Below are 62,455 nucleotides of genomic sequence, written 5' to 3'. Positions count from 1 at the left end.
TAGTGCAGGCCCCCATCCCTGCTAGAGGCAGCCTTAACCTTCTGCATTCCGCATGGAGGTGTGGTGGGTGCAGAGACCCTGACCGCGGCTGTCAGCAGTACATCCATCACAGAGCCAATTCGGTGGGAAAAGACCTCTGCCATCATCGAGTCCAGCCCGTGACTGAACCATAACCAGCCTGTGACTGAACCATAACAACCAGACCCTGAGTGCCTCATCCAGTCATTCCCTAAACACCTCCAGGGACAGTGACTCTGCCACCTCCCTGGGCAGCCCATTCCCATATCTAATTGCCCTTTCGGTGAAAAAATTCCTCCTAATGTCCAGCCTCATGCTCCTTTTTAAGCATAGCTTGAAACTGTCCTCTCTGCATTTTAGGTGCTGCCTTTCAGGTCCTGGCTGTTACAAAGGGCAGGGAGAGATGATAGCATTCACTGTCCCTCTGAGTGTCTCTGCATGGAAGAGGCAAGATATTTCCACCCCCAACACCCCTTTCTAGGAACTGTGATTCAGCAATTTCTGATAAAGCTTTGCTTCAGAGTTGAGTAGCATTTAGCTCTGCTGGATTTTGACCCCTCTTGGGGGTGTATAGGGAGGATTTGGTCTCCTAAAATAGTGTTTGCCTGTTTCAGAGGAGACACAGGGCTGAAAAATTCATGAGACCAGCGTGACTAGCTAAGGATGCAGCTTCTAACTTCAGAACAAGCTGATAGGTTGGCCTGATAGATGTGTGTGTGTGTATGTGTGTGAGCTGATGAAGTTTCATGTCCTTACTTGACATGGTAAATATTCATGGTAAAGTATTTCCAGCTTTGAATGAGGAGACAGACTTCATCAAAGTATTTAGCTGCTTAAATATCCTGATACAGAAATGCTTAAAGTACGTAAGCGGCCTTCATGAGTGTCCAAAGTCCTTGTATCCTGGATAACACTTCTGTAGAACTTGAATGTTAAAAAGCAGTCTTTTCATGTATCAGTTCACCTGTGTGCCAGCTGTCACCCTTCCTGACAAGAAGTGGGGTACCTTGCATTTTCAGTGATTGTTTAGGAAGTCCTGCTCTGGCAAATTAAGGACATGCAGCATATCTGATGGTTTAAGTGTTGGCATAGGTGATAAAAGTAGATACCAAACATTCTTTCTGCTTTTTCTCTTTTGTTATAAATTGTTTATCCTTGAATAGAAAAGAAGAAAACTTGACTGTTTGCCCAGATTTGCAGCTGCTCTCTAAAGGGAGGAAAAGATCAGCAGCGAATTTGGAAGTTACTCTGCTGGCACCATCTCTGATGGTGCAGTGCAGTGGTTGAATTGCGGCTTCAATGGACTGGAATCCCAGTATAGGAATAAAGTTTATTTTTACTCAGCCTAGAGCAGAAGCACATATTGGTAGTGACTCGCTGTGCGTTCCCACCATGGAACTGTAAATGGTGTTGAGGAGGAGGAGTAGAGGGGAGATGAGAACTGCGGAGGGAGGTAAAATTGGTAAGGTGCTGCTAGAGATGGTTCCTACCTCTGGGCCTGGGGCAGCTGAGGCCGTGGTGAGGCTGCTCTGAAAGGATAGCCAGAGCTGCATGCTGCCAGCAGATCTGCAGGCTGGAAACCCTGTGGCTGTGGGCACAGCCCTCTGCCAGCAGGAAGTGCTTTGTGCAGGGATGAGCTCGAATGTTATGATGGGAACAAGAACCCCCTGTTTTTCATCACCGGTGAGAGCCAAGAAATACAAGATCAAAGAGGCATCAAGAAATGGCACGACATAGGCTGGCTGAGGTTAACACACTGGTGGGGCCTGCAGAGAGAGAACACTTGCATCTGTCTGTCTAGACTGATGCTCTGGATAAAGCCAGCAGGATGGAAATCCTTAAAACCATGATTTACCAAGGGCCGTAGAAATGAGATTATAAACTTTATTTCAAAAGTCTAAGAAAAGATTCTGAAAAGCCTTGGTTCTTCCTTCCAGCAATGGGGAGACTGTGTGTGTCTTCCTTCTGAACTAGAGACAGGGAGGGTTACACATAGACAGTCAATCCTCTTGTAGGGGCGGGTGGGGACGCACTGTAACCTCTGCTGCTGTTTGTTATTGTTGTGAGTTCCAGAACTGAGGATAACCAGTGTGCTGCCCTTCTTTTTGGGGGTCACATCAGCCTTTACTGGACCTGATGTGAAGTTTCTGTTTATGTTCTCCTTGGTCATGTAGTCTGTGATCCTAATGATGCTGGGAAGGGGAGAGGAGAGTTCTGCTACTCCTGCTCTCTTGTTGTTTTGGGGTTTTGGTTCTTTCATATGGGTGCTCTGTTTTAACCTTTGTGGTTTTGCAATGCATCAGCTATTGTAGCTTGTTACCAGAATATAATGGCTGAGCCATGTTTTTCAATTTTTTAAGGCTGCCTTGCACATTAGGATGAGTGTTGCTCAGTTTACCCAAATATTCTCTCTACTTTGGTGTTTAACTTAGGATAAACGAAGAGAGAATTTTGTGACAAAAAGGTGCCTCTGGTGGATTTTTCGTCACCCCTGAGTACATTCAGGGAGTTTAGTTCTCCAAGTGCTCTTACTGTGGCACTTAAATGGCTCTGTAAACATGCCCACATTGTGACCTGGAGAAAAGATCAATCTGACCTTCTTCAGTGCAAGCAATGCTTTAAAATGGTTACTGATCAGGCCTTTAAAAATTATTTTAATATTTGATTTGCCTCTACCAGAGCATTTGATAAGGGTGTTCAGAAACTGAATTTAACTTGGGAGCAGGAGTTATCTCATCTGTTAAACCAGTCCTAATGTTGGTAACCTGCCATGGGCAGCAGAGATGGAATGACATTAGTGTCTATACAGGGAATGTTACCATTATAAAACATGACCTCAGCCAGCTACAGGATGGGCTAATGTCCCTGTGGAAGGCCAAGCATAGGCACTTATTCCAAATTAACATAGGAATCAATTAAGTACTTGAAATTTCTGCTGTGTTGCCAGAGGCCCAAACAGAGATCTACAGGACCTCTGCTGGGAGAGTAGAGGTGGCATTCTTTGTACATAATTTTCATATTTTAATAGAATCAGAAAACAGGAAAACCCATCCCAGTGTGGGCAGGCAACATCAAAACATTGCACTCCAAGTAAATAGGTCTCTGTCATTTATCTGGGGACTTTATATATGTTCTCACTTTCCATTTGGGGATTGAGCTGCATTCCAGCCCATGCTATTGTTCTAATCTGTTTGGAAGTTGCCTGTGCCAGGTTTACAGCAGCTGCCTCTCTGTAAATGTGAGCAGTTGGCTCTTATGGTAGCACATGCTGGTCAATCAAAGCTTCTGCACTGTTTCTGTCTCTCATCATTTGAGAAGGTCTTTAATGCAACCTAATGAGATTAAGGTTCATTTGTTCTTGGGTTCCCAGCTAAGTTTTAAAAGGGTAAAGAGCATTTCAGGTCATTGCTTATTCCAAAGGAGGACTGCCATTCCTATCAAGCTGTGGTTCTCTGGAAATATGAATTAGTTCACTAGACAGCTCCAGTGGTCTCACCCTTGCGGTACAATCCAGTACTTCAGCTCTTGCTTTACACTGATTTTCATAGTACTGTGTTACCACTGTATGGTATTTATTTTCATGTATATAAACACTTTGTAAATCAAGTGAAAAAGAGGATTGTGTCAAGGAAAATAATACGAGTTGCCAAAAGCCTATCCAACTATGGGAGACTAACACATGATGCTTGTATTTTCAATTTTTTTTTTGGTCTCTTATGTATAGAAAATGTTAATGATAATATCTATAGTATTATCTTTACCAATACCTCCATTCACATTCTTATCCTGGAGAAAGAGAGGAAAATTGAAGAGGCTGTGTCACCAGTGTGGTAGTGTAAGTAGCCTGAAGCATAGCAATCTATGGGCACTGCTTTCTGAGTGTTTGAAATCTGAGCTGAGCTGTTCAGAGCATCCCTACTGAGGGGAAAATCCACTTTGTACAAAATGCACAGCCTCTTGGGTAAGGCAGATAAACTTGATAGATTTTTGCATGCTTCCTGCTAAGAGCTTCAGCACTTGGCAAATTCTAATGAGGCTCTTTGCAGCTCTGGCCATGTGTCAGCACTTGTAGACACAGCACAGATCCAAATCCCAGAGGAACCAACAGGGTGATGGCTTTATCTTCCTCACACTCTGAGTAAGACTCTTAACCCAAAGAAACCTTCTTAATCTGAATTTCTTGTGACTTTTTTCATTTTCATGCCTATTAATAGATCTGTGTTCTTATAAAACGTGAGTTAAAATGGAGCACACTTTATTTTTGAGGTTAATATGAATTCCTCAAAACCTGTGGCTGTGAATGTTTGCTTTGATGGCTGGGAAACTACTGTTACTGTCTGATGTTGATTAAGCATTATTTGTATTTAGAAAAGCACAAATTAGGACTGAAACTAATGCAAAGGTGGAGAAGGTAATTTAAAAGTTACAGTACCAAAGCTATTGTGAAATTTTTAGTTTTATTCCCTTGGATGTACAGACATTTTCATCCTTTAACTTAAAAAACTGCATTGTCCCATTGGAAAATGTTAAGATTTTAGGAAAAAGAACATTTACTCTTTATTTATTTTGTATTTAATAAACTTAACACAGCAGGGTAGGTTTACCATAAATGCTTTAAGATCCAAAATTATGGAGACTGGGCACATTCAAATAGTACTCCACCTGGAGTGCTCATGCATCTCAAATACTCTAATTTGAGTGATTATATGTTTATAATTCCCTCATACACTTTTCTCCTGTTGCTTAGACACAAGACATGTTTTAAATAAGAAAATCAGAAAATATTATTATGGTTGAAAACAAAATTAATATAGGTGACCAGCTGAACATCTCTAATTCGAAGAAGGAGAGAGATGGATGTTTTTTAAGTAAATATGGAACTAGACTATATAAACTCTCCGAGGCCTAAGTGCAATTAATAAAATAAATGTACTTGTAAAAGCAGAAAGATTGCAAATCCTCTTTAGACAGTCTGTATTAAAAATAAAATAAAAATATCAGTGGGGTTTTGACTGGTTCTTGTATATGAAATAAAAGGAACTGAATGTTATTTTTAAGTAGGGAAATGCAAAGGGATGAAAATGAAAATAAAAGATGAGGGGAATGGAGATAAATAGCTAAGTTATTACTACTTGATCTGATAGCAAACCATCTGGCAATATGCTGCCAAATCATTATGTATCATTTATATGACTCAGTGCTAATTAGATGTGCACGGATTATGCAGACTTCTTGTGCCTTCAACATTGATAGAATGTTTTAAAAATATCGCTTACATTATTAGTATGACATGTACTTGCTATGAATTTCTGACAGTAATCCAAGCCATTTTTTCACTAGAAAGTATCCAAAGCACTTCAAAGACAGTTCAGATTTTGACTTACTAAAAAAAAAAGAAACAAAACTGAAAACCCTGACATAATATCAGGATCTTCTGTCTAGACACTAAGAAATTAATTTCTTTTGCTTTTCCAGTAACTTTCAGAAAATCTGCTGACTAAGTGGTTAGGCCTGGACAGCATGAAAAATTAACTAAGTACATATATATATATATATATATATATATATATACACAGCAGGTTACAGTAAACAGGCTTAGAAAGATCAAGTAATAAAGGATCTTTTAAAAGTGTGTGTTCATTGCACCATGTCTATACATACACAAATCAAACACTTTTCTTTCCAAAAAGAAATTATGCAAGGTATGCAATTTCCCCATTTTTATTCTCATAAAGTCAAAAATTGCCACAAATTGAGGACTATAAAATTTTCCTTTGAGTGTGTATAGTACCTCTATTGCTATACTTATGATCTATTAGCTATTATAAATATATGTCTATCTTAAATATGCTGCAAATAAACCTGTTAATAAAATATATTCTGAGTGTTGAAAACTTCACTGTTTTCATATGAAAGCTATAAAAATCCATTGGATGGAAGATTAAATACTGAGAGTTAAAAATTAACAGGCTGAGTGATTAATAGGTGGAATTGTTTCCTTTTCAAGGAATGTCTCAAAGGTGGTGCATCTAAAACTACAGATATTTTTTTAAGAAAAAAAATCAATATACTTAACAAAGAAATATTATGTGCATTTTGAAAAGTGAAGGCCTCTGAAGGGAGCTTGTTTATTTGTCACATGAACATAAGACTTGGTGATAAAAGTGGTGAAAGTGGTGAAAATAAGGCAGCACAAACCCATACTTGCATAATGAACTAGCAAGTGCTAAGAAAGAAGTAATATTTGAAAAAATATCAGAACATTCTAGTACCAGGAAATGGATCTTAACACAATAATACTTTTTCTGATGTGAGTGCTTTAGTAAATACGCATGACTTGGCATGTGTAGTTTGGTATTTACATTTTTAAATAATTTGGAAGAGTTGACGATAGCCCAAAGAGCTGGCAGAATTCTTTATACCCTAGAACACATGATCTGCAAAGTGGTATAAACAAACATTTATAGACTGAGAATTACACAAGAAAGAGGTATATGCTCATTAGAGCTTTTTTTTTATTATTATTTCAGAAGAAGTCACATTATGTTCCTCTAGTAGAGAGGAATTCCAAAATTCCAAACAAAAGTGAGATGTGTACTTTAACAGTAATTGTCATTAATGATTTCCTGTTGAAAATTTTCCAATATTATAAATTCTTTTCTTATAGTTACAGGTGCCTTTCTAAAAAGTTACTGCCCTTTGAACACAGGCTAGATACATTCATTTATCAAAACTGCAAGAATTTTCATTTTAGTAGTATAATAGTAAAGTCCCTGCACTGCTTGAAACATGCTGAAACTGATCTCTGTGAGGGGTCCCAGCTGAGAGAGCTCAAAAAGTGAGAAAATGAAATAATGAGAAACTTAGGAAAATGTTGGTAGAAGTGTTTTGACAGCTTGAATGGATTTACCTGGGCTATGCTAATATTCATGTCACAGAGAATTCAAACTGAAACTAAAAAAATATTTACCTGCTTGGAAATTTACCACATCTATTAATCTTATGCCTGAGCCAAGCCTTCACATACAGTTATAATTACTAATAACATTACACACAGCTTGTCGAGGTTGGGGTTTTTTTGTTCTTGGATCAATAAAGAAAAAACAATTTATGTATAACTTCTGGACATTGGGTGGCACCATTGCCTCATGTAAGCCTTCACAGTGTTGGCTCTGCTCCTTTTTTCCTTTAGCATAACTATATAAGGCAAGTCAGAACGCAGAACTGGTTGCCTTCTTTCTTCCCTCTCTTTTTTTTTTCTTTTTTAGTTTGATTTTAAGTAATCATCTTGCTTTAAATAGCAACGGATTTTTAACCAAGAGCTGATGTTGTGCAGTTTAGGGAAGTGGTGTTTTGATTTCAAGTGCTGAAATGGAAAGATATTTTGTACAGCCAAACTGCTTTCATGTGCACGTGCACCAGCCAGCTTGTGATGAAGCTGTGCACTAATACAAAAAGCAGGAATAGCACTTGTGTGGTTTATTGTCTTTCATAAAATTCAGTTTAAAACAACTTTTAAATTCAGAGCTGATTTGTGTCTGTAGCAGGGCTGATATATCAGATACCATTATGTGCTTCTTAAGGTCAAGATTCCTCTAGGTTTACATTTAAGTTGTATTTAGGTATTTTTAATTGGACCTTGATCCCCTTCCTGGCAGGGACAAAAACTTTGCTCCCAATAAGGGGACTGTTATAAAAACTTACAACAAATACATTTTTCCTTACATCGGTATGATTTTTTTTTTCCAGGGTTCATTAAATTTATTGTACAAGGTACTCAGTAAATAACTAACAGTGTCTTGTCTTCACATTAATTCACATTCACATTCACATCAGAGAATGCATTTTGAACATTTTCTGACCAGTTACACAACAGTGACTACTGTGGAAGTTGTCCAGTAATGAGCCAGTAAAAAGAAATGCAGTTTTTTCCATTAATTTTTACTTTATGGCTGTGTACATCATGGTCATTTTCTTAGGATTGTTTGTGTTTTCCATAGAGCTGTGTAAAAACTTGGTACTGCTGTTATAACCAGTGTGCCATACTGCCTGGTCACAAAACACCTTTTCCAGACTCTTAACTAAGTGCTTTTGATTAAGGACTGTGTATTTTGAGGGTTTGGGCAATGTTTTCCTAGAAGATGTTGCCATCAAACTCTGAAACTTCTTTTGACTTGTGTAGTTTCCCTGTGTCATGTTGACTTGATGTTGTTGTACTTGAATGGTTCTATACCAGATGTGTCATTCTGTGCTTTTTCTGATCCAGTTCTGTTTGACTTCCCATATCAAAAGCACAATGAGAGAGTCCTAAGGGAGCAATTGTGGGGGGACATAATCTAAAACTGCTTTGAGGCTAATGCAGGCTGTGATGAGTGCAGTTGCTCTGAAGTGACACCAGGCTGTAATGGCTCCTAAGGGCCACTCCATAACTGAAAACTCCTGAGTGAGAAGTGCTCTGGTTCCTACCGTCGGTTTTGATCACTGAACTGCTCATCTGATTAACTATCCCAGCCCTTGTTTCCCCTTATGTCACTGAGAAGGACAAGGCAGATGTCTACCTTTGAGTCAAGACAATCAGAATGCAGAAGTCCTTTTCAGATAATTAAATCTATTTTTATTGCAGAGAAGATATTCCATGTGGCTTTGTTCATATTGAGGGATGGTTGTTACGTGACTTATTCATAAGCAAGGACAGTTGGCAAGCTCAGAACTGAATAATTTTACCTTAAATAATGACTGATATAATGACTTTAAACTGCTGTTTTGCCTAAGTGGGAGGCCTCAACAGGCAGCAAATACCAACTTCTGTTGTTGGTAGTGAGAGTGAGCTTATATATTCAAAGTTGACTGTTTTTGTCTGCAGGTGAGTGTCAGGTAGGTGTTGTCTTTTTCTATGCTTCTCCCTACCACCTCAGAATAAGAGAATAATTAAGCTGGGAAAGAAGTTTTGAGGCCATGTGGTCCAACACCCAGCTCAAAGCTCCTTCTGAAGTGGCACAATTTTCCAACTCTGCTTGTTCGATGTCATGATTACTGTGCACACCAGAGCTGGTTCAAAATAAAACTACTTCAGCTGAAGAAACTAGCTGTTATGCACCTGCCACTGTTTAGAGTGTTCACATCTAAGTATACAGCCCCTTTGCTTCTTGAGATTACTGGCATTAAAGCTGTAAGACAGACATAGCCCAGAATCTTTGTGTCACCGTCTTACAGGACGGATTTTTCCAGAGTCTAAAGCCTCGTTAAGATGCTCCATGCTGGCTGAACATCTCTGGATATTTCTGTGACTGCTTGTCTCTTCCACTCTTCCACTCTCAGGGATTCTTTTTTTTTTTTTCTTGGCTGCCAAATTGGCATGTCATAACAGCATTTGAATTGGTTTCTGAACTGTCATGGAGCTATAATAAGGCAAAACACAATGCATAGAAGATATTTGTGAGGCATGGGACATCTTGAGGCACAAATCCCAGGACATGATGCAAGTTAATGAATGCTTGAGTGATCATGATATTTACAGCTAAACAAACCAGCAGAAATGTTAAAGACAAATACATAGGACATTATTAAACCCCTCACTTCAGTATTTTTTGAACAGTTTGCTTCATTCTTTTTCCCTGTCACTATGAGTACATGGCTGAGAAAAGTGGGTGATTCTTTACAACACTGTTTCTTTTCTTGTAAGAATTGGAAGCTGGGGAAAGTAGTTAATGTAGCCACTAAGCTCTTTAAAACTTATGGAAACATTTTGTACATACATTATTTTGCTCAGTTAAATCCCTTATTATTTATCTATATTTTGACTTTGGGTTGACAAGGTAATATTTCCACTAATTTATTAAAAGACAGGATCAGGATGAATGTTTTGTGGTTTTAAATAGCTACATTTCAGCAGGAAAAATATAAAGAGCTCAGATGTGCTTGGTAGAGGCAGTTATGTGTCAGATGGAAGCAGCAGGAGACCAAACAGCACAGAGCAGCAAGTCTGACAGTTCTCTAGGCAAGCTGTTCATTTGACCAAGGGAGTGGGAAACATGCCCTTGGCTTGTAATCAAGACTGAAAAGCTTCAGTCCTCTATACCCGCCTATAGAATTTTCTCCTTGACGGTGTGAAGTACAGTAGACAGGAGCATCTGATCATCTCATCACCTGAACTCTGAGGACCTGTGCTAAGTTCCACAGCTTGATAGATCTGTTTCTTATCTGTAGCTTCGTTTGTAATAGTTCAAAGATATTGAAATTCCTGTGTCCTGCCCTCTCCCCTTAGTGCATATATTCTGCCTCTTGGACAACCCTAAATGAGCACCAGAGGATATGCTGCAGATGGTATTTGCACTGTTTCTCTGCCAGAAGACAGAGGAGCTGACTGGCAGAGACATTTAAGCACTCAAAGATTGTAAAGATGGATCAAATTGTCTTTGGTCCATCTTTACAATCTTGTAAGAATCCGTGACTGATGGCTTCACACCCAGTGTTTTTCCAAGTCCTTTCTAGAGAGTGTGTGACCTAATAACAGCAGTCTGTCATGAAAAATTGCTTGGTTGAACTCTGTTCCCGGGATTCTTCACTGCAGCCACGCACCAGTTCTCTATAAAGCTTTGATTGAAGGCTCCATGACTTGGCTCAAATGGAGTCTTCAAATTTTAATTAAGAACAAGCACTTCCCAGGTTAACCCAGGAAGAAGAGAGAGACTAAACTCAGACTACACTGTGGGCTGCCACAGGGGTTGGCTGAAGCGCTGAGTTCCCTCAGTGATTTGGCTGTCAGGTTTACAGCATGCACGTGCTGGTTCTGCAATGTTATCAGTTCTCCCGAGCAAGATGGAGCAAGTCCCAAGACTGAGTCATGTTTGAAGTGTAGGGGGCTTTCCCTGCTGCTGCAGGTTTCTCCCAGGGAGAGTTTGTTTGTAGTGGTCCAAAGGGGACACGCGAGTGTAGTTCAGATCTGAGTGCTGCAGAGTATCAGAGCTCTCCCACTCAAGCCCACTACCTAGTGTTTGACAAATGTAGGTGTATTCCCATGGTATCAGTATTTTTGGGGTACAAAATAATGGACTGGAATGGGCATTGAATAACTGCCTTGAGTAGCTGAAAGCTGAGAAACTGTTTCCAAATGCATGTTGTAATTTAAAAAGTAATTGTATGGTTCTGAACTCATTGGGATTGGTTTTGCTCATTTCCACAGGATTAGTCATGACATTAGTCAAAGTTATACCCCTCCTTACGTAACTTCCTGAGTAGGACAGAGGGGTCCAATTGCAGAAGCCTGAGGAAGAGCTGGAACAGAACTTGCGATTTGCAAACCTCTCTGACAGAGAGGTTTTCTGCCCAACCTGTTGAAAGAAACTATGGAGACTCTGTCATTCCTGGGTGAAATGTCATTCCTTTCTCAGATGGCTAAAAGAACAAAGTAGTTGCAGTCACGTTCTCTAACTCAGTAATTGCTGTTGTGTCTGGTTCATAATTTCTCTGTTTCCCCATATTATAGTCCTTCTATAGAAAGAGATGACAGAGCCACAAGGGTATCCAGAGGCACTGCTACAGTGCCTGCACAAAGAGCAAGCTACCTTTGAACCCCAGCCTTTGCACATCATACGCATCTATCTGTCTGTCTATCTATCTATCTATCTATCTATCTATCTATCTATCTATCTATCTATATCAGGCAGCATTTATTTGTATTTGCAGCCTTCCCTTTCTAATCTCAGAAGTGGGACAGCAACATTGCTACATTTGTATTATTTAGGAATCTAAAATATATGTAATACTATAAAGAAAGGAAGCTTGGTGGTGTTCTAAACCTCTGTGTTCCTTAACAGAAAGTTCATTATTTACTTTCCTGAGATGGAAATTCTCAGTGAGGTAGTTAGAATAACAAACACAATCTGAGCCTGTAAGTAGAGTAGAATTCAAGAAAAAGCTTTATTTCCTCCTTCCTCCTTACAGACCTAAATACAAGATTTAAAACACTTAAGTAATTTTCCTTAACAGTTGGAGAACACCAGGTTTCATGGTAGAGTTCCATATTTCTTGGGGATTGCTACAATGGAATTTTTCTTATATTTGTGACAAGCCAAACACTTATTACCTCAAAGCAAAAGGCTCGGGATTTTTTCCCTTACAGACTCGCTGTGTGGGGAAACATTGAACATGGGTATATCTTAACCATTTTGAAAGTGAAAAGTCTTATGTTTATCCCAGATGCTGTGGGCATGATCCTTGTAGTGTGAGTTCTTAAAGAAACCAGTACAAAACAGAGAAATGGAAGAAACGGTGGGAAATGCTGCTGAAACTTATAAGGAAAACCAAGGAAATGTAGATATACATGTTAAGCAAAAGGTTTCATATATTTTATATTGTTGTAGTTCTAGAAGGATGACTTTATGTTTCTCTTATTTTTTCCCTGCTAATGATGAGCATGCACATAAAATCAGAAATAGTATGTAAGTTTCTACTTAGTTGGCATCAGAATTATTATTCTCGAAGCCAGTAACTTATTTAGTGAGTCAGAATGTCAGCAACAAGCAGTTGTTCTGTAAGGCAAATAACAAGCTGTTGTTCATGCTTGTGCCTCATTTTCCCTTCTCTTATGATATGAGGAGGTGTGTGTTTAGAAAATACATAAGGCAGGTTGAGTACTCCAAAGAAGTCTGGCTAACATATTTCTATTATGAGAGTTTTAAAGGAAAGTGTGAGCTCTACTACCAAGTTACTATGATACAGATGTGCTTGCCTGTGCTTGCTGTGAAAATGTTTCCATTCATCTTCCCAATCACTTCTCTGGTATATTTAAGGTATCCTATTGTAACCACTTGACCCCGAGGAAAAGAATGGCATAGATCTAAAGGTTGCAGTGTTTTGAAGAAAGATCCAAGTTGGGTCCTGTGCTTTTTGGCCTTGCTGGATTAAAAATAGTTCATGGCTGACTTGGACTCTGCACCATTTTTCTCCAGTGAGGTCAGTGTATATTGCATGGTTGGGTTGCTAGGAGGGGTCTGTGTGAAAAGTATTTGATGGGAAAATGTGTAGAAATAGACCTGGCTGGAATTCATGTTTATATGTAGACAGCAGGAAAGGAATTGCTACGTAGGGGCACTGGGTGTTACACTTAAAATCATGTTTAAGAGCAAAGAGGAAGCATACCTTACATGTTATATGCCAAGAATTTTTTGTTTCTTCCTACTATACTTTGAAATGTGAAATTCAAATAGTTGAAATATTAAATTCTAATAATTATTAATATATATTTAATTGTTACAGAAAAAAAGGAGAAAGAATAACATTGTGCTGAAAATATTCTACACACTGCTTAGTTTCTAGATCTATCACTGCTTGCTTTTCTAAGGCTTCTCTGGGTCTGAAGAACAGCAGTTTAATTCTGGGGTGTATAGAGGAACTTATAACACATTGTTAAGATGGAGTGCTTCACTAGGACAAATCTGATATTCCAGTGGATGGTTTCTTCTTCCTTGTGCCGGGATTCATGTTGGGTAATTTCTTGTTTATTAACAAGGTTTCACATTCTTGATCTTTCTTCACTGCTCTGCGGCTCTGTTATATCCAAATTTACTGTCTGTATCGTGACATATATGCATGTGAGAATCTACTTTGTCCTCTGTGTTACCCCTAAAACGAGCTTTGTGCAGCTCCAGGTCTGCATTTCTTTAACCAAATAGGGTGAGTCATTTTAGCTGTGGAGTCTCCAGTGCCAAGGCTGTGCTCCAGGTCACACTCCATGCTGCACCCCGTGTCCACACTCTGGTCACACAGGTGGTTTAGGAAAGGCTATCTGAAGGTGCCACACGCTCTCTTGGGTAAGGGTTTGTGAGGGTTGGTCGAGACATGAATTAGGTCCCTTGCTTTGTTGAATGAGGTTCCTGTTGGAGTGCTGGGTAACGTTTCAGAGAATAACAGAACCAAATAGGTTGGAAAAGACCTCTGAGATCATCGAGTCCAACCCAAGGCTGGGCACCACCATGTCAACCACACCAGGGCACCGAGTGCCACAGCCAGTCTTTTAGCACTGCAAAGTCGGTGACTCCACCACCTCCCTGGCAGCCTGCTCCTACGGCTGGTTAGGAAGAGTTGATGGCTACGGGGAGCTGAGCTCACTGGCATTATTTCGCCAGGCCGCCCCTGCCTGTCCCGGCCGCAGCGGCCGTCCCGTGACGGGAGCGCGGGGAGCGGCGGGAGCGCGGGGCCTGTCCCGCTGCTGCCGCCAGAGGGCGCGGCGGCCGCGCAGCGCCTCCCCCCGCTGCCGGCTGGCGGCCGGTCCTGCCGGGAGGAGGGAAGGGAAGGCAGCGGCAGCAGGAGGAGGAGGAGGAGGAGGAGGGCGGGCAGGCAGGCGGCGACCGCGGCACCGCCGCCAGCCGGAGGCCGCTCGCCCGCGCTCCTGCGGCAGAGGCGGGCAGCCGGGCGCTCCGTGCCCTTCGCCTCCTCCCCGCGCCGCGCGGCTCGGCGGCCCCCGCCAGGATGTGTCGGGAGCCCGGCTGCGGCCGCTGGCTCCTCTTCTTCGCCTGCGCCCACCTCGTCTTCCTTCTCCCGCCGCTCCGCGCCCGGGGTGAGTGGCGGGGGCCGGGCCGGGACGCCATGGCGAGGTGACGGGAGGAGAGCCGGGACGCTCGGCCCCTCCGAGGAGGTGATGACGGGGAGGAGGGCACGGAGGGCTCGGAGCGGCGCCGCTGCCCGGCCGCTCTGTCCCGCCCCGCGAGCCGAGACGCCCTGTTCCCGAAGTTTGTTGGCGATCCGGGCTGGAGCGGGCCGGTCCCTGAGCGGGGACCCTGCGCGGCCCCGGCTGCGGGGGCAGCGCCGGGAGCGCCTCCTGCTCCCGGGGCAGGCTGCGGGAACACCCGGGAAACCGGCCCTGGGATCGGGAACAGCTTCGTGGAGCAGCCGAGCCCGGCGCGGAGCACTCGTGGCTGTGTCTGGGCAGCGCCGCACTGACGGGGTGTGCTGCTCAGGGCGGGGGAAAGGTAAAGCCTCCCGCCTAAAATGCCAGCCGAGGGGAAGGAAATATATTACTGTGTTTTTGAGATGTTTTTCATGCATCTAATCAGCTGGGAGAAGATGAAAGGAGAAGGATTATTAGGATGTCAGCGATTGGGTTGCTACAGGCTCTTGGAGTTGGGAGCTGTTGGCGTGAGTGTAAGAGGCAGAAGTAAATATTTACATCTGTTCTCTTTCTCATTATTTCTAGTCCTGAATGTTTCCATCTCTATGTCAGCATAGGCTTGTCAGTTTGTTGTGAGCCTTTTGATTTGATTCTTTTCCATTGCTAAGGCTTGTGCATCAAAATCATACAGGAGAAAACTGGTACTAATAAATCATGTTTCCAGCAAAGTAAAACTGTGATATTTTGATTTTCCTTCTGCTAAACACTTTTCTTTACACAGACACAGCTTAGTTTTTGGAGTAGTCCTAATACACTACAGCTCTTCCTAAAGCTGCATTTCATTATTTCCAGAATGAGTAGTTTTGCTCCAGTAAGGTACTATAGCACTTCTAATGGCAAACAGATTGTAGTCACAGTCAGAGAATAGCAGATTCAGTTTTGCCCATATCTGTATTTATTGTACATGCATAGATACCTACCTACATGGAGGTAGAAAGCAGAGATGGAAACACTTGTGTTCTTGTTTAGTAGGTCTTGATTAATGCTTGTATGGAGTTTATTCACCAGAAGCTTCCTGCAGTATCGTGGTTTTCTTTTGGTTTTTTAATACCCGTTTATGTTACACAGTCTGTCTTTTCCCTAATAACCCATGCTTTTGAGATGGCCTATATAGTTACATTTGTTCCTCGAAAACAGAAGTAATCTGAATTGCCTTCCACAGAAGCAAACAGCTTGTCTGTCAGTAGTTAGGTAATTTCATAAATTCCAGCTTGCAAGTGGCAGCTTACAGAATGGGAAAATGTATTCGGATGATTTTGTATGGTGTAACTTCTAGGCAATCAGAAGGGATCATGATGATGCTTTTTCTTCTACTGTTTTTCTTTGCTTGCCTTTTATAAGGATAGTGGTGTACACAGCACTCATTTAGCCATTCCAGTGGTTCAAAGTGGTGATTTCAGCTGCTTTCTTCCCATATGTGCCATTTGTGTAAAGAAATATGAGTAGTTGCTTTTTTTTAATGAAAAGCTTCAGATGCTGTAAATTTGCTTGCATCAGCCTCTCCTCTTCCTCCTTCCCCTGCTCTCTCCCCATTTTGTGCTGATGAATCTGTAATACATTCTTATCTGGCTAGACCAGAGTCTTTGATGCTGTTAGGGTGGCAACAGTGAAGAAATATTATAAAAGCTTGCATGTAAATACACAAAACTAATTTATAGTGCTCACAGGCTGTCTCATAATGGAAGATCCCATCTCTTTGACAGAGTCAGTGCATATTTTCTCTGGAATCATGTCAATCCATAGAACCTTATATTCTTTGGAAACTTTTAAGGGGGAAGAAACCCAACCAAAACAAAAATAGGCCTTTCATTAAATTATTATTAGAAGGGTAAAGAAAATCTGGTTTAAATGTTTTCTCTACTGCATACTACGTAATCACTGGCTGTCATTATTTGAAGTGGTTATTATCAGTCACAGTTTTGCCATACATTAAGTCATAGAATTGTTACTTTTTTGTATCTCACTGAAACTGACCCACAGCTCAGTGAGGTGGTTGGAACGACACTGGGTCAGTCAACCTTGAATCAGACTGTAAAAGAGGGATATAACAGAAATATTGCTTTTCTGTCTCAGGTGGATTAGTCTGTGAAAGCAAAGAGTTAACTCCTCAGTGTCCTTGGCACTTCAAGGACATATAATTTCAAACATTTGGAAGTTGTTTATGCATGAAAGAGTATTACCAAAGAAAGGATTGCTTCTACATATAAAATGTGATATTGTATAATTGTATATATTTATACAGTGTGTTGTATTTTAATGCTGCAGTGTTTACATCCATTTTTCTATCCTGCACATATTCCTGCAGTTGGGTTGCTGAACAATGAAAATAATTGCTGAGTTTTACATTCTAGTGTTATAAGCAAGTCTGTTCATTTATTAAAATTTTAATGAAAATAATGGAACACTTAACAAAAATAAATAGGAATTGGAGGAATTGAACTGAATAGGAATTCTCATATTACCTGTCCAGGTTTTGAACGGATCCAAAAATGTTGTCTATCTTTTCCAGTGGATTTTAGTCATGCTCTCAAAAGACATAAAAATTGGTGATAATACAGAACTTTAAAGTCTTTCTAAAATTTCTTTCCTTTGCTTATCCTCAGTTCTTGGCGATTTAGCAAAAGGAGAGGAGCACTGGTGATTGACAGGTTATGCTTCTGTCTCCTTGTGCCAGATGACACAATGTTAATGCACAAAGTGTGTTAACAACCTTCAGAGTACACAATGCATTAAATAATGAAGTGACAAATACAAGATTACAGTTGTATTTAAGATGGTGCCTTGCTTTTTTTTCTTTCTGCTTTGGGTAGCTTTATTTGGGAGAAACTGTACAATCAGTCACCCTGGTCTTTTGGTTACTGTGGTATCTACAGGGCTTGAACTTTTACTGGCTAGTAAGTTTCTTCTTGCAATGTATTTTCTCTGTGCTCTGTGACAAGTCCAGCTGAGGTATGCTTACTTTGTAAGAAAAAAGTGTAAGAAAACACAAAGGGACTAGGGGAAATTTTGGATTTTTCAAAGGTGTCTCTAGCTCCAGAGATTTATATGTGCTTTAGGGAGTTATACTGAAAGAAATCCATTGCAGTTGTCTGAATTAATAATGACATATGAGCGTGAAAAATTACTGTTTTGTTATAGTAGCATCTGATAGCTCTAGACATAGGTTATCCTTCTTTGTGCATGTATGCCTTGCACACAACAAAAATACATCCTTCACACAGAGAATTTATAGTTTCTGCCTGTGTTGTACAGGTGACCTGGCCATGAGCTGCATCTGGAGTTAGAATTTTTCTTTCAGTGGTCCACTCCTGGGAACATCTTTTTCAGAAACCTCCTGGAAGTGAATTGCATATGAATGAATTAATCTTGGAGTTGTCCATTTGTGTCATGGCACTGTATTTTCTACCCACCCTGCGGTCCCTTTGTTGATATGTTGTAGGCTGGATAAATTTACCATGTTCTTTTCCTGCTGCCCTTCTCCCAGTAAATCCTTAGAAGAGGATATTTATTTCCATGCTGAGAGATCTGATTGCTTAGCCAGAACAGTCTTGGCCACAGCTGACTGCTGAAGACTGCTTTATCAAATTAGATCTGCATAACAGATTTGCTAATCAGGTAGAAGAGTGTTGCTAAGATAAATTCATACAGTCTCTGTGCCTGAAAAACTTCACTGCTGTTGGGTGAAGACTCTTGAGGCTTTTTTGGTGGTGTCTTCAGCAGTCTGTTGGTCTGTTTTATGAATTGTCCTTCAGTAGTTTAAAAATAGTCTGAACAGTTCTTGTCCTATTAAAATGTATTAGCTGGAAGGAGTCTTCCTAATATACTTAATGTAAAAGATACCAAGTCATTTTAACGTGTTTAATTTTTGTGCCCAGACCTGAAAGGAGGGGAAGCTGCCTTAGTGAAATCACAGGGAATAAGAATAATGATATAGCGAGATACTTTAGCATTCATTGCATGTATTGGTTTGTTGAATAAATTATATGTGTGAGTGTTGAAATTGCACTGTGTGACAGGGTCAGAGCTGGTTGACTTTCAAGGTTCTTCTCCTACAATAATGATCCATCCCCACATGCAGAAAGGCAGGCAAAGATGGCAGGAGGCCCATATGCACAAACAGGAGCTCCTGGCAAAGCTCAAACATAAAAGGGGAAGCACACAAGAGATGGAAATATGGTTAGGTAACATGGAGACACTGTCTGAGAGTGCAGGTAATTAGGAAAGCCAGGGCCACCTGGAGTTGAATCTGGTGAGAGATTCAATTTGTGAAATATAAGAAAAAGGAGTCCTGCAGGTGTGTCAGCAAAAGGGAGACTAGGCAAAATAATAATAGTCTTTCTTATGAATGGAGGATAGGGTTAAAAGAAGGACATGGAAGAGGGCAAAGAACTTGGAACCTTCTTTGCCTTGATCAATATAATTAAGACTCACCATCAGAAAACCCAGGCCCCTGAAACTCATGAGAAAGCCTGGAGCAAGGAAGAGTTACTCTCACTGGAGGAGGACTGGTTCAGGGAACATTTAAACAAACTGGACATACACGAGTCCACAGGATCTGATGGCAGGCACGTACAAGCGCTGACGGAGTTTGACGATGTCAGTGCAAGACTTGATAAATCTTTGAAAGGTGATGGTGACTGGGGGTGATTGCTCAAGACTAGAAGAATATCACCCCGGTCTTCTAGGAGGGCAAGGATAAGTTGGCTAGTGGTACCTCAGTCCCTGGGAAGGTGGTGGAGCAAATAATCCTCAGTATCACTGCCAAACAAGGAAGGACAAAACAAACATGTGAAGGACAGGAGGGTGACTGGGAAAAGTTCACCATGTTTTTGTGAATGGGCACTCATGCTTACCAACCCAGAGGACTTCTGTGATGACATGACTGCCTTCATGAATGTGGGGAAAGCAGTGGATGTTGTTCATCTCAACTTCAGCTAGGCATTTGGGTTCAGTCCTGTCTCCTATAATGTCATAACAAACTGGGCTGTGTCTGTGGACAGTGAGGTGGATAGAAAGCTGTCTGACTTGGGCTCGTGGGCTCTGATGAGTGGCATGGCTCCAGTAGTGTTTAACCTCTCATTAACAACAATGGGGTGTGCACATCAGGGAATTTGCAGGTACAAAATGTGCAGGGGGAGTTGATGCACCATCTGGTTGTGCTGCCATTCAGAGGGAGCTCAGCAGGCTGCAGAATCAGGCAGACAGCAGACTTGAGAAACTGAGTTCAGTGAAGGGAAATACAGTGTCCAGCCCCTGACAAGGAGGCACCCCATGCTACATTGCACACTGGGGGCACATTGTCAGGGAAACAGCTTTGCAGAGAAGGGTTTGAGAGTCCCAGCATGCAGCAAACTGGCACACCTGCAGTGTGCCATTGTGGCAAAGATGGGCAGCAGCCCCCTGAGCTGCAGGGGGAAGAGTGTTGGCACCAGGACGAGGGAGGTGACCCCTCCTGTCTGCTCAGCACTGGTGTGACACACCTGGGTTGCTGCATCCAGGTCTGGGCTCTCCAGTACAAGAGAGACATGGACATACTGGAGTGAGTCCAGCAAAGGACCATGAACATCATTAAGAGATTGGGACCCCTGAGACAAGGAGAGGCTGAAGGAGCTGGGGCTGTTTAGCTTGGAGAAAAGAAGATTCAGAGGGAAGCTCCAACATGTAAATACTTGATGGGATGCAATAAAGAAGACTGAGCCAGACTCTGGTACTTAACAGGACACGAATCAGTTTACACAAATTGAAATAGAGGAAATTCTGTTTGAACATAATTACTTCTTTCTTTGTTTTTTGATTATTTTGTTGTTTGGGTTTGTTTTTTTTTAATGTAAGAAAATGAACACTGGAAGAGGTTGCTCAGAGAGTTTATGGAGTCTGTTCTAGGAAATAATCAAAACTTAACTAGCAAGGTCCTGAGGATCCAGTTCTGAAGGCTTGAACTAAATGACCCTTAGGGATCCTTTCCAACCTCAACAAATCTGTGGTTCTCTAATGCCAGGATGAATAGGTTGTTTAATTAATTCCCTGAAGAGCTTTATCTGTGATCTCAAAGATATGGTGTGAAATAGGTGATCTGATTATTGTTTGATTTTTTTCAAGGATCATGTGTGTTAATATTTTATAAAGCTTAGGAGCAGTGTGGCATGGGTTATTGAAGGCACTGTGGTGACAGAGGCAGCATCTCTTGTCAGTCACAGTTGTCTTAGGTTTCATGTGTCATTCCTCAGGTGCATATTAAAAACTGAAAATTAGGCTTGTGAATAAGCTGAATTTATGAGGTGACTCTTCTTGTAGTTAATACTACATAATTAATACATTTCCTGGAATAAGGATGTTATGTGTTGATCTCGTAATTAGGATTGTGTCAAGAAGAAGGTGTGGATCTGGTTTGTGTAGGGGAAGATTTTCCTTGTTTGAATCTGTAAATACTGTTATATTGTGAGACAAGGAGGAAAATGACCTTGAGATTTGCTCCATTGGTTAAAGTCTGGTGCTTATAACATGAATTCAATCCCTGCACTGGCCACGCATTTAAGAGTTGTGGGTCCCTTCCAAGTCAGAATATTCTGTGATTCTGATTTATGACCACCATGAGTCTGCTGTGTTAGAATGATTTTTGGGATGTCTGGATCTAGCCGTGTGGTTTGAGATGCAGATTAATCAGCACCTGAGGTGTCACTGTGAACCTCAGCTCCTGGACACTTGATGAAATTTGATCTCCAGCTGGAAGAGCATAAGGGTGTAGGTGTTCAGAGATGGGGCCCTCTAAACCTAGGACAATCTTGTCTTGCTACTCTATACTGTGGGTTTCTAGGGCATCAAGGGAATGATAATGGCTAACAATTCACTCTGAAGTCAGTTTCAAGCAATAAATAATTTAAATTGGTTGTGAGACAATCCACTTGAATCTGTTTTCTGCCCCAGTATTTTTAAGAAAACCGTCAATTTGACCATGAAGAATAGTATTTTGAATTCCTTCCAAATTGTAACAATTTGCTTTCATTTGCATCTCTTTGGGGCTTTTAGGAAAATGATTTCTTAAGAAGAATGTTAGCAAGGCTTTCTTATGTTAAATGGAACTACTTTTACAAATAAGCCGGCTGAGACAAATTAAGTCACTACATAAACAACCAAAAAAGTAGCACCAGAACCCATTTTATGATTATTTTTTTTCTAATACAAACCAGAAGTATATGCAAATAGTTTAAGAAAATGCTACTTCTGTGCAGATTAGTTCTGTGGGGTCCCTGTTCTTTTGGTAAACATTTATTGGGGTCTCATACATTTACAAGTTTGAAGGTGGCATTCAAAGCCTGTGATAGGCATCTTCACTTTTGATAGAAATTTCTGAAAGCCACTCTTAAGTTTCTGTGGTTCCAGGAGAAGTTTTGGTAATCCAAACTTTAACCTAAAAACAATGCATTGCAGGTCTCCTGTGTGGTAGCACATTAGGCTGTTACCAAGTGAGCTACTGGACTGAACAGATTTTAAGGGATTTATTTGCCTTGAAGCCAAGAAAAATTGGCTTTGTATCAGAGTGATTTTTTTCAGTGATGGAGTGGGACTTGTCAGGCAACAAATGTACAAATTCTATAAGAACAGACTCTCATGTTCACAAAGATTATTACAAATGCAGTATCATTTAATGTGAAAAATCTACCTAAATGATGGGGGCGGGGTTGGGTTTTGTTTTTTTCTGCGGAACTTCATCAGTTGTGAAAGTGAGCTCCTGTAATACGAAAGAAGTCTGTTTTTTCTTTCAGCTTTTGCTGTAAGTGTAGTTTCTGAAGGTGCAGAAGATGAGACTGAACTACCAGTGCTGCAGGTAATAAATTTTAGTTACTAGAGCAGGAACATTTTACAGACATGATAAAATAAACTGGAATAGACCTGAGCAAAAAGCCTAATATCTGTGGCATTGATTATTTCAATTACTGACTTCAGTAGTACCAAATTTAATGTGCTGTCTTTCTGTTCTGTGACATATAAGTCATTAGTGCTATTGCTGTTGAGAAAAGTTTTTGAGTATATAACCTTTATTCATTCAGAGTTTTTGAGTATATAAATTTCATTAATTCAAATTAATTCATTTTCCATTCTTCTTGGTGTTATTAAATATAGAATACATTGAGAGGGAAATGGCTGCCTCTCTGCCAAATTAGCATTATTACATATTACCACTCAAGTCATGGCTCAAGCAAAGCTTGTGTATAAAATTTCAGATTGATCAGATGTGGAGAACTAATGGTCAGAGCTAGCCCTGGCTTTGAATAGCATCCTGAGTGTTAGATGTGTATGCATGCATGTCCTCTGACAGACTTCTGACTACCATTTTTATATGAGTACATATTTGTAACAGATATTTGTATTAAATAAACGTAAGGGAGGAAAATAAAAGAACTGGAATGAATCAATGGTTAGAATCCATAGCTGGCATTTAGATCTAGTGATCTGACATCAAATACAATAGCAGTATTGTCAGAAGTACATATTTCTAAATAATTTTTGGTTTTGATGATGATTGCTATAACTACAGTAGTTTTTCTAAGTGAAAAATATTCCTATTGCAAACTGCTGATCTGCCTCAGTGTCTGGGAGCCTTGGTCATGTCATTCTGTTGTCATTACTGATGGGCTGCTGCTTGTTAAATTCCATTGCCATCTCAATCCAGCTGTTACCCTTCTTATATAGGTTATAATTTATGAAGGCTTTCTTTAAAAAAATAACATTAAAAGGAGTATAACAGGCAACAATTGTTTTGTGGTTTAATAAAAGTAATTTTAAATATGGCTTATTCTTCACACAGTGTACCACAAAACACATAGATTTTTGTTTGCGTGACAAGTCAATCTTCCTGATATGGGTTAGCTTAGAATGTTAATTTACTGTGCTATATAACAGTGTTGTGTATAGATATAAAAATAAATTAATCTTATAATACATCTTTTAGACATTATTGACCCAGGCAGCAGGAAAAAGACCATAAGAATGGATGCAGTTGCAGTAATTTTTGGAAAGGTTTTACAGATGGTTACCAGGGAAGCTGGAGCTTATTCATTTCAGTGTAAAAGTCAGAGGAAAGATTGTCTGATGCAAGTAGAGCTAAAAGGATTACACACATCTGATATTTAAAAAAAGGAAGGGGGCTACATATTTAGAAATAGAACTTGTCTCAAGGGTGGGAAAACTATGTATGAGCTTATTACTGAGGAAATACATGGCATTTCCATCTGGAAGTCTTAAAACACTGGAACCAAGATAAGTCCTCCAATATTCTTATGCAATTAGCAAAGATGAGTTTGATTTTCACGTGGACATACCAAAGCACTGGGGTGCTGTCACCTGGTATAAATTGTGCAACAAATGGAGGCTCTGTTTTCCTTCCTACAATTTTCTAGGCAGTGCAGAGATACCTGATGTTTGTCATACCTGAGTAAATTCCAGTGGAGTCATGTTATGTGCAACAACCTTTTGATATTTGTCTTGATATGAATTGCACTTGAGTCTTCCTTTAAGAATTGTGTTTTGATAGAAGCTTGATAGTAGGTCAAATTAATAGAATGTGTTGGGTTTTCTTCCCCCCACTGAACAGATGTAGAGCTCCATATTCCAAACTTAGCGCTCAGGAGATACATAATAAAGAAAAAAGACACTGTTAGTAATAATTCAAAAGCTCTGGTATAAATTGAGTCATGGAAAAGCATTTTCTCTTTTTTTTCCTTACTGTATTTTGTGAGTAATAGTATGGAAGCATATAGGATATCTGCTGTAACTCTTGATGATGAATAACATTTTACTTTATTTTTCATATTAGGTTTTGAGTTAAAACCTCTATGTATACATTTATAATGTATAGATGAGTGCTTTGACTCCCATTGTGTTTCTGTAGAAATATTTGAGGCTTTGTGTATATTCTTATTTTGGTTTTTTTCCTTTCTTCTAGAACTCTGAAAAAAGTAGAACAATTAGTAAAATAGGCAGAGGTAAGTAGAATATAGTGCTGTTTCACAAATGCTTCTTTTTTTCTTTTCTTGGTTCATGTAGTCTCATCAAACAGAAAATTCTAAATCTTTCATTGTACTTGCAGTTCTCGTAGTTAAGTTTTCTGTGAACCTGTGCACTTGCGCTGTGAAAAGGATGAATTGCTTTTCGTAGTGCACTACAGTTTAAAATAAAATTTTATGATACTTGGCTGTTCTTGTAACAATTTAAGATGAAACTGAATTTTACCATTCTGATAGGCTCTAACTGTACTTGCAATAACTAGGGTTATTGTAAATTGCCTGTAACAAATTATAATTACTTTGTAGTACCTAGAAGCAAGGATTTAAGAAGCACGTCAAACATTAATATGTAATATAGTGGTAAAACAACTTCTTGCTTCTGGACAGGTGATAAATAATGAAAATAAAAATTCTGCAAGGTTCTGCCTTCTCTGAAGACCAGTCTGATGTCCTTCTGGCAGAAAGTTAACAGACCTGACTTGCATTCTCTGCACTGTAGCTGTGGACTTTTCACTCTGCCAGACCCTCAGGACTTGGCTCTCCTTGTTCTAAAAGGACCCATCTTAATTATGTCTGTCTTCTGGCATTTCCTGATATAACATTTGTCAGTTCTGTGAGGGTATGAGGAGCACTGGAGAAAGTGAAGGTTTTGTGGTGTCTTTCCTATTACTACTGTTAAAAAAATATACTTGACTAGATGGACTGCTGGTCTGATGCAATACATCATTTTTTTGCCTCTTCCTAGTGAAGTTATTTTCATTTGAGGTTTAGTTTTGTGGGGTTTTTGGGTTTGTTTTTTAATTAGGTCTTTTAACCCATTTCTATAGGTGAAATGTAAGGGCTTGTAACAGAATGTAGTTCTTGATGGTTCTTAGTTCATCTGATATTTCATTCTTCTCTTTTGAACTGTTATATACAGATCAGTGGCACCTTTGGGAAGTTATCTTTCAAAAGACTTCTTTCTCTTGCTTCATTGGGTGTTTCTCAGTTTGAGAAACAATTGAGATGTTCAATATTGTAACTATTTTCTATTGACATTTTCATACACTGAATATGTATTTTATTAACAACTTAAAACTACTTCGAGCAAAGGAAACTATTTCCATTTGATTTAATCATCAAAGTAGATGTTATCTCACTCCTAGAAAGTGTGCTATTGTGGAACATCACAGGTGTTGTTAAATGAAGCTAAGTGTAGTTCAGATGCTGCCATATCTGTAAATTTACTGGTACTAAAACAGCAATTACTAAAAACAAGGTAGTGTTTACTTTTTGTCTCTGTAGGTGTTTTTGGTGTTGTGCATGTAGATTTAGCGCTTTGACTCTCATTAGCATCAACAAAGTGTAGTTTCAGTTTTCACACTGATTTTAATTTTTGCACAGGAAATCTAGCAAAGATCTTGCTAGGTAGCAATTAGTTGCTATTCAGAAGTTTTTATTATGCATGGAATTTTTAAGCAGTTTGTTTGGTGGTTCAGAGCGTGAACACTGTTGATTCCTACACTGTGTGGGAAGAATGGGAAATGAATACCAATATCTAAACCAATGCTTATTCCATCTCTGTAATATATTACCAGAAACCTCAAACAATTTGACAATGTCTTGATGAATAAGCTAATAAATGGAGGGAAAATAATATTGATAGAAAAACATCTAACTTTGAGCTGTCATAAGTCTAAATTAACAAACAACTGTTCAGAGCAACAAAGCAATGTAAGCGATGCTCAGGTGTTGGACATAGCAGTCTTCTCATTACCTTAGTGCAGATATTTGTGGTTAATGCTCTTTCACTCTTTCTGTTCACAATGTTTTCCTTGTGATCCTTCTTCATGGGCTCAGTTTTACCCTTTTTCCTTGTGATCACTTCTTTCTTTCTTCTTCTTTTTCTTTTTTTTTTTTTTTGTATGAACTTTGTTCCTTCTCCATAATTTTCAACATTCTGTACAGATCTCCTCGGCATTAGTTTCTTTCCTTGTGGCACTGTCTCAAGTTATTATATCCTGAGTTTCCTGGTTCACTTTCTACAGAGTATCTTTAAAGTTCAGCCTTTTGTGGCCAAACAATCCTCCTCATTGATTGATAATTAATGGTCTTGAGTGGGTTAGACAGCATAGATCAAACTTGCTGAGAGTTCTGGAAAAGGCATCTGTCCTCTTCCTTTTATCATCTCATCTTCTGTTGTTGTCTGCTGTGCCCTGCTTCTGAATGGGATCATATCTTCCTGTTTTCTAAGATTCCCTAGTATTGAGGGATTATTCTATCTCCTAGTATCAAGAAGATTTGACTACCTGCTTCATCATCTACTTGTAGTTTACAATAGACACTTTTATAATTCATAAATGTTTGCAAAGCTACTTCATTATTTCATTTTAAATTTCTCTCAGTCTTCTCTCCTGTTTAAAGTTTTTTGTTATGATGCTTTTAAACACTGTGGAGACGTGTGAGATATTTGTGCTGTCATATTAGATGAGAGTATCAGCTCAGTGTTCTTGTGTGTGTCTCTCCACCTGATGTTTGGTTTTGGGTAGGGTTTTAAACAGTTTGGGAAGCAGCTTTTCTGTTTCATGTTCATGCATTTCCTGGTGAGGAGAGATGCTGGTCTGTGACAGACAGATTTTTACTCTGGTGACAAGGAGTGCTGGTGTATTGGGGAAAAAGCAACCTCACGAATGTGGATGCTGCTAACTGCTGCACATCTTCCAGTCATGCCATGCTCTTTTGAAATGAATCTGGAAAAGGGCTGGTTTGGATTGTCGTGTGTGTGTGTGTTAAATAATGCCTTTTTTACTATTTCATGAAATATTTCTGTAATTAAAGGAATGGCTTACTGTGTAATAGATTCCTACATACACCTGGGCTCTCACTAGCTTCGGAGCAAATCAGAAAATAATTTATTTTATCTTTAAATCTTCTTACTTTCTTGTTTACAGAATTAAAAGGAATTGTATTTGTCATCCAGAGTCAAAGTAGTTCTTTTCATTCGAAGAGGGCAGAAGATCTAAAAAGAGATATTTTGAAACAGGCTGTAGAACTTGGAAGGGTAAGTTGAGATAATATTAAGTGCACCTTGTTATATATGCTGTTGCCAGATTTTACTAAAAATGTTGGGGTTTGTTGTGCCTTTTTTCACATCCATTCTGTTTCTTTTCTAATTGCTTTCTGTGTGCTTATAAGAAGCCTGTTTCAGTGGTTATTTACTGATTGTACACTGATATATCTCTACTTTTAATTTCAACTATCAACCTTTTTGTGTGACAGCTGTTACTGTTTGGATGGCATTTGATGCACAAGTGATAAAGACTTGGAAGAAGGCAGTTTTTCAATATGACTGTAGTGTGTTTACAAAGAAAAAAATAGATGCATTATTTATGAAGTGAAAAACACAGCAATTTAATTATTAGTTAGAATAATTTAGGGTGAGTATTTTAATAGAGCCACTGAATGTGCTGTAATGTAGATTTTGTCAGAATTCCATTGCACAGTTGTGACATGGTGGCAGTAGAATGGAAATGTGTGTGGACATTAAATTCCTAAGGCAGGATTCCCCCCTTCCTGCAGCAGTCCTCCACACCTCTCTTGTCCCTGTCCCTCCCTGATGCAGTGCCTTCCCTATTTCTTGTTTGTCTGCGGCTCCTCTGCAGATTGAGCAGAGCCACTCCTCTGCAGACTCTCCCCTTGACCTGCTGCTGGTCACACTGACCTGAGAGCTGCGTGTTGTACTTTACATTCTAGTGGGAAATTTGATTTGTAAAACGTAAGCCTAGAGAGAAGAGGTTTTTAAGAAACTTATACTGAAAGTTCAGTGTTCATAAACAATGCTTTATTTTCTTTGTCTTTTATAAAATTAAGAAAAATTTAAGAGTGGGATACATCCCCTCATATGAAATAGCTGGCTGTGAGGTTACTTGACCTATTTTTCATTTCTACGTTCTTTGTTGTAAAGGAAAAAGAAGTCTGATGTAAACTGTCTTATGTACATTGGTCTTGTAGTGCCTAAATCAGATTGCGGGATGTTTTAGGCTTCATTTATCCAAGCTTATCAAACCTGTTGTAATTAAATCCATTCTAAATGCAATTTTTAATCCCTTAATGAAATCAGTCATGTGAACAGCCTTTGTTCTGCAGAGTTATGCTCTTTCAGAGTCCTCCTTGGAATTGAGACAAGTGTTCAGATACAATGTGTGCAGGGAGGATTATGGTGTCAGTTGTTAAACCCAAGGATTTTAGTTGAATTCTGTAATTGATGTTGCAGAATATGAGTGATAAAAAGTTCAGTAAGTAGAAGTACAAATGGTTTCAGTGAGGCCAGAATATAAGCATGTTTTGTGGGAAAGAGGTGAAGAAATCATTTTGTAATCAGAGTTGTACCTGAAACTGACCTGGCTTCTAAAAACCTTTTTTGGCTGTTTGAGAAGATGCCTTTATGGAAATGCTGAAATGGGGATGCTTTTCCAGTATTAACAGATACCTCTTGAACACCAGTCATGGTGTCTTAAGAGAAGCAGTGATGGAAATCCCACCAATAATCTCGTATCTGAAATTTGGGAAAAGGGGAAAGCCATCAGTATAGAGGAAAAAAAATGAATGGGCATAATCAGCAGGTTCTTAGTACATCTTGATTGTTTTGGTCAAATCACAATACCACTGTGAGACCAGTAATGCTGATTATGGACATGGGGCAGGTCATCTCTGCAATCCTGCATATCAACATTTGAAGTCTGCATTTTTCACTGCAAAGAATACATATGAAATTCAGGAAAAAAAAAAAGTTAAATCCTTGTGTTTTCAAAGACAACAGCTGTATGAAAACAAGAGACTGAATCATCAGGTTCACTCCTCTGTTGTTACAGGCCCAAGCAATAGATGTTTAGTCGATAAGGTTTCATGAGTTGTTTTCTGCTAGTTTAAAATGAGAAATAGAATCCAACTGCTAGATTTGTGTTACTTCATTAGGCTAGCACTTGTGTCTGACTTCAAAATGGATTAAGTAACCGACATTAATCTTAACAAGTGATTTGTCCATTTATTTTCTTTTATGGTGTACTTAAAATATTTTTTTAATGTGAAACCAATCTGTAGTTCCGGCCACCAGTAGATGTCAGTATTTTGTTCTTGCTTAAAAACCTTTTCCATAGCGATTTATTGAATATTAGCCAAAACTCTTCAGTTAGAATTCAGCAATGGCAAAAATTTGTTACAGTTTCTACCAATCTTCTTAATTTTCTGAGATTATGGAATATTTAACCTCTGTAAATTAGACCTTTGTAAGAAGCACCAAATAATAAGGAAACTGTTGGGAGTGTAAAATGGTAATATTTGGGACTATGCCCTTTCTATCTTAAAAAAATCAAAATCAGGATTTCTTTTTGGCTATAACTTTCAACATTAGAAAACAGGTAAAATAAAGTTTTTGAAAAATTGCCAGTTTAGGTGCAGTCAGTGCTTTTTAATTGCCTGCGATGGTTACACTGTTTAGAAGACAAAACTCTGTATATTTCCCTATGAAAACTGGTATAGAGTAGGAGATTTTTTTTGCTTTGGGTCCTTGAAGGTTCTTGCATTGAGCATTCTCACCCAATTCAAAAAACTATAATTTTTCCTGAAAAGTCTAAAGATCAAATGGGGTCCTATTAATAATGGTGTGGTTATAGGATTTAGTGGAAGAACTTTTTTTTCGAGGCACCTGAGTTATTTTTGAACTGATTTGTATATTTAGATAAAATAGACATAATTTGCCTGACACTTCTCAAAATTAATGCCATTAATTCAGTGCAATCTGTAATATACCTCTTGCTTCAATACCTCTTTCAATTACTTGCTCAAATTCAGGATTCTAGTATGAAAATCCTGTTTACTTCTCTCCCTCCTGTAATGGCTTCCCATTTCATGGAAGCCACTTTCCAGCTGAGACTATGATCAGGAATTAATTTTCTGACCTGCTCCTCCCTCTCTGTGTCTGCAATGGTTTTTCTTTATGGCAAGGTTTTCCACTATATCAAGATCAACCCTATTTTTTAAATTAAAAAGGTATGTTTTAACGTCAAAATTTCTCAATATTACTAGATTGATTCCCTTTGGTTTTTTGTGTAAAATAATAGTGTGCCCTTTATTTCCTTCCTAGCAACAACTTTTTTTTTTCTACTAGGATTTATTCATTCTTGTGTTTGCAAAATCATTCACAGCTTTAATATTTACATTTATTTTTGAAATCTGTCCATAAAACTACATTTTTATCATGTGGGGAGAGCTTGCAGTATGAAACCCTAATAAGAGTGTGAATTTAAGTAGTCAGTGTATGAAGTCTCTATTTCTCTTTTTTTTTTATCCACATTAGCACCTGTGTTTGTTTTATGTTGGGTTACTTATTCTGCTTGCATACATTACCTAGTACCAGTATGCTCTTGGTCACTTTTCTTTGTTTTTCTTCCTAATGCTTCATTCCTTTTTGGATTTGCATTTTAAAGTGCAACTGCTCATTCTGGGGCTTCAATATTTGGGTGCTCCTGTTGTGATATGCTTCTAAACTCTGTTCTGTGGAAAGCTGAGGTGCATTAAAAATAAAACCTTTTGAAAGGGGTCCAGGAAAAGTGTACAAAAGATACTGCTTAGTTTGGAAAATGTATTTCAGAGTGGTCTTAAATCTCTTCAAGGTCAGCTTGCAGGGCTTTACACATTCGAGTGACTTTTGTTTTATCTTTGCTTTCCTGCAGCTGTTCTCCTAGCTTTTTGTTTAATTGTTTGATCTTTGACTTTCTAATACGCCCTTGCTTCTCATTCTGCAAAGGTACTGGCATCCTTTTGACAATTGCTAGGCTTTGTTACCAGCAGAATTGATGCCTTACTCATTAGCTGTTGGAACTGTAAAAGTTACCTACACTTCATGCTGGAAGGTGAACAGGATCGTTTTCCTCTAATGGATGCTCAGCAGATTTGAAGGAATTTGTAGCAGTCAGATAATTCTGCACTAATGAGATCTTCTAAATGTTTTAGTAGTGATGAGTGGGCTGCCCTCAGCCCTGCCTTGCACATCATATACCATTTTTATATCACTGCTTTTACCAATCAAATATGTGGTAGCTTCCTTCGCTTTAAATGCAGAAAACAGGACCTGTCACCTCACAGAGATGTCTTGCCATGTCAGGGCAAAATATAAACAAGAAATTCAGAAGTTTAAAGTGCTTTAGGCTAAGTGTGTCTCTCAGCCTCTTCAACAGCAATCTCTGCATACTTAATAGGATTTGCACAAACCCCTTTAACTAAGGTATTTATTTTCTTAGTAAAGAATAAGAGATTGCTATAAAGCTTCCTCCTCCACTGCTGTTGGCTGTATTAAAATTGCTCAGTCATCTTTGAATAGAATGCTCAAGTGTACATGAGTCTAGAATTACTAAATCATCAGATTAAAATCATTACCTGGTGACAGTTGTTTTGTTCTTGTAAATTCTCCTGAGCATCTGTACTGGTACTTGAAATACATTCACCAAATTTCTTGCCTTGTGGAAGCTTTTTTCTGCTCTCCTGTTCCTTCTCTTCTTCCCTAGTTAAAATAGGTACATTGGATTTACGTGGCCAGAGCCTGTTGTGGGGAAGGGACCTGCTCCCCCGTGTATGACATTGATTTAGCTTGGGAGACAACTGTTCCAATCTTGCTGTCAGTGAAAGATGCTTAAGGCTTTCTATGAATATAAATCTACTTATACTGCTAATCTTGCTGATACTTAAAGAAGCATCTGGACCCTATAAATTGCTTAATTTCATTGCTTGCATCACAGAATCATTAAGTTTGAAAAAGATCTCCAAATCATCAAGTCTTTGACTGAATACCGCCACACCCACTCAACCATATCGGGAAGTGCCACATCTGCTCAGTTTTTTCAGCACTTCCAGGTTTGGTGACTGCACCACTGCCCTGGGAAGCTTGTTCCAGTGCTTAATCACTCTTTCAGTGAAGAAATCCATCCCAATATCCAGCCTGAAGTGGTTTTATGCACTAGTTGGGATTGACAAAGATTTTGCTTTTAAGTAAAAACTCACTTTACCCATTAATATTATCAACTGCAACATTAAAATCCTATCTTAAACACATTCTAAACAAAGACCTTACTCAGACCAGGCAACATAATTATAGTGGTTCATCTTTAATATTGGATTTCATGAATAATAGCTATGTACTGTATACCACATGTCTGTCTTTTGTATGATTGCCTTTATTTAGAATTCTTGTGGACTGTGAGCTTGGAGAAAGTGTTCCTCACTGCTTTTTATTCACTCAAGTGAGGAGCAAACAAATAGCACTTTACTGCAATATGTTGTTGTAATTCTAGGCTACTGTCTTATTATACACATCTGTGGTAACATTTACAAAAAATACTCAAAACATTTCCAGATTTTTTCCACATCTTTTTATTTGTCTTGCTACAAAATAAGGCCTGATTTGTTAATTTGCACACAGTACTTGCTCTTGATTTGTGAAAGCAGGGTAATGCTATGGCCTTTCACTGAACTCTCTGAAATTACACGTAATGTATTATGAAAACTCGGTTCTTTTTTAAAATGATAACCGGGCCTCTGAGAGTAGAACAGAAGTAGAAATTCTCTCTAATGGCAAATAGTACATTATTACTTTGGGCTTCCTGAGGAGCAAAGATTATTGGAAGCTGTGACTTATTAGAATCATGGGTTTTGTTGTTGTGGGAGTTTTTTACACCTTATTGTGGCCTTTCAGTACTTAATGGGGATTATAAAGAAAGAGGGGAACAGACTTTTTAGAGGGCCTGTAATGATAAGGAAAGGGTAAAGTTTTTAAACTAAAGGAGAGTAGATTGAGACTCAGCATAAGGAAGAAATTTTTTAAAGTGATGTTGGTGAAACACTGTCAGTTTGCCAGAGAGGTGGTTGATATCCCATCCCTGGAAACATTTAAGATAATTTTGGTTGGGGTTCTGAGCAATCTGATGTAATTGAAGGTGTCCCTGCCCACTGGAGGGGCCTGGACTAGAGCTTTAAATGTTCCTTCCAACTCAAAACTGTTCCAGGATTCTATGAATGAAGCCTAAAGGAAGAAATAGTACAAGAAATTAAAATGACTGGACAACTTTGGAGAAGCTCCTAAATAACAGATGTGTTAAACAGAAGCAAAGTTCTTTTACAGTGGTAATGTATAATAGTACTTTAAATCATCCGTGAGTTTATTTGAAGGGGATTATTGAAATAATATTTTGTCTTGGATTCTTGGAAGTGAGGCTCTGATAAAATTGATAATTATGTCTTTAAAACATGAAAAATAATTGAAATGTGTATTGTAATTTTCAATATTTAAGGAAATTGTTAGAATATAGAGAAGATGAAGTATTCGGTGTAATGTTTGAAGCTGGCAATTCCTAGTAAATTGTCTGGCCCGCTGGGCTTAGAGGTAGGAGATTTCCTATTACTTTCTTTTGCTATTGGTATTACTTTATTTTAGAAATCCTTCAGGATGTCTACAGAATTGGCATGTTTTTGAAAATAAAGCTGTAGGGAGACTTCAGTATGTATTCCACAGCTGTACTTTGTCAAAGTAGTCATAACAGATGACTGTCAGAGCTTGGCTTATTTAACCTCCCAAGGGAAGGCTGAGAAGGTAGGCTGGCTCTGAATGTGTCTTAGGATTGATTACTGAGAAGAAGATAAGAGAGTAGGGAAAATGTTGTTACGTGCTTGTGGGCTATGTAGAGGTAAGGAAACATTTCTGAGTCAGGAGCTGTGCAGTTCAGCAGCAGTGCTCAGGGTTTAAGGTCCCTGCCCCTCGGCTCTGAGCTTCACAAGGCACTTTAATGAGCTCACAAAGCACAGAGATAATATATGCAAGACACCTACAGATATGAGCAAACTGGACTCATTAGGAGCAAATTCCTGTACACTACTTTATTTTTCTCTAGTGTATTACAAGATGGCTTTTTGCTCTGCTTAGGTGACTCAGTAATACAACAATGAACACATTACCGTGTTTTGCATTTCACTGCAGTTCTGGATCTGCTTTTCTATGTCTTACTTGCAAAATCATGTCACACAGGACATATAATTAATAGTGCTGAGCAAGATCTAGTGTGAGTTGTGTTCTAATAAAGCGTGTTCTCACAAAAGAATACACTTAGGGCAAGGTTTAGTTATGCTTAGATGAAATTCAGTGAACTACTTTGTAGGAAAACTAAGCAAACACAGTTTTGCTAGAGGATCATAGAGGATGTGACCTAGCCTGGAAATCCCATTTTAGCTGGGGTGGATCTCTGCCATCCTGGGTGCATACAGAAGCCCATTTTGGTCTCAAAGTCTATGAAACCATAGCATTCCCTTTTGGTTTTACCCTGTATAGTTTTGTTCTCTATAAATTGTACATTTCTCATATAGGATTTGGTAGATTGATATGAAATTCCATGTACTGCAGAAAGAATACAGATACTTGTTTCAGGTTAGCAATTTCCTTACTTAGTTCTTAATTCTTTTATTCTGAATTACCTTTTCATTATTGGATATGCTGGTCCTCCAAGCTTTTTCATGTTAATGAAGAGAACTTTCAATATTTAGATTCAAAAACCAGACCTTTATTGATGATTTGGTGTGAAATTGATTGTGTCATTAGCATCATCATACTTCAACTTGCATTAAAAATACCAGATGATTTTAAGGTACAAATGAGGCTGTGTGAGTCTGTGTCTTTGGAATTGGCTTGAAAATGTGGATCTAAACCATTTTTTCACACTTAAATTTTCATTTGTGTAAAGTTTGTAATTGTCGTCTGTGGCAGGTATTGCTGATCTCACCGTGCTGACAGAGTAGGTTCTATTTGGAGTAAAAATGTTTCATACTGTATTTCAGACCACAAGCAATTCCATTTATTGGTTTTGCCCTTTAGTCAGCTCAATTGTCTAAGTGGGGAGAGTAGTTTCTCAGTCTTCAAAAAGTGATTAAATTATGTTATTTAGATTATAAAATACTTTACTTGTGTCATATGTAGAATGTTGGTATGTGTGGAAACATGTTTTGTAACTGTGGAAACAAGAGTTTCAAGCTGGAAAAACCAGTGAATGCAGTACAGGCCATGGATGCACTTGTAGGATAGTTTTATGAGATAGACACAGTGTGCAAGTTACATTTCATTACCTTGACTGCACGTGCCCTTCCCCTCCTCAAAGCTGACACCAGATGCATTTTGCTTTTTTGTTCTGTCCTTGTACTGAAGACAGAATAAATAAAATGAATAGGTCAGCCCAGTTCCACTAGGTTCAGAGTAAAAATGAGAAAGGAAAAGCAACAGAAATCCTCCTGCATTTTTGAAAGTGGCTGTTTTAGATCTCTAGAGTGTGTTCTAAGCATCTCCTTTATGAAATTAATGCATGGTTTGAGGTGAGTGGAAGGAAAGGATCCTGCAGGACATGTTTTTTCATGTTTTAGAGGAAGCTGGGTAGAGAAAGAGAGCAAGTTTATGAGAATGTCAGAGATAAAAGATACCTTGTAAGAGTACTGGATTAGCTCAAGGGAGAGTGCTTTTTCTTTATCACCACTTCTTTGCTTTGCACTGAGGAAATAGTGTATAATGGTACAGCTACTTAGATTATGTAATTAATATCTTTTGCAATGGGTAAATGCTGCTTTTATCTAAAATTATTCCAGTTTCAGCCTTCAGTGTGATAGAGGCACTGAGTATATTATTATTAACTACTATTTTCTTTGTGTACTGTACAAGAAATACATGGCTTCCTACAAATACTAGCAGGTTTTGTATGCTTGTAAAAATAAATGTTCTTGTAAAGACAGAGGTCTTCCCTTTATCTTCTTATCTGCAGCCTCTTAAATAAGCATAATTTTGTGGTTTTACCATAAACTTTTACTAAAAATAAAAACAAATAAATAAATATAAGTAAATAAAATCAATAAAGATAAAACTATACCCAAGTAAATTTTACCATTTTCACATTTTAGTGAAATACAAGGTGTTAAGAATACTATGACTATGATTTGCCACTTCCATTAAAGCTCTGAACTTTTGGTTTTCAGTAAAATGAAAACAAGCAGAAACATATTTCTTAGGTTAGTTTGAACTGAAACCATAAATCAGAAATGCTGATTTTTGAGATACAGGTGAATATCCTGTTCCAAATTGGAGTTTTGGCATTGTTTCTTTTCAATTTGGGTCATTCCAAATAGCATAAATCACAAATATACGAAAATAAGGATTTCTGTATAAGGTTAATACACTCCTGAGAGACACTGTTATTCCTTAGAGCAGTAGAGGTGTTTTCTTTAGTATATGAAATTTGGAGGTTTTATGTACTTCTAGATGCTATGCTTAACTGCCCTTAAAAAGGATTTAAAGTAAACTTGACAGAGTTAGCAAGTAGTGTAAACTTTATCTTAGAGCTTTTCTCAGAAAATAAATTATATTTGTGTCTAAGTGTGAATTTTATTTTAATGGTATCATTCACAAAAAGCATTCATCTAGCAGGAATGTTTGGCACATGCAAGCTGTAAGTGGAAAAGGGTTAGAGCCTGGAGAGACAGGTTAACCCTACAACGCATGGTCCTCTCTCTGGTTGTGGGAACACAGACCTCCAAATACAGACACACAAAGCCTCCTGCCCAGGAGTTAGAAACAGAATTTATGGAGAAGACAGGACAGACTGCAGTGATCAGAGCTGCATGGCCAGACAAGTGTCCTGCAAATTGTTACTAGTGACCACCTCCCTTCTTGTCCTGTACTTACTGAGGATTTTTTCCTCCTTGTCCTGGTTTCATCTAGGACAGGGGATGAGGGGGTTGAGTGAGCAGCTGCATGGTGCTTAATTTCCAACTGGCTGAAACCACTCCTCAAACATCATGATCCCTCTTTTCCTGACCTTGTGCTCTTTCCTGAGTATCTCCTGTGAAGTTTTGTGCCAGCCCAAAGTGCTGTTCCCCTGAGTGCTGTGCTGAGTCCCATGCTCCTGTGGGCAGTGACCCCTGTCAGACTGTCAGGTGAGCAGGGAGCCTCTCCCTTCTCTTTGGCTGGTGTCACACGTGCACAGAATGATGCTGCGGTGGGGGATTGGGCTTGCTGATGGAGGAAGGTACTGCCTATGTATTGAGGGATCTCAATCTGTATCTAGCTTTCCACATGTATTACAAACTGTGCACTTTGCTTTATCAGAGGGCTGTGTTTAAATGGTGTTTTCTTGGAAACTACCCCAGAATTCTAGCTTATCTGCTAGACACTGGGATCTGCCACATCAAAGAGGTTTCGAGTAACAAAAGAGCAAAGGAATTTTTGAGAAGTATTCGCCTTTGTAGGAAAGCTTCTTTGATCTTTCAGGAAGAAAAAAATGCTAACTCCTCATTTTGATTTTTCTGTAAATCCATTGGTTTTTGTCATGATGTTAGTGTGACAAGTCAAAGCTCAGCTCAAAGTAAAGAGTTTTGGAACGCTCACTTAAGCTGTGTGTAACATGATTGTCCAGTGGAAGCCTTTGTAGAAAACCCTTCATTATTTGTTAAGTATTTTTACACAGGTTTTTATGGTATGGCAAGGAGATTACTATGATCTATTGATTACATGGGTTCTTATGCAAAGCATTGAACTTGAAGTCTGTTAGCTTTATAACTAAAAGACAATTAAGAAATTAGGGATTGGAAGAAGCACTATCCCAAACTTGCAGTTCGCCTTGTTTCATGCCAGCCTGTCATCTATTCTTCAGGGCTCCTTTGCCAGTCAAAACCAATGAAAACTAAGTAGTCATTCCACAATATTTTTTTTTAAGATTGATTGATGTTTAGGAAGAAAGTATATATAACTCAAGTTTAATGGGAATATTTTTATTTTTCTTAAAGGAATTGCCTACGGTTCTGCTTACTCATCAGATCGACAGGCATGAAGGTGCATGGACAATATTGCCATTAATGACAGAGTAAGTGTAATGAGTGCCAGTTATTTTCAGAAGTTATTGTAACCAAGAATATATATATTAGTTGCTCAAAACTTTTTTTTTCAGAAGCAAAATTTTTAATGAGAGTTGCAACTTTTATATTTTAACTTCCTTACTGTACTTCATTTTTTTCGTTTTATGAAGCAATTTTCTGATAAACTTAATTAAATCAGAGAAACTTATTTAAAATAAAAGAACGGTAGTAACAGAATTTAACCTTCTTCAAATCATGGTGCATTTCAAAATTATTAGGGACGTAAACTAGTCTAAAAAACCAGCATTTTTAAATTTGTATTTTTTATTTGGTCCCCACTTCTTACAGTGTAAGGTGCGAGGTATTACAGAAATTTTGATCTTTCAGATTACTTGACTGAATGAAGTGGAATAAATTTAATAAAATAGATAATACTTGTTTGGAGTTTTTGTTGCTTTTAGAGTTTGTAAGAGGCTGTATCTCTCTGTAGTGAGAAGTTTTAGGTTTCAGCATCTTTTTAGATGCTTATATGGCAAATTTTCATATTACTGTGATCAGAAAAAACAGGTAGTCTCAAATATCTTTTCTTCCTAGCTTATGCAGATGGCTCCAAGGAGGACATGCTGCATTTACATGGTAGTATCTTGCAAACTGTCAGGAAATTGTTCTACTAAACCTGAAGCTCCATGGTGCTGAAGACTGTCTTTTGCCTGAGGCTTGCATTTGAATCTGCAGCCTACTGAGGTTTAATTTAGTAAATATAATTTATTGGACATATTTAGGGTGAGGTTTTTATGTCAGAGGGGTTGCAGGACAGGATACTTTTCCTTCTGCTTTCCATTACTTTGTGTGTAGAAAAATGTAAATAGTGCTTGTGTAGCAGCTGTCTGTGAGATGTATGTAAACTGTGAAAAATAGCAGAAAAGATTTGAAGTAAATTGAAAACTGAAATATGATGTTCAAGCTATCAATCATCTTTCTTTTCTTCGCTGCTTAGCTCCTGTTTCAATGACCTTGTAGTTTCTCTTCTGAATTATTTATGTGATGGTGACAGGGTTTACAGATACAGCTCTTATAAGATAGCAAAACTAAAAGAAAAAACACAAATGTTCATTTGTGTGAGAAAGCAGAAGAAAATTCTTTAAAAATCAGAAGAGGAATCTTAAGTAGAGGATTTCCATCTTGAGATTTGTGGAATATGAGTTTTCTTGTGTGTACTGTTTCACTTAGTACTTTTGGCAAATGAGGACTTGGAGTAGTTTAGAACTATGTTGATGTTTTGAAGCTTGTATTGTTTTGTTTCCTCAATTGACAAAAGAGGAAGAAGGGAGTTCAGCCTATCCTGCAGCAGCTGATTATGCTTTTAATAGTGATATAAGATGCATCTGTAGCTGTCAGCATTTTAAAGGAGGTCTCTAAGCAGTTGTGAAAATTATTAATTTTTAATTCTTGGGCACAGGAATATTTAATTTCAGAAGGTACAATCAGTGGATGTCTTATCACACAGTATCCTTACTGTGCCTAGAAGACCTGCTACATTTCATCTCAGTAACCATGTTCATTCAGCAGAGAAGGAATCCTTTTTAAAAAAATTATCCAGAAGAGGATCTTACCATGGTATCTCCAAGGTCTCCTTGCAGTCTGAACTCCAAGCTTTTGTGCTCTGAGATCTCCATAAGACTCTCTGGGAGACCTTAAGTACTTCGCCTTGGGAATCATTCCCAAAGGCCATGCAAAGGAAACTGGACAAATAAAGATTGTAAGGTTTTGGGTTTTTTTCCCATAAGGATGTTATTCATTACCATAGCTCTGTTTTGAGGAGTAGAGGAAGAATTAAGGCTGGGGGAACAGAGAAACAGGGAGTGTCATTTTTCTGAAGGAGTCAAGAATCCTGCACTGAGATTATTGCTGTCTTTGAGGAGTCCCTTCAGTCTGTACAGTTTCACTGTACTGGAAAAGCTAATTAAGTTTTTAGGTTGGGAATGATCAGTGTCCAACAGCTGTAAGAAAACCTGTCATTAGGCATTCTGATGATGGTTGCAGTGCTGTTGGATTTTAGATGGCCAATGGTGGGGCCTCTTGGAAGAAGGGGAAGATAATTTAAACTGCTGTCTATGGACTTCTGAATTCATAGGTGGCCATTAGACCTGTACATTTCTGAATGGGAATTCTTTATGTATCTCTGTTCCCTTCTTTCTAGCATAACTGGTGCTTTATAAATAGATAGCAACAGAATCAGTATCTTTATCCATTCACAGTAGTCCCTTGATGTGTAATTCTAAATCAGTAGTAAAATTTTTCACTTCTGTGTAAATGAAGAATTGATGGCAAATTATTTATATTTGGGGAATGTGCCTTGAATTTGCCATTTTTGTTCATAAACCACCTTATTAGTAAAATGTTTCTTTCTTTTTTTAGCTTCTCTGTTACCTATGGTAGGAACTCCTCATGGATTTTTTTCTGTGAAGAAGATACAAGAATACAGGTTGTAAAACTGGTAGAAACACTCAGAAGATTTGACAAGTCTAAGGTGAAATAAAAATTTAGAGATTTGACTTTCTTTTTGAATGTGATTGAGTGTGTTTTGCCAAATGTTGGAAAAGATGTGTCCAAACACCTTAAAACAGGGGCTTAGAGGCTGTTGCTGAGGCTGAGAGCATGGTATTTAACACAAAGCAGTACAAACGCCTGTATAGCTGTTGAAGAACTGTTAAAATCAAGCAGAGAAACCATTTTTTCTGTGAATAGCCTAAAAATTATGTGCCATAAATAAAAAGATTAATATAGTCTGTTTTGTGGTCCCTTCTCCCCATTTTCCTGTCTGTTATCAATTCTGATTATCCTCAGACTGAATGACTGATGCTAGTTTGTCTCTGATGTAAAATAGTAGGGTGTTTTACTTGCATTCTGTTTCTGATCTGTCTTGGTGATAAATATTCTGTACCTATTGGAAAAAAACCACTACCAAAAGACTTGCAGAACAAAACAGAAGTACAGTCACCAAGGAGCAAAGCAAATTGGGCAATGCAACTGACATGAAAGGTGCTAATATTTAGATTTTTCAGTGTTCAGAAAAAAAACCCCACCTCGGTGTCAGTCCTTTGCCTGTAATAAAAGAAGCCAAAATCTCCTGTGTGAAATCTGTTATGCTTCTTTATTGTAATTCTGCTCAGTTTAGCATGCCTACTTCTTTTTCAGGCACATGGCCATGTGTTTTCTCACAGTTCTTTTCTAAAATGGCAGTAATAATAATAAAAATTCAGAGGTCTTACCTTTTGAAACACTTTGTCTTCAAAATGGAGGACTGAATATATTCAGACCTTTGGAACATCCTTTTTTTTTGTTTAAGAAATATCTACTTGCAATTGATATTCTCAGAATAGAAACATGAACATTTTTATTCTAGATGCTGCCTGTTTGCCAGTTTTACTCTCTCCTTTGCCTTACATACAAATTCTAACAAAATAACAAATTGTGTCCCAACTCCCAATTAAAGGAAAATTGAATTTGGAAAACAATCTTTAGTTTCATTTCTCACCAAATACAGTTTTTGTCCAGATTATTAATTGTGAACAATGTGCTTCCCTTGTTTTTGTTTTCAGGTTTGCTTTATTCAGCATGAATGCAGTCATCAACTTCACTAAAAGGATGCTGTAGATGAACAAAATTGTTTCCTATATTCCTTTACAGGAGTGGTTTTTAGGTAAAGCATTATATGATGAAGAATCTACAATAATTCACCATTATGCCTTTGCTGAAAATCCTACAGTCTTTAAATTTCCAGATTTTGCTGCTGGTTGGGCACTTAGCATTCCACTTGTTAACAAGTAAGAATTAAATTTTAAGTAACTTCCTGCTTATTGTCCATTATTCTATACATTCCAAGTATAATTATTATAAACACTTCAAAATTAAACAGGAATGTAGAAATAGATTTCTGTGCCATTGCTGTGCATGTGATTTATTTTGCTTCGCTCTGCCTACATGAAGAAGCTAATAGTTGTCCAGTAGTAACTGTTTAACTAGTTCAATTCCATATTATAATTTTAAGAATGTATTCTCCCCCAGACAGTTGTTTTATTCTTGGGTAGTAGAGTGGCTGCATTGCCCTCTTAGAAGTGTTTTTCATTCTGTACAGACAAATCACATATTTATTTCAGCTTAGACTCTTGGGTGCTTTCAATGAGATTTGAAAAGTTCATAGATTTCAGAAGTTGAATGTGTCTTACCATAGCAAGGATCAATGTCCCCATGAATTGAAAGTCCTTAAACACTATGGTTTGAAATACATGGAAAGAGAATATTGTGCAGTTTAAGATGCTGATCAGTACTGAGCTTGAAATGCACTGCTGCTTTTAATCTGTTGAAAATTTTATGAGAGACTCTCTACCTTCTCCAGATGAGAACTTTCTTCTTGTGTAGGAAGAATTTATCAAGGTGTGTGTGTTGAAAATTAATGTTAACATCATGACACTGTCAGATTTTGTTTAAAAAAGGATTTGTATGATAAATATTGAGGCAATAAATACAGAAATGTGATTTATTATTATTTTTCCCCTTATAAGATGGTCAGGAGTACCAGCCACACTTTCCTGTATGCACTAGTGATTGGGTTTTTTTAATATGTTTGATTAAGTTTCTTCATCTCTAATTGCACAGGCTTGCAAAGAAGTTGAAGAGCGAGCCACTCAAATCAGACTTTACAATAGATTTAAAGCATGAGGTAAGTAGTGGTGTGATGAAATAAGAAATTGTCTCAGAGTTATATATTTGAATGGTGTTAAATCATAATAAGAAATTATTCTTAAACATTGCTAAAAAGTTTGACTGCAATGGCATGTTAGATTTCTTTTCCTTCCTTTAGAATATTGTAATACTTTAGAACTATATTTTAAGCATAGACAAATTTATTAATAAGCTTGCATTCATATAAGAATGCATACATGGTTGTATGCATTAAGGTATCTTCTAAGGATTGCTCTGTAACGAAGGAGAGAGACTTCCAATTCATCAGCCATTAGCTGAGGTGAGTAGTAGCTCAATTCTAGCCAGCCTCACTTTCTGAATCAGACTCTCAGAGATAAATACGGTGGGGTTTGCATGAAATACTCTGAGGAATCTAACTTTGTGTGAGCAAGCAGTGCTGTGAATTGCAGCTTGGAAGTCTGGAAAGATTTTTTTTTGTCTCTGGTATGCAACATTTTCAAAAGGTTGGCAGAAGGTATTTCAGACAGTGAGTGAACTGACTGAAAGGAACATGAGAAGGAGAGAGTGTCTGTGCTACTTTTTTGGAGGCTTTTTTATTTTTTCTGCGTTTAAAATGTATGTGCTATCCAGGGTTTAGTACTGTCAGCAAAGTGAACTTCTTAACCAGAGGCGGAAGAGGGGGATGAATCTGGAATAAGCTTCTGGGCTGAAATAAAAATATGATTAAGGTTAGGATTAGGATGTGAAGAAGAAGGAAAGAAGAACAGGATTAAGATTTTGGCCTGAAGTTATAAGTGACAATGAAGTAGCTTTAATTATGTTAACACTCCTGAAAAGCATCTATAAATTGTTGTTCTGGTCCAGAAAAAAATGACCTTTACATAAAACTACTGCTGCTTTGTCAGATCTCATAATGGTCATAAACCTCCTCATTTACAACATAAATCTGTGGTGCATTTATAGAGTATAGATATGTAGCGTATTTAAATAAACTTGGTTTTATGCAAAACCATTTTTTATATAGTTTTAATTTATATACAGCTTTCATTTTGCTGTGAGAAACAAGACAAGAAGCTGTTTTTTTCCTCTTGTTAATTTTTCTCAATGGAAGACCTGGGCTTCACAAGTCATTTTATTTTAACTTTATTTTTAAGACAAAATCGTTCCTATATTCCCAGTATTCCAGTGTACCTCAGCACTAAAAAAACATATTGTCATCAAAACATTAAACATATTGTCATAATCATAAAAAAGATCATTAAGAGCCAGTCCTTCATGTGCTACAGATTGCTTAGTAAAAAACAGTTGGTCACACGACCAACAAAATTACTTCCATCCACTTATTATTCTGTTAGCAGGTCCTTCCATATGTTCTATTTCAAATTTATTGCCATTGATAACCTACTTCAGCCCTGTAGTTATTCTTTCTGCACAGTCTCATGTCTCCCTAGAGACAGTTTCATTCCCTCTCATTTATTTAATAAATCACCATCTTCTCTGTCTTAAATCATTTTTTTGTCTATGCTCTTCTTGTGTGTATCAAGATTGACAACAAATCAAAAAATATAATCTGTTGTTTTTTATGGTTGTGTATAATGTTTAAGTTTATAAGAAATATTTTAGTTTGAGGGACTCCTAATAACATATGCCTATAGTCTTTGGTTTTTTATTGTTCTCTGCATCCTTTTTATTGTTTCTTTTTTGTTTGTGTTGCTTTATTACTTTCAAAATCTCTATTCCTTATATCCATAACATTTATATAACTTTGGTATCTTGCAGAGGTGGTAAAGTGTTGTTGTCATGCCACTGCTCATTTGTAGGTTGTTGCTTAGACTTTTTACAACATACAATATATGGCATATTCCCTGATGCCTATTCAAAGCTGGAATTGAATAACAGAATTTTTTGTACATCTAATGTTAGGTCTGAACCAGCACTAAGACTATTTTTGTCTTTTTGTTGTAAATCTGTTTCCATTGCTTTACTAGCCTTGTGTCATCCTGTGCTACAACCCAACATGGCAATCTAATCTCACTTCTGAAATCAAATAGCTTCACACCATTCTAAGGCTTTTTATTGAAATTGCATTTTTCAATGGGAAATGTTAGCACGTTGTGAATTTTCATAAATAATTAATGATAAGTTACAATTGTCAAATACTCTTTATTGTCTAGAAGCATTGCTTCTTTGTTGGTTCATGTGATATTAATTCTGAATAACTGAATTCTGAGCTATACAGGGTCAATTGGCTAAAGGACCCAGGAGCAAAAGTACTGTTCTCTATTATTCCACTTGGAGGGAGTGACAGGAAGAGCCAGCAACCAATACCTCGCTCTGAGCATGGTGCCCCCAGCAGAATATGGAGGAATTAGTTAATCAGCTCAAGAACAAATCTGCTACACCATCCCATATCTTTCACTTTTCTTGTTAATATGATTTCTTTGTATGCTCTGAACATTTTTATTTAGTTTAATTACTGATATAGATGTTTCCAATTTTGATAGATTGCCCTGTACATTTGGCAGAAAGGGGAAGGACCACATCTTACTCCAGTGCCGGAGTTCTGCACAGATGATGTGAATTCATATAAGGTTGATCACTGTGCAACAACTTTCAGTAATTTTCTGCCACTTTGTGTAAGTACAATATTTTAAATACCATTTTGTTAGTAAAAGTAAAACTCATACTAAAACATAAAATACTTCAGTTGAAAAATCTCAAAACTTGAGAAAATATTTTTAAGTAAGCTAAAAAAACCCCTACAAAATAGTTTGTTCTGGCATTTATCTAGGATGTATTTTGGATATGCTTTCAGGATTCTGTGGCACAGAATTTTTCCTGGCAACTAATATTGTGTATGCTTTAATGAGTCTTTCTACCACAATGTTTGGTTGGCGCATGATCTATAAATTATTTATCCTTGCACTCCTTGCACAGTGAGATACTGAAGTATAGATGATCTTTTTTTTTTTGTTTTTTCCCCACAGATGGGAGTCTAAAACTTGCTAAGGTTAAAGATAATATGTAATATAGTATTTGGTGCCTTAAAGTACAACCCATCTCTTCCACCTCTAGGAGAATACATTTATTATATTAAGAGTTAAGTGTAGCTAGTGGCCAAAAAGTGTTCCATGCTTCCAGGAGAGCAAAATTTGAGGTGCCAAAAAGGATAACAAATCAAAGTGGTCAAATGGTTTATTACAGTTGAGGAAATTCAAAGATTTCTAGTGTGCATCATTTAAGCTGGTCTTTCCAAGTGTCATACAAGTTGTGTTCTCATAGTGACCTATTTCAAAGAAATTAAGAAAACAGTCTTTTTCTGATTATTCATTCTTAGTTCAACAAGTTTTTCTACTCACGGTCTTTTCCTGATGATAGGTGTTTTAGTTCTTGTTAGAGTACTGCATCAATGGAAAAAATGTTCCAAGAATGTTATTTCAGCAATTTTAAACAACCAATGCCTTTTTTTTTTTAAGAGATAAAAATTCACTTCCTGGTGTATCATGAGAGCACTATTCTGCATGATAGGCTATACAATGAAAAGCTATTTCCTGTTTTATTATATGTATAGACATACATATCCTATAAAATACTACAGGCACAGCCTGCACTTAAAAGATTAATTTTTGTTTTGTTCATATAGGGAGAGCCAGTGAATAAGGAAGATGTTTTTGTTGCTGTAAAAACATGTCGAAAATTTCATGGTGACAGAAGTAAGTTGTTGGCTGGTCAAGGTAGTAGTTCAATGCAATGTAGTTCATAAAATGAATATTTAAAAAGCAAACTGATATATGCTGTCTCTGTAGCTCTTGGGACTAAATGTTTGCAAAATCGACTTGGAAACAGAAAGTTTTGGAATTATAAATAGCTTATCCTTCAGGTGGAATCTTTTTGCTGTTCAGAGTCCTCAGAAGTGCTGTTTAAGATTAAAAATGGTTTCATCATTAGTCACTGTTGGCAAAAACCTTGGAATTGAATACTAAATTAAAACATGCATAGGATTAGCTCATATTGTTGTAAATTGGAACTGTTGCAATATGAATTAATACAGCAGCTATTAATATCCTTCAGTGAGTTCCCCCCAGATAATTGCTTCACTTCTTTTCTTTGTGCCAGCAGTGACAATTGAGCAGCTCTTCGGTGGCTGACTTAGAAATTTCAACAAGCTGAAAGGTCCCTCATCTCTTCCTTCCTTTTGTCCTGCCCTCCTCTTCAGTAAAAGATTGAGCAGCTTATGCTGTCATGTTGCTTCTAGCTGTTCCACGTGCATATGTACTGTATAATGCTTGGAATGGGAAAACCTGTCCCTTCTAGAAATCTGGTCATATGTAGAACTTTGTCCAACCACTGGCCCAGATCAAGAGTGTGTGAAACACTATAGCATGTTTCATGTGGAAGTTCATCTGAAAATTGTAGAGTTACACAAGCAGCGACAGTCACCATGCTAAAAACAATAAACAAAATAACCTCTAGTGCAGCCCAATAAGATACACACAGTGAGCAGTAACTTCCTCCTCAGAAGCACAGAAAATAGACACAGAGAGACTCTCAGCTCCTGCTACCACATAGTAATGCTCAGCTAAATTGAGGGAGATCAAGTCTTGACAAAGCTTGGAAGGAAAAATTCCAAATCCAGCTATTGAACAGAAGACATTCCACCTACTTGGTGCCACCTACCAGTCTGTTCTAGTTTGCTTTTAGACATTTTGTTAATAAGGAAGATATTTGGTTCCAGGAATTTGCTTGAATTTTGTGTGCTCTTTAATACTCCAGGTGCATAATACTCTCTCCATTAGGCTTAGTTTGTTTATAAGCATAATTTAAAGGGATTATAATTGGCAAAAAAAATTAAAATCAAGTAATTGGTTAGTAGTTGTATCAAATTTTGAGAGGTTTTTGCCATACCTGTTGTCAGAGGATGGGATGAAAGTAAAAGCTCTTTCCTTAACTAAGTCTAGTTAAAAACAGGAGGGATTTTTTCATAACAAGATTTATATAATTATTTTCTTAATGCTGCTGCACCTGATGAATGCACATTTGTAGTGTTTTAGTCATGTAATTGTTAGGTTATCTTTAAAGTAGCTTTTGACAAAACAAAATTGACTGTCCTGTAATTGGAGTTCACTGAAGAGTTCTCCTTCCTGGATCCATGTTAATTTTTTAACATCAAAATTTAAAAAAAGAAGAAAAAGGAAAAAACCCCACAACCTAGAAAGTCAGAAAGAAACATAAGGCCTCAAAAAGATAGCATAAACATCCTTCAAGAAACACCTGTTGAAGACTGAGGAAAATTCTTGAACTTTCCTCACAGCTTCCAGTGTTATGCAATAGAGGATAATCTTACTGCAGATTTTGAAAGATTAATGGATGCCAGCTTCAGAGAGCTCTTTTTACCTGGTAAGTCATTCTTTATTGTATGCCAAAAACTACATTAATGCAGCACTAAGGCTTGGAAATTGATGTGCTTTTAAAAGCAGCTAAATTTTACCTCAGAATTTACTTCAGATACAACTCTCCTTCTTACACATACCATCTGTAGTTATAAAAGAAATTTTCAAGACTGCAAACATGCATCAGGGTTCTAGAAATAGCAGAAATGAAATGTCATTAAGAGCTTAGAGCTGATCTTTAAATACATCTAGTGGTATTCAAACTTTAGTGTGATCACAAGTATTAATGCATTTTGATAAATATTTGCATTGTCATCTAGTCCAAAATTTCAAGTAGTCTTCTTTGAAAGATACAATTTGCCAGAAATTACAAAGTATTGTGGGATTCAGTTTACAGTTGACATTAGTCTGCATGGTGACACTTCCATCAAGACAAACAGGGGAAGGAGAAGGACACTTCAGCCAACAGCCCCCTTGCTAGAGCTCTTAACTGAGATGAGACTCAAGTCCTTGCTTCAGTAAGATTTTCTTCATTTATAGAAAGAAAGGGGGGCTCCACTGAAGGAATTGAGAGGCTCAGGCTCTGTAATTGCAAATATTTCTGTGTCTTAAAGGACCCTGCTGAGTTTCAGGTCCTTGTTTGGAGAAAGATAAAACAACCTTCAGAGGTGAATCTCTTCTCCAGGGGAAGTTTGGCTGCTCTTGTATATCTGTGATTCTTCTGTTCTGGAAGCCTTGTTATCTGAAACCTTTCTGGTTTTGTTCTGCTAATAAACATTTTTAAGTAAAACATTTCAACAAAATAAGAAAATAATTTCCTGCCTGTACATTTTTTTGTACATAATTTCTTTTTGGATTTTTTATGAAAAAATGAGAACTCTTTTAAGAACTTCTAAAAGTAGTATGGACCATTGTAATATGCTACAAAAGTGGTTTTTTTCTTTTCAAAATATTAAAGACTTTCCATTAGTGCATTGAGTTCTTATTACCCTGTCTTAACACCAAAATGTACTGAAAGGTAACTGTTTCCAAACTGACTGTTGATCAATCAAGCTAATAAGTCCTGTATGTTCAGAGTAGAGGGAAGTGAGCAATTAGGTAGGCAACAAACATCCCATTAGGTGATGGATGATTCTTGCAAGGAGTTAAAGTGAGTTGTTGACGAGCATCAGGGTTGTATAGCAGCAAAGGGAAGTTATGTAAGTATTTCCTTCATTTGAAGCACTACCTGTTACTGGTGAGTCCTGGATGGTGTTGAGAGCATAAAGCAGAGAAGCAGTAACAGCAGAATGCAGAGTACCTGCTCATCTCAGGCCTGACCTCCTCAGTTTTAAGATGGAAGAGACATCGTCATTTCAATCCGATTGTTTTCTTCTGAATGCCCTGCAGATGGTTGGAATTTTTTTGTGTTACCCATCATTTATTCACCTCTTGATGTAATGTAAACACTCATGGCATCATTATTAGAATTTTGTGTGATCAATTTTAAATGCTGATGTGAAATATCAAACTAGTAAGAAAAAGGTTTTTTTTCTTTAGAGAAGCAGTAAGCCATCCTCCTTTGAATAGAATCTCAATGGGATCAAAATTGATTCTATGATATTTATAAACTATACTATACAAATACTTCTTATTCATAAATGAAACATAAATATTTATATGTTTATAACAGGAATGGTTATAAAATGTCCTGTGAGTGTCTCCAGAGACAGGTGCTTTGGAGCATTAATAAGATGTTGCTGTCAGATAGGATGTGTATAATACCAGTAAAGTATTTCGAAAGGTACATTTGGTCTGTTTCTGATTCAGAATATGTTACAGACTGCACAGTTGGATTGAAACGTGCCATTTCAGTACTGGAAGAAGGACTAATCTCTGGTAGTGTTCGTGCTGATGTGTGCTATGAATTGTACAATAGCAAGTGTAAAACTAGAATTCCATGCTTTGGTTAGAAAAATGTAAATATCACATTTTTCAATTATTATGAATAATAGTATCATGAAAATATAGTCATATTTTAATAGAATATTTTTTTATCATTTGAGTAAAACTGTCCTGGCTGGCTTTCATAATTTTTTTTTCTCTAAATATTATAGGAAAGAAAACAGAATAGACATTTAGAATCATGATGCTGTATTTGAAGCAGCATTTTTATTACCATGAGAACAAATGTCGATAACAAAACATGGCTAACATGAATATTTGGATCAAGTATCTATTTTAATCAAGTCCCTTGTGTTTGAATGGCAATCATTGTTTTGCAGTACCAGTTGTAAAGCAGACGTGGGAAAGAGAAGCTGCCCTTATTGAGTACTACAGTGATTATGCAGACATCTCCATTCCTACTATAGACCTAGGCATACCTAACACTGACAGAGGTGAGTTTTTGTCTGCACAAATGACTGAAGATGTCAAGTTTTGTGGTTGTTATGTGTCTTTCATGTCAAGCATGTCATGTAGAAATTCTGGTTTTCTCTAGCACATATGTGCAGCCTAAACTAAAAAAATGCCTTTCACATAGGCAGTGGATGGAGAGTACATTCAGAGTCCCCCTGTGTAGATAACATGTTCTTTTAAGCAGAAATCCTAAATACTGAGATTATAAAATATGGTATACTGATATAGTCCAAGAGAAAAAATAATGTTTTATTACTTGGGGTAAGAGTAATAACTCTACAGTTATTTATGATTTTCAGTAGGATCATTAACAGTGAAGAAGACATAAATTTATTTCAAAAGACCTCAGGCAATGCCAAGTGGTTACTAAGCATAAACTGCTTGCCATATGGCATTCAGATATTATATCCATGTGCCTTGCAGGTCTTGATTTAAGCACAAAAACTGAATGTTAGGGTTGAAACATCTCTATAGCAAATAACAGGCATTTAAATCAATTTACTTTGTGTTTGAATATAAAAAAAGGCTATCTATATGCCCAGTAGTTCTGGTCATGCCAGGAAGCTTCCATTTTTTTAATAGAATATAATATAGAAATCTTGAGTTTCATTTTGGAAGTGTTCAGATATCAGTCTGCATTAAATTCACAGTCTCACAAAATTACCAGACTTCCTTCATATCTTTAGCATAGAATTACTGCATTTTCTCAAAGAAGATTTTAATTGAAAGTGGCTTCAAATATAATATTGTTATTTTGGGTGATTGTTTACTAAATGTAATATTGATAGCAGTAATTACTTTAGACAATCAACTGTGATGACTAAAGACTGGCTGAAATGAGGTTTACCCAAGATGTAAAAAAGACTCAATAGAAGTCTGAAACTTCTTGTTTCTGCTTATTGTGAACAAGGGTGTTTCACTTCTGCACTCCCAGCAAAGGGTGTCTTACCCCCTGAACTTCCTTATAATCTTGTGATAAATGTTCAGACCTTTCCTTGGAGGCAATGATCAGGACCTGAGTTGCCAGTGAGAAGTACAATATATTAAAATAGATTAAAATATTTCTATAAAACCAATGGATCTGCATAATGCATCTTGAAATGCTATGACAGTGTCTTGGAGCATTTTGCAGAACATTTGCTTCTATCATAGTCTCCTCATTTTTACAGCTCTTTAAATTGAGTAGCAGTTAGTCCAGTATTGTTCAACAGCTTGACAGATAGATGGAATAAAACTTGGTTTTAGTTTGATTCCTGTTTTATTTAAGTATATATTCTGTTAATTTATCTTATTTTTAGGTCACTGTGGAAAAACTTTTGCCATTTTGGAAAGGTTTTTGAATCATACTTCTCCCAGAACCCCTTGGTTAGTTGTAGTGGATGATGACACACTGATAAGGTATATATTGCATTCCTTCAGGAGCTGCCACTATTTATGTCAATAAGAGATTTAGCAATATTCACCTATCCTTCTTTATTTAAGAGATACAGCTATTTTATTAGTCATGTTGCTTTATATTACTTGAAGAAAAAAATTTGTCATTTCCCATCAGTATTCTTTTGCCAGATACTAAAAACAATGTTGTAACCTGGTTAAAACTGTGCATATCAGTGCTATTGTGTAATGACATAGTCTGAATACACCACATTTTGTGATTCCTCAGAGTAGGTACATTTGAGCTGAGAGCGTTTAGTCATTTGCTAATAACCTTTCTAAGATGTGTTCCTCAGACAAATGTGTCAGAAGAAAAGTTCCATAAGCTCAGGCCAGTTGTCCAAGCTGCCCAGAATGGTGTTTTGGAATTTGCATTTGTTGCAAAATTAGATCCCACTCGTAAAATCTGACACTGCAAAAGAAGCAAAAAAAGGCACAGTGAGCAATGCACAGGATCACCTGGTCCTGAACAGTGGTTCAAGACTTTACATTAAATCATGTGACAGAAGGAGAAATAGTGAGAGGATGTAACTGTGGATAATGCAACATTCATAAAATGAAATCTACCTTTTAGTTTTCAATTCATAAATGTTCATAGATAATTTGCAAAGATCGTATCATTGCTTGGAAAGTGTCATTTCATGTTTTCTCTGAGATGAGATGCAGTTTTGCTGACAAACTGCCTACTTAAAAAAATACTTCAAGCTAATTTGTTCATCATTTGACCAAATTGCACAGTCATTTCTCATAGTAAATTATCCATCATAAATTTCTGTTTAGCTGTTTGTATCTCTGGGGGAGTTTTTTTGGGGTAGAATTTCCAAATTTCTCCTGTCATCTTTGTGCTATTTAATATAATGCTGTTGAGGGTAGCAATGTCTGTTCCAAAAAGAATGTTTACAAGATTTTTTTTTAATGGCTTTTCATATTATAGTATATTCAGACTCCGAAAATTGCTCAGCTGCTATGACCCAAATGAACCAATATTCCTTGGAGAGCGTTATGGCTATGGCTTGGGAACAGGAGGATACAGTTATATCACTGGTGGAGGAGGGTAATTTATTTAAGTTTCTACTGAGATCTACATTACTTCCTGTTTTGAGTGCAAATGTTTTAAATTACGACACAAATCAGTTTCAACAGAAACAGAGATGTTGTCCCCAAACGTGTGCAATTTACCTCACACCTTCTGTGTAGTGACATATGCTGGTCTCAAGTCCTCAACTCTTCTCACTTACATTTGAGTAAGATTGAGGAGAACATCCCTTTTGAGTGCAGGCCAAATTTAGGAGGAATCAGCTGTAATAAAAATGGTGGGTGGCCAACTTATTGTTGGAATAACAATGGGTATAATTGGTGTAATTCATTTTCAGTATAGAAAGTAATTATCTTTCAGAAAATGCTTCTTGCACTGTTTGTCAGTTCTGACCCCTTAAATTCTGAATTTCAAATGTGTTGTATCAGAGGGCTACATTCAGTCTTGCACTTTTAAATAATATATATATATATTTTTATATATATATATTTAAATAATATATATAATATATTATTATTAATATATTATAATATATTAATTACAGATATTTGGTGTCTTTAGAAGTTTTTATACATTTTATATGATTTTTTCTTGTTCAGGATGGTTTTCAGCAGAGCAGCTGTTCAGAAACTACTCGCTAGCAAGTGCCGGTGTTACAGCATGGATGCCCCCGATGATATGGTCCTTGGGATGTGTTTCAGTGGCTTAGGAATCCCTGTAACACACAGTCCGCTCTTTCATCAGGTCTGAGAGTTATTTTTGAGTATTAAAAATGTATTCCGCTTTTTATGTGTACACATAAAACAGTCATAAATATTCAAATTCCATCAATATTCCATCCAGTCATAAATATTCAAATTCCACACTAACTGCGATGCTGCTGCTGCTTTACCTTGATTCTCGGCAGAACAAGACTGATCAAATAAGAGCATTCTCATGCCATGGATTACCACAATGCTTTGCTAGTTTATGTGATATTTTAGCTAACCTATAACTACATTTTATTAGAAATGCAGTCAGAGGTGATGATTTTGAAAAAGAAATATAATTAGGAGCCACATGCATTGAACAGCTGTCTTATGTCCTTCATGGGAAGAAACCTACAACACAATACTTTTTTCTTCAGGTAATGGAGAACTGAGTGTAAAATTTTTCAATAAATCCGCCTGCTCTACTTACCTGATTTTTCTATTGATTCAGTATTTGCTATTCTGAAATACCTCATTAGTGGAGATGTAAAATATTAAGTTATTGCTGTTAAGGTGGATGCTGAAGAATGGGATACGTACGATAAATTTCTCTATCCTAGCGCACAGGAAAGAGAATTTACAAAGCACAATTTTCATGTGAGTTTGGGAGAAAAGGGCTGGAGTAGACTTGAATCTTGTTTCTGTCTTCCACAGTATTTAACTGTAGTGTCACAGTGGAAAGCGTGATGCACTGAGGCCTATGGAGATTTTTTTCCAATCCTTCCATGGTATGAACAAGAAGCACTAGAGACTTTTTCCCCAAACAGTGCACAACTTTTTTAAAAGTCAGCATTTAAATCAGTGTGATGTTTGATGTTTTTCAGTTGTCAATCCAGTTGAAAAACTGGGAAGACCTGCATATCTGAATATGAGCTGAGAATAAGATAATATGCTACTTGAGAATTAGTAAATTACCCTGTAGTTCAAAGCAGCTGTCAGTGGAGAGGGGGAGTTTCTTATTTAAATTATCAGCTTTTCCTATGTTAAGACTCAATTTCTGATTACATTTCCTATTTAGAGAAATGGGAAGACTGAGAACATACTATTCAGTATTTTAATTCCTTGTCCATATAAAAAATATCTGTTTACTCTCCTGTTTTATCATTGCTTACTCCTTTCAATATAAAAAGAAAACAAGTCATGCATATTATAAAATCGACAGTTACTGAATAATTTTGCTTGCTCATGTGTTAAAAAACTCAAAACAACAAACCAGCCTAATTAAAGGAGAGTCAGAACAGAACTCATTCTCCAAAATTGTAAGAATGATTCTTATTAAAAAAGCACCTCCTTGTAATCCTTAATAGTGTGCATTTGATACTGAATCCCTTTGAAAGTGAAATCCTAGCAGTTTGATTTTCCACATAGAAAATTGCACTTGACTTCTAATTAATCTTTACTGTTGCTTGTAACAAATTCTAATTTAACATCCCTTGAACAAAAATTAACCCATGAGGGAAAACCACTGAATAAAAATTGAGTATTCTTAATCTACTAAATACACTATTTTGCAAGGAAAAAAAAATTAAAAATGAGAAAACCAATTTTGGTTTTGTGTCAACCAGAAAAGAACTTTTTAAGGACTTGACAGAAATATTATAATGTGTGATGTTCCTTGAAGTATGTGAATCTAAAATTGCACTGAGACATAGCTTATGAAACAGAAGCAAAGATACCTTCATTCTTGGAGTGTCTGTGATGTGTTTGCTCACTTTTACTGGTTTCCTGCTGCCTTCTTGCTGAGGTAGATACAAGTTCTGTAACCTGTTCCTGAGGTTTTTGACATGATCAGATTCTTAAAGAGAACAGGAACCTTCCCATGTTGATTATCAACCGGAATTGCGATCTTAAATATAAAATCTGGGCTAAAGCAATATATTTGGCTTCTCTAGAGCACCAAATACAAATTTTAGCAAAAAAAACCCCAAAGAAACAGTTACTAGAGTAGGTATCATTATTTTTGAATTATCAAAACACCAGAATTTTGTCTGTAGCTTAATAGAAAGCTGATTCATTTCCAAACAGCAGAAATCTTTGGTCTCAGATGTGTAAAAACTGTTTCTTATCCAAAAAAAATTCTTCAGGTTCTTGAAACCTAAATGTTGTTCAAAATGTTTTTCAAAAGCTGTGAGGGATACAGATTCCCTCTTGCTTTCTCCAGTGGAATTTGTATAAATAAGCACTCTGTGTTTTAAATATCAGAATAAAAAAACCAAAACACTAACAACACATACTCAGATTTCATAATGTCAAATTCTGTTGCCTGTTTTATGACTGTAATGTATACAGAACTGCATGAAGAATTCATAAATACCACCAGAAGTAGGTGAAGCATGCAGTATTGAATCACTTACCAGCTTAGGCATCAAATAAATTATTCGTTACCCAAATAATTCCATTTTCTTCTTCTTTTTTTTTTAATAGATGTAAACCACAAATATTTGTGTCTTCCATGCATTTTTCTTATAAAAACTCTAATGGCAAAATGTAGTTGTTTTACCAGGGACCACTATAGGTGGGAATTTTTTTATGTAATGATGCATTTAGTGTCATTGAACTGCCAGAGAAAATGAAATACACATGGAGCATTAGGACAGCAGCTGCATTTTGTACCTGTGTTGTAATTCTGTCTGGTTTGATATAGCCTGATAAAGAATAACAATACAGTTTTCTGGCACCACAATGTATCCCACATTTGGAACCTTTACCTATCATAAACTCTATACATTTTGGCTGCTTATGGCCTTATTAGAATCCTACAATCACAGTGGCAGTGCTGACAACTCTCATTAGAGGAGGAAGAGAATATAGTTTAAAATAATTTTGTCATTTTTGAGCCAAAACTGCATATTAAAAAAGATTTCATACGAGCTACACAGTTTATCACTTCACTTCTGAGGTGGTGGCTATTTCATCCTGAGAAATAGGGCATATTTAGTATCAGTGTGCTTCATTCCTAGCATGATGGTTGCAGTGTGAGTTGAAGATTTAATCTAATGCTTTGTCAGTTGATTTAATAGAATGATAAAAACCCCTTTGTTACCATCTTGCGTATTTTGTCAGTGCTACATGGTTTTGTCACAGGGGCCATTGAGCAGTGATACCTTTTAAAAATTATTACTGATCATTAATACTGCTGCTTTTTCTTTGTTCTTCCATTTTAGGCAAGGCCAATGGACTACCCAAAAGACTACCTTTCTCACCAAATTCCAGTATCATTTCACAAGCATTGGAATATTGATCCAGTGAAGGTGTATTTCACATGGCTGGCACCAAACACAGAGGAGTCACATAACGGAAAAAAAGTTGGATATAACAGAGAGGATTTATGAGCAGTAGAAGAATGCAAGTAATAATTACTATTCTACAGCTGAGAGACAGTCACTACTGTGAATTTTGTTTTGTTTTCACTTTGTTCATATGTTCATGACATAAGAAGAGAGTGTTTCGTTCCTGTTGGTTGCATCCCTTCAGAGCAATGGAAGAAGGCACTTAAATGACTTTTGCATTCTTTTCCTCCACTTGCTTTCTTTTTAGAATAATTTTGGGCTTTGTATACCAATGAACTTGATTCACATTTAAGAGTCTTGTACAACTTTACCTGTGTCCTGCTTTGGACTTGGTTCAGACAGCATTGCTTTACATTCCCTTCCTTTGCTCTCCCAAAAGCTGAATTTATGTATTTGGGAGCCTAATACTGAATAAGAGTTGAACATCTATTAAATATCATCTCTTGCTGACTTACAGAAAATAGTTCTGTAAAAGGTTCTGGAACAGTTTCTTGATAAATCATAGAGGACACTTGACTTTTTTTCTGCGCCCAGAGCTAGATTGTGTGAAGGCTGTGTTCCTTTATGCTCATTTGAGATAGAAATATTGTTGTTTGCTGGAGTAGCTAGACCAGCATGTTGTACCTTTTAAGTTTATTGGCATTTGTATGGAATGTCATGTACAGAATGGAAAAAAAGGACAGGGATCTCCTAGGTGGCCACGGGAGGTCACTGTGGCTCCTTTAGAAACCGAAGTCACCATGCATCAATTTGGCAAACATAAAAGTGACTCTTAAAGATTTTTGCAGAACTACCATTTCAGTATTTCTGATGTGTGCATTTCAATGGCATATGAATGCCAGCTTTAAAAATTTTGTAGTATCCCTAATTTATATCATCAAGACAAGTAATTTTATGCATACAACATGTAAAGTGTGATTCATATTTAAAATGTCCTTGAATTTTTTTTAGTAATTCAGTTTTGTAAAAATGTTTGTACAAAAACTGGCTTTAGTATGTTCTAAACTAATTTTTATATTGTAAAACTGCTTCTTTTAAAATAACAGTATATGGCACTTGTATGCTGTTATTTAACTTGGCTTGCTATATTGTAACCAAATACAGGGTCTTAAAGCCATACTGCTGAAGCAATTCGTGTTTGGGTTTCTTTTAGTAAGTTAAAAATTTATTCCACTCCAAAGAAAAGCAATACTTGCTCTAGAGTCGAAGCAGGGCAGCCACCGATTCCTGTCTTGGTAATCACTGAACTTGCATAAACGTTTGTTTGTGAATGTAGCTTGTGGGTTTCTAAGCACTGAATAGCAAGCACATATTCATAATAGATTCAAGTTCTGATTAAGAAAGAGCAATCCATGTTATGTCTTTTTTTCTTCCCACTACCAGTGCCTTAAACAGTAGACATTTTACTGATACCAGGACTGTGTTCTCTGATACCATTGGTGAATTGTTAATTATGTTTACTGTTTAGAACTGTGAAAGCTGAAAGCTGAATAAAAACATTCTTTAACCTTTTGTGCCTTCTTCTTCTTTGTAAACCAAGTACAGGATTCTATAAGCACCAGTGAAATAAATTCATCACCTTAATTGTACTTACTGTCAGTTTCATTAAAAGGCAGCTTTGGGGTTTTTTCATGTTCTGTCCTGACCTCCACATTAGGTCAGTTTTCAGCCTCTAGTTTTGTGCAAATGGAAAATGCTGTTTCAATGAACACCTTGTGACTGGGAGCCTTGATGCTATCACAAAACGTATTTCACTATCATTCTCCAAAGGTCTTGCAAGTCAGTCCAGTCAGGTCCAACTTCCAACTGGTGATATTTAATCTCTCCTTGGGCCCTGTGGAGGCAGACTAGATCAACAAAAGATGATTAGATTTGAGTCCAGGCTGTGTTGTACTTGTAGACTGCTTATTTAGATGTCATTGGGAAGTCATTGACTTGTTGATTGATTGCTTACTTGACTTTTATTTCTGGTTTGACAAATGTAGTAGTAGCTGTCCTGAAGTCCATCTTTTCCCTTGCTGTTAGCTCTGGGTTTTACTGCAAGATTTGTGGAGGTATTTGTAAGCATCATATTTCTGATTTTAGTCTCCATAGTTTTGAAGGCAACAAAGCCATAATTTGCTCAACTATTTTGCCCCCAAAGCTCCAACTTTTGAGACACTGCAACAGCATAACACAAATCACCTTTTAGTCCACCACCTAAATAAGAGTTTTTCAAGCAAAGGATCACAAAGAGTTTATATAAACAATACGTGAAGCCTTCTATGTGAAATTGAGTTTTGGAAGACTCGGGATGACTGTTACTAGCTGAAACCTAAGGACAGAACTGTGTTACTGAGCCTGAGCAGTACTAATGTTTCTAATGAAAATCCAAGTGGATTATAAATGGTGTAATGTTAAAGAAAATTAATAGAAGAGGCATTCACAACTCACTTGGTAATAGGCAGATTAAAACAGGTCTGCAAAGTTGATTGACTGCTTGAAGTTGCCTTTTCTGAGACATTGCCAGGTTGTGGCATGAAAGGGAAACTCTGGGAATCATTACTATTTTTTTAATATTTATAGCATGACTTTTTTCCATGTATTAAGATCTTTCTTTCACAAAATTATTTTGACAATTTGTTTGGTTGCTTCATCTGCCAGGAGCCAAAAAACCCTTGTGTCTTCAATAGAGCAGATATGTAAATGAAGACTGATGAAGTATTTGAGGCCTACATTTGATCATGAGCAAGAAGGAGGGCTGTGAATCTATTTTGATTTCCCTGCATCTTCATATGGCCCAGTGATGGAGAGACCTGAAAGGATCTGACCTTTGTCTCTTCCTCTGCAATTTGGAAAATGGGCAGGAGTCTTGAGGCACCTTACAAGCTGGGTAACTTTCTTTTTGTGCAGGAACACTTTGCCCTGACACCAGCTCTGATGGCTGCTGGCTGGAGAGAGGAGTCCAAATTACCTTTTTTTCAATTCTTTAATTTCTCATGGATTTTATTATCATGGCTGGAACTAGAATGTCTCAGCCAGCGGCCTGAATCACCATTCAATGAGATTCCTGGAAGGTGAGATCAACACTGTGTAAGACTGCCATAATTATTTACTGTGAGCACCTCCAAAGCCAACAGTGCCAGTGCATTACCAGGAAACATGGAGAAGTAGAAAAAGATTTGCTTTTTGCAACACTGTAAAACTGAATACTTTTGTGCATTGGACACCATGATAATAAATATATTTGAGTTTTCATCAATGCAATTGCTTCTTCTTCTTCTTCTTGATATGAAACTAAAGGAAAAATTTAGAATTCTGAGCAAAATGCTCCCTGAAAGTATCACCTCGTCAGACATTGGCTGAGGAATCTAAGAGCACTTGACTCTGCTCCATTAGTGCTGCCTGGTGTGGCTCTGGCTCTGAGGTTCCAGCTCACATCAGCATGGTGGCATCACCCTCTGTACTACCCCTGTACACACATCTGCTGTGTCAGTACAGAACAAATTCACCTCCCCAGTCACACTGAGGGCTTTTTCTTTAATTAATTGTTTCACCCAGCAAAGAAATAGATTTTATATTGATTTGTAGGCAACTAATTTATCTGTTTCAGTTTGTGACACACAATGTGCACATATAAAGAACAGCTTTTTTAATACGCAGTCTCATAGTGGCAACCATTGTGTAACTACTTCATTTAAATTCTGTCCTGAGAGGAAAAGTCCTCACGCTTTTCAGATCTCAGCCTGTTTACAGGAAGAAACCTGTGGGACTAGAGAAAATAGAGAAAGGTGAACAATGTGTTTTTATCTACCTGCTTTTGCAGATTCCCTTGACTTGTTTATTTGTGCCCTTGTCAGCCAGGAAGTAGAAGTACCTCCACTGAAATCAGTTAATGAAATTTCTTCTGCGAGGACCTGCATTTGCATGGCAAGAATGAAACAGCTTTGGTGGAGTGTGTGTGCACTGGTTAGTTCTGAACACAAGGGGGAAAGACACAGTAGAAATAATTTATTTAAACACGAATATGTAAGTAGGCATTATGCAAACTCATACAGAGGCCTAAAGGACTCACTGTCAAAGAAAGGAAGAACTGGTTTGGAAAACAGGCTATGGAAGGACTGATAGGAAATTACATCAATGGAGTTTAATGAAACATTCTTTATGGAAAATCTATAGGCATGCTGCTTTTATAAGCTCAAAAAAACCCCAAACAATGCTAAGCCATTCCTGTGAGAAATAAAATTTTAAAACAATGCTTTTGTAAGTCTGAAGGCTTAAGAACCTGACTGTTAAACAGAGCAACTCCAAAAAAGTTGAAAGCACTAAGCTGTTAATATTTTACAGACTCAGCTTACAAAAAAAAAATCAGTGTAAGCAGATTGTTAATTAATAAGAAGCTATTAAAGAAAATTATCTACTGGGAAGATTATTGTGCATCATCAACTGATTTGTGCCCACTTCTCATTTATGTATTTCTAGCTGGGACATCCTCCAGATGAAGGTCTAATCAGACAGTTTACAATGTACCCCATCAAGGTGCTCATAGCAGGAGCTCACGTGTTGCCCTTGTTCTACGGGCACTGCACTCCATCTTCACAGGGGTGCTGTGTGACACCTGCTCCCCAAAAGCCTGGGAGAATGGCAAGAAATACAGCACATATTCTTCAGGAAGGAGTGAAACTGTAGAACTGAAGACCTGTGAGTTCCTTGGTTGTCTTAAGGAGAGCTCTCACTGGTCCTCCTTCAAAGCGGCCATTCCCTGGCTAGCAAGGCAGCAGAAATGATGAGGGGTGTAACCCTCAGTAAAGACAAATATGCAGCGATAGCCTGGAGCAGGTCAAGCTTGTTTGTAGCTGTGGAGGCATTGGTAGC

The 62,455-nt window shown here is 37.5% G+C and overlaps 1 protein-coding gene across 4 annotated transcripts; it reads left to right on the top strand.

Moving 5' to 3' along the window:
* The first annotated feature begins 13,746 nt into the window (after window positions 1–13,746).
* B3GLCT (beta 3-glucosyltransferase) lies at window positions 13,747–59,113 on the top strand. 4 transcript variants are annotated; one of them, XM_064409083.1, is made up of 15 exons: window positions 13,747–13,829; window positions 22,450–22,511; window positions 24,630–24,669; window positions 27,621–27,730; window positions 38,530–38,606; window positions 41,017–41,128; window positions 42,289–42,425; window positions 43,258–43,321; window positions 45,810–45,941; window positions 46,949–47,018; window positions 50,960–51,073; window positions 52,391–52,490; window positions 53,461–53,580; window positions 54,162–54,306; window positions 57,476–59,113. In XM_064409083.1, the coding sequence occupies exons 1-15, from the start codon at window positions 13,751–13,753 to the stop codon at window positions 57,641–57,643; spliced, it is 1,530 nt and encodes a 509-aa protein (XP_064265153.1). In that variant the 5' UTR covers window positions 13,747–13,750; the 3' UTR covers window positions 57,644–59,113. The 4 variants fall into 4 exon arrangements, with proteins under 4 accessions (XP_064265153.1, XP_064265154.1, XP_064265152.1 ...); XM_064409082.1 differs by lacking the exon at window positions 13,747–13,829 and adding an exon at window positions 14,297–14,575; XM_064409081.1 differs by lacking the exon at window positions 13,747–13,829 and adding an exon at window positions 14,633–14,987.
* Window positions 59,114–62,455: the final 3,342 nt, after the last annotated feature.

This window comes from Passer domesticus, chromosome 2 (assembly GCF_036417665.1).
Source record: "Passer domesticus isolate bPasDom1 chromosome 2, bPasDom1.hap1, whole genome shotgun sequence".
NCBI lineage: Eukaryota > Metazoa > Chordata > Aves > Passeriformes > Passeridae > Passer > Passer domesticus.
The sequence above is the reverse complement of the archived record's forward strand: the minus strand, read 5'-3'. Positions and strand labels throughout refer to the sequence as shown.

What these genes read in the sequence shown, in the direction of transcription:
- B3GLCT (XM_064409081.1), top strand. Translation starts at nt 14,657, where the DNA reads ATGACGGGGAGGAGGGCACGGAGGGCTCGGAGCGGCGCCGCTGCCCGG. An exon ending in CATACCTAACACTGACAGAG is followed by an intron (nt 51,074 to 52,390) that starts GTGAGTTTTTGT and finishes TCTTATTTTTAG; the next exon opens with GTCACTGTGGAAAAACTTTT. An exon ending in TATATCACTGGTGGAGGAGG is followed by an intron (nt 53,581 to 54,161) that starts GTAATTTATTTA and finishes TTTCTTGTTCAG; the next exon opens with GATGGTTTTCAGCAGAGCAG.